The sequence below is a fragment of the Propithecus coquereli genome, unplaced genomic scaffold (genome assembly GCF_000956105.1).
Source record: "Propithecus coquereli isolate 6110/MARCELLA unplaced genomic scaffold, Pcoq_1.0 Scaffold135, whole genome shotgun sequence".
In the NCBI taxonomy this organism is placed as follows: domain Eukaryota; kingdom Metazoa; phylum Chordata; class Mammalia; order Primates; family Indriidae; genus Propithecus; species Propithecus coquereli.
The window spans coordinates 565274-637362 of record NW_012137747.1 but is presented as its reverse complement, the minus strand read 5'-3'; the positions used below and the strand labels follow the sequence as shown (position 1 = coordinate 637362).

Below are 72089 nucleotides of genomic sequence, written 5' to 3'. Positions count from 1 at the left end.
GGGATTTACCCCATGCTGTCTCCTCCACAGGTCACTGGGTTTAGTTCTTACCCACTACATTGACTTTAAATATTCTACTCATTTCCTCTACCGAGGGATTTCTCTTTCTTAATTTCCATCTCAGCTATGTATTTTTTAATTTATAATTAACACATAATTATATATATTTTAAGCTATGTATTTTAACACTTAATTGGGTTTATTGTATCCAATGATTTTAATTATTTTGTATGGACTGGGGAAGCTTCAAAAGTCAGCCCAGCAGTCTATCATATTGCTTAGACATATATATAGTATATTAAGTACATGATCCCGCCTCGCAAGTCATACAGTTTCCTGAATTGTAGATAGTTAACTTTTAATGAATGTATGATTTAGAATATACTTTTTTCCCAAAAGAATTTTAGGTGTTAGTATATGAATTTATTGCCTTCTTATCTGATTATAAGGTAATTAATGCCATGGAGCATGTTATTTTAATTTGTACACTCCAGGACTCCAATGGAACACCAGCCTAATACAGTAATGAGTAAGTATCTGTTGAAAAGAACACAAAAAGCCTTCTAAAATTGTATTAAGAACTTGTATTTATTAAGTTCGATTTCTTTAAAATGAAATTTAAGACAAAATCTCACCCTTATTATTTGACTCAAGATAATTGTTAAATATTTAAGGGTGCAAATGATCTTTCAACTAGCAGCTATTTTTTATTTTCTCTACTGATCTGATAAGAAAATACATAATAACATTAGGAAAAAAATAAGAATTTTGTCCCTCCTCAAAGAAGCAATGCTTCCATTAGCTGGAGTGAAAGGTGATAAAATAGAACCGATCCTTTTCAATTTTATTTGCTTTAACTAAGTAATTCAGATACAGAAAGAGGAATAGAGAATGATATAACAAATATCTAGCAACCAGAGTGAGAAACAAAACTCTACAAAGGGAGGTGGGGGAGGGATGAGTGGCGGTGCTCTCAAGGTGGCTGTCATTGGCCCACTCAGGCAAAGCATCGGGGTCCGGAGCCACAACAGAGTAAGATGCAGGGGTGGGGGCACCCTTCTGAGAGGAGCAGGCGGGAGCTAGTAGGCGCCCTGACACTCTTCACACCGGCTTGTGGCTCCAGAAGGGGTGGGTGTCTCCCTGAGGGCTTGTGTAGTGCTGGACTGAAAGAGTCTCTGGTTGACCTCCTAGCTGGAAACTTCCAGGAGCAGTTGGAAGCGTTCCACACCTCCTTGCTTTGAGAAAATCCCTGGAGACCCCTAGCTGGAAATTTAGGCAATTGGATTACCCCAGACTTCCCTGAAGAAGACGGGACTTCTTGTGGCCTTCTGCAAAGGAATGAATCATTTGGAAAACTTGGGACTTTAAAATTTTTTTTGGAGGGGGCACATAAAAAGTAGGGGAGAACATGACACTAATTTGAGAAACTTGAGGACTACAGCAGGGAGATAATTCCCCTGTTGGGCTCTTAGGGAACCTCTCTCCAGAAGGATTCAGGATCCCTGGAGGGCCAAGTAGTAAGGGGCGAGGGCAGGTCTTAGGGGTGGCGTGGCCCTAGCACGGAGCAGGCCAGCCCTGTTGCCTAAGTTGAGGACAGAGTGCAATGTTCCATCCGTGGGCAACTCCTCTTTCTGAGAGAGGGTCAGGAAGAGCACCTTAAAGAACAACAACTCAAGCTGTACATGGAAAACAACCTAAAGGAGTCCAAGGATCTGTGATTTCCATGAAATTTTAAAATCTAGATTAAAGTTTACTAAGAAAAAGAAAGAGGAAGACCAGCAGTGATAATGGCGATTCTCCAGGAGTAGATAAAGACGACCCTGAAGTTGAGTGTCTATCTTTTTGACACTTGAAAAACCAAAGATTTGCTACGTTGGCAAACAACATGTTTAACCTAAAGGAAAGGTGGGAGCCTTTCTTGGAAGAGCTTGTACCAAGCTCACTTCCGCGATCTATACGGCAGACTTTTTGGCAAGGATCACTCATAGAATTGATGCATTTTCGTACCAGGGACTTTGAAACAAAGGGCAGCAATTCATTTCCAGCTCTTGATGAAATTATAGAATCAGCTTGCTAATGTGAGGAGAAAGCTTTGAGATTCTCTACGTTAAATCATTAAATTCTCAGAAGAGAGAGTTAAGGTCCTGAGAGGCAGGTGCCTCACCCAGGAGCACACAAGCCAGGGATAGCTGGGACTGGAATCTGATTTCCTGACACCCAACCTCATGTCCTTTCTAGCTACAACTCAAAAGCTCTTCTGGGCTGGAGAATATGCTAAGTGTTGGCCTATCTGTGAAATACGATTAAGACAATATTGACCTCAGGTTAGGAAATCACCTGTCCAGACATAATGAAACCTTTCCAGGGGCAGGAAAAGATGTACACCAGCCTAGACTTATTTATTGCCTATGATGGGAAGGGAAGAAAGTCTAGGTTTCCAAAATCAATTTTAGGCCTTGTATTTATCCTTAAATAAAAATCCATGATTAGTTTTGAGTATGCCTGGTTAGGTTATTAGGGCCACAGTAATTCTAGTCCCCTTCTATTGTCTGTAGTGGCTGAGAAGGAAGAAAGCAAGTAGGAGATTAGCTCTTTGGGTTTTGCTTCCCATTGTTTTTAAAGGAATTGATGGACTGAGGCGGGGAGTGTCGGGAGACAGAAGTTAAGAGAAATTGAGGTTGCGATGCAGTTGGTGTTTACAGAGAGTATATGTTCAGAATCCGCTCTTCTACAGACACACAGTAGGTGCTTAATGTACCACTGCACTTAGACGTGGAGGCTACCTGTTAGATGTTATGTTCAGGTGTTAGGAAACAGAGAAGCAAAAAAAGACGTGACTCAGTTTTTATCTCTGTCTTCCATTCCTGTTGTCTCACAGGTTTATATAAGTTAGAATCCCTTTGATGGGAATAGAGTGAAATGGTAAGGAGAGGTGGAGGAGTGGAAACAAAACCTTCCTTTAGGTGTTACTCTTCCTTACAGCAGCCTCCAGCCCCAATGTACACGCTTCTTACACATAGTGCCTTACATATACTGTCGGCAAACACAAACGTTTAGGTTGCTTCTCTTTTTTTTTTTCTTCTTTTTTTTTTTTTGCTAATATAAACATATGTTTGTTGAACTGAACTGTGTAGCGTTTTCTCCTTGTTACTGTTCTAATTTACGGCAGAAGCCTTCACTTAGCAATGATTCATCCAGTAGTGTTTTAAGAAGATGGCCACAGCAAGAGAGAATGAGAAGATAGAAAAACATATATTTGAATAGATTGTATGTGTGTCAAGGCTTTCAAATTTCTGGAGACTTTTTATTTTGATGGTCAACTAAACTCAGCCTGATGTATATACTTTGATGAAGTATTTCTCTATCCTATTTCCCCATAAGCTTCGAACTTTCAAGGATCTCATTATTATCTTTTTGATGTAATTTGGCAACAATTTGTGTTCCTACTGGACTTAAGTATTTATACAAATATTAGCTCACTTCATTATAATTGCAAATGGGGGCAAATCTTACAAAGAGCACTGAACTTGGAATCAAGAATTCTAGGATAAATTTCCAGCTCTGCCATTTACCTGCTTATTGAGCTTGAATGAGTTATAAGGTCTCTTTAAACCACATTTTCTTCATCATAAGACAGAGGCAATAAACATCTTCCCTATAGCCCTCCTGGGGTTGTGGAAAGGCTTAAATGAGACAATGTGTATAAATGCAGAAAGTAGTATAGATTCGTCAAGTGTTTATTGACATTGTTACAGATAAGAATGAAGGCTCAAAGAGGTTCAGTTAGCAGATGAAGGAGAGTCATCACAAAAGTGTATAAATTTTATACATAGGACTCTTTATATTTAAGAAGGTCTGAAGGCTATAAATATTAATAAATGTGAATAAGAAGCTTCAGCTCTAAAGTTCAGGCAAAACTGATAAGATGCCAATATATCTAATTGAATCCATAAATAAGGGCCACCAGTTCCTTTAATACATAATTTTTAGTTAGAGTTTTGGCCAATAGGAAAAGACATTGTGATACTTCAAAAAATTGATGCTACTGGCTGTGCATGGTGGCTCACACCTGTAATCCCAACACTTTGGGAGGCTGAAGCAGGAGTATTGCTTGAAGCCAGGAGTTCAAGACCAGCCTGGGCAACATAGCAAGATCCCCATCTCTACAGAAAAAAAATTTAAAAATATGATGCTACTAATTTGCATTTAAGAAGAAAAAATTTAAATAAAAGTTATCATCAGCAGAAAGTATTCTTTCTTTCCTGAATAACAATGAGATATATTGTGGTGACCCTGACAACAGGTACCCAATAACAACTGTGGTAACTCCTATTTATTCAGCACCTCAGATGTTTCATACAGTTTATAATATATGTCTACTACCAGATGGAGACATAACCAAAAGTGATCAAAGTCCACTTTGCTGTTTAAAAGAAGTAAAAACCCACCTCACCCTCCAATAATTGTGTATGGAAAGGAGTACCTTCATTAGCAATATGATATAATAACTTTCTTTGATATTTTAATATATTTGTTTGAGTTTGTAATATTTCAGAAATATGAAATTTTGTCCTCTATAAAGGTTTCAAGTATTTCCTAGATACCATATTTATATATCTCAAACTCTGGAACTGGGCAGCAGAAGATAGTTATAAAAGCGAAATAAACTAAAACAGCATATATACAGTTTTTAGAATAGAGTCCGGAATATAGTTTCTCTATATTAAGAAATATTAAAATTTCCAATAAATATAACAGAAAACTTTCATATAGCATTACCCTCTGTCTCAGATTCCCCCCCCCGAAAATAAGCCTAGGTGGTTGTATCTGCTCTATCCGCTCTGCCTGAAATTCTGGGACCATATCCACTCTACAGATTCAAGGCTATCTTCAAACTAGGGACAATTTCCTTTATTATTTCTATATTTATTGCCTACAATGAAAATGTTTTATGTTTATTATTATATGCTTATAGATGTACATATGTATATGTAAATTTACATATATATCCTTTTATAGAATAGATATCATAAAAGTCAAATTTCTAGGTTAAACATTACATATATTTATTTAGGTGTTATCAGATACTGCCAGATTACTTTCCAGTTATTTTCCCATTGTAGAAATTCACACTTCTACCACTGATGTTATGTTTTGCCAAAATCTTTTCCACACTGAATGTTTAAAATTTTGCCAATTCGATAAATAAAAACTAATTTATAATTTTTTATTTGCATGTCTCTGAATACCTGTGAGGTTGAACTTCTTTCCATATATTTATTATCTATATGCAATTTTCCCTCTGTACATGCCTATCACATGTTTTACCCAATTTTTTATTTGATTGTCTTTTCCTTTCAATTTGTAGATATCATTTTACATTGGATATTAACCTGTTGTCTATCGTTCACAAATATTTTCTCTTTGGCTCACATTTACAGTGACTTTTGCCACATAACTTTTAATGTAATCAAGTCTTTTCCTTTATATTTTCTGGGTTTCTGTTATTGTTCAAGTTTACTCAATTGTTTTTCTCAATTTTTATCATATATATGTATATATATGATCATATCAAAATATGATATTGCATATAAATGGTAGAGAATAAAATCATATATGTGTATTTAAGTTTTAAACATTTAGTCCACCTGGATTTTCTTTATAGAATGGTGTGTGCAACAATCTTTCTTCCAGAATGATATACACTTATGATGGCCTCATTTTAAAAATGTGCCATTTTTTTCCTACTGAATTGAGATGTCAAGTTCATCCTAAATTAAATTTCCATATAGTGTTGGATCTGTTTTTATACTGTATGTATTTCTCTCTATTGGTTTATCTTTTATAAAGTATATATTACTATCCTTTATGATTAATTTAATTTTACAGTTTGACAAAGTTTGTTTTAAATAATTAATAAAGATATAAACCAATGGCTAGTGTTAAAATTAATGACAGAACGCTCAAATTCAGTGTAACTCCTGCACTTCTGATGGTGAGGATAATTATACTTGTCCCTCTTTCTGAGGCAGCTGAAGTCATAGATCAAGATGATTCCTGTTTTTCCTGAAACCTAAACACAACACAGTGCTTTTTGTTTTAGTAATTTTTCCACAATGAATACTTCTATTGTTTTGATTTGAATTTTTTCCTACAGTAAATAATTCTGTTTTCTTGGTAGCAGTGTGGTGTATTGCCCCATTACAAATTACCTAAATTTAGCTGAAAGGCGTTTTTCTCTGAGTGGGGCTTCCAGAAGGGGAAAGACTGCGTTGGCTGCTTAATTATGTGCTAGCCCGGATAAAGTGTATCTCTCCCACCCCTCCTACAAAGACTCTTAGAACTACTGCTATGTAAGCGTCATCCTATGATTTATAACGTATCTCCTAAAAGAACGGGCTTCCGATTCACTGTTTTAATAATTTTAGCGCTGGAGATCACACTTAAATTCCTATATCTGTTTTACCAAAGATATAAATTCTCGTAAGTCTTATTTTTGAGGAAGAGCTTTGAATTTTTCGTCTTTCTCGTTTTCAAAACATAAAACCCATAGCTTTATCGGATTCCTTATTCAAACAGAGAACTGAGTCTTTGTCTCTTTTAAATTAACAATTGCCTGGGATTGCATGGTTGCACTGAGATGGGGTGTACACTGACAAACAGGGCAAGTTAACCTCCACCTGTGGCTCGGAGGGAAGACTGCCGGCTGTTATCAGTCCCCCGCCTGCTCAGAGCAATATCGACGGGAGCCCTCTGGGTTTGAGAGCATCTGTAGAGCCATCAAAATAAAGAGAAGCTAGCGTCTATGGGGCTGTTGCTAGATGGTACTGTGGTTGGATCTCTAGGTTCCAGAATTTTCTTTTTTAATGACAGAAGGAAATCTCCGCAGCTTCGAACTTAAGGGAGAATGATTAAATCCCCCAAATCTGCGTTTCTGGTTTGAGAGCTCTTCCTGTGTGCAAACTCTGGGCCCAGCAGAGGGAGACGTTGTCTGCAGTGCGAGTGACCAGCAGGGGCGCTCTCCAGAGCTGCAGGCAAACCTCTGACCGCCTCAGAGTCTTTCCTCAGTAACGGGGCATTGCCACCCCCTGGTGGATAAATACAAAGTGACAGCCTGTGTCCTCGAGGTTCACTCAGGACAGTCATAGGAAGCTCTGGGTCGAACCGTCCACAAGGCCAGCCACTACCTGTCCCAGACGTGGCACCTATCTTTTTCCTTTCTTTTCCTTGGACGAAAAAGATGGCCATAAACTCCATTTTGCCCAAGTATTTGATGAAATTCTCTCACTAAAGATGATCAGTTCTTCCCCCTTAAATGAAAGCCCGTGAATTAAAAGACGGGGAATAGGGAGTCCAAGAGAAGGCACCTCTGGCACCTCTGGACTATGGCACGTGAGGATGGAGAGGGTGGTAACAGATGTGCTTCACCCCAGCGGTCTCCAACTTTTTTGGCACCAGGGACCAGTTTCATGGAGGACCACTTTTCCACGGACTGGGGGGCGGAGTAGGAGGAGGGGAGGCGGAGTCCAGGCGGTGATGTGAGCGATGGGGAGCAGCCGTGAATACAGGTGAAGCTTCTCTGGCTTGCCCGCCGCTCACCTCCTGCTGTGTACCCTCCCCCCTCCCCCAAGGTTTCATGGAAGACAATCTTTCCACACACGGGAAGGTGTGGGGGGTGGTGGCGGAGATCTGCAGCCCGATCCCTAACAGGCTGCGGACCGCCGGTCCACGGACAGAGGGTTGGGGACCGCAGATTTACCCCGCGTGGCACCTGGGGCGGCTAATTCCTCCCCTACCCCGTCTCGCCCCCCATCCCCCACTGCTGGCTCCAGCCCATGTGTCGGGCAGTTCTCCCCCAAGAGCTTTCTAGACTGTTGCTCCATAATACCCATATGCCCTTCCTCCCAATGCCCTGCCTGTGCTCTGTGTAGAAATGAGGTGCTGTCCTGGACCCACTGTCAGCCACGCTGGCGGAGAAATGGACATTCCTTGTGAGAATGGGTCTGCCCTTTCATTCCTCCCATGGCCTGTCCCTCTGCTGGTGACAACGTGTGGAAGGCAGGGATGCAGTCCACACTGAAAGAAATCCCATTTTAGGAATGCAGTTATTACAGCCTAAAGAGTACAAGACTAAGACATACTATAAATTCCAAATAATAAAGTTAATAAGACAAGAAAAATGAAATATTATTTTAGATTTTTTCCTTCATGATAGTATTTGTGTTAATATTTGTGGTTATTATCAATGAAGCACAGTGACAACCTTTGAGAGTCATCGGAAGGAGCCGGTGTTCGTGGGTGGTACGACAGATGGTCAACGTCATGAGTAATGATATAATTAACAATAAATAAATGGCATTAGGGAACCACAAGGGCAAGAAAATCTGTATCATTTCAACCTGTACAAACAGATTCTAAAGAGCAATAGCACTGTGAGTAACAGCAGTCTTCTCCTCTTTTTCTGGTGGTGGGAGATACAAAATTACCCAGAAACAGCACAGTGGGCACATTGGCAATAAAACATATGGAGGATCCAGAACCCAAAAAAGGAAGAGATGGTGCCTGGACACTATGAAGAATCTTCATGTGCAATGACAAGGCAATGAACAAATATTAATACGTAAGTATTTGTTCATACTATCCCATTTAAAGTTTCGTTGATAAATGACTATACCTCACTTGAGATCAGGAATTTTATAATGCATTTTTAAATTAAATTGCTTTTATAGACAGGGTACTCCCCACTACACACCCACACAATTCAGCTGGGGCCTTGCATACCTTAAGGATGGCCCTGTTTATGGGAAAGTAAATGCTACATCTGCTGATGGCTCTAATGTTTGGTGAGGTAGGGCAGGGGAACCACAGCATTAAGTTCTGTCAACAGTTCTTTCATTGATTGGCCTGATTTCTGCTCCATTTCCCAGTCCCCATCTCCACACCTGCCATCTCTAGTGTGGGAATCCCTCTCGAGGTCTCTGGAAAAATGGCTCCCTGCCCTGCGCTGCCTCTGTTTTCATTTAGAGCTACAGCTCCCCTACCCTGCATCGTTCCTGCTGGGCTCCCATGGGCATTTATCGTCCCAAAACTCGAATAAAAACTGGCAGCTGCTGGCACCTCATTCAGGTTACACAGTAGGCTGTGGTGTTCGTGGCAATCACCACGCCATGGACAGAAACTATGGTACGTTCCAGACAAGGGTGTTCCTCATAGTCAGGGAGTTGAGCCTGTTCCTCTTCTTCTGTGTCCCTGAGTGATTGACTCCGAGCAGCAACCCGGAACAATGCTTCTGTGGGGTGACTGAACTTAATGTAACCTCACTGAACGAAGTGACTAATCATATGTGCCAGTTACACTGTCAGGGGTAACCGTAGGAGATTTGGATAAAGGATTACGAAGAGCAGAATGTCAGAGCAACCCTGATAAAGAATTACAAAAGAATAGAGTGTCAGAGTAAGCTCCACGTAACTGCTAACGCAGAATAAATATCTTCATGTAGTTTACTAAAACTAGGATGACGTGTAACAACCGTAGCTTTAATTTTATATAAATAGAGCAGAAGATCCTCTGTAGCTTTGTAGCCATTTGCTGGGTACCTACCTGCACTTCTACCCGAATCATATTTTCTTTACTCAGTATAAAATCAGCTAACTCTATATGTACGAATTGGCATGTTCCTTTGGGTCTTGATTTCTTTTCCCCCACAATACTTTAACTGTTTTCAATCTGGGCACAAATAGAAAATAGTGATATATATTTATGTCATCCTATGGTAAACTGGAGGTATTTGGGAGGCCCCGTGTACATTAAAAATATCATATGGCTATGATAAGAAAAATAATTGCTCCCGCTTTGGGCGAATTTTTAAAGAGCTAAAACCATCTGCTGGTCATTACTTTAATAGTTTCAGAGGTCTCTGCAAATAAAATAATGACAACACCCTTGAGTTAGTCTTTGCTCTGAAAGTATAATTTAGAATGGCTTTCTCATTCCAAGCATTTCTCAGCTTAATCTGCTACTGTTCAGAGATGAGAACCAGTTTTATTTTTCTATGCTGACAAGTTTTAGACATTCTTGGCTCTATATATTCTTTTTTCAATGCTGTATGCACGCACACTGGCCAGCTATAATCTAGCTTCTCTCTTGTCTGATCAAATATAGAAATAAAATCATTTCTACTATTAACATTCTGCCACCAAACCGCTTTGCTCAGGGCCTCAAGTTCAATAGGTACATTTCTGCCTTCCAAGTTATCTCAGATGATAGTGGTACCTAATGTGTTTCAGGACTGCACAATCTGGCTTACTATTTTTCTAGCCTCCTATAATAGACACATTTCAGGATTTTTCATAGCAGAAACCCACTTCTAAGTGTAAATCTCTCTTTGTCAATTTGTTTTTTTGTTACAATGATAACAGCTCAAAACCTCAGTGGCTTTCAAAATCAAATGATTTCCTCATTTTAGGTAGCAGTTCAACAGGGGTTTGGGTGGAGTTTGGCTGTGATTGGCTCCAGGCTTCGAGTCTTATTCAGGATTTTTTCCCATGTCTTCTTCATTCTTGATCTAGCAGATACCTGCTGCATTCTCCTCTCACAGTAGATTACAGAAAGATGCCAAGTCAACTTAATTAAGACAAAACCTCTGCTTGCACTATGTTTGTTTACGGAGAACAATACAGGAATTGTGGGAAAGCAGAGACCACAGGATTCCTCAGTCCTTATTGATATTCCACAGATAAACATGCTTGGGTCAACAGAACTGGAGAATTTCACTCCAGCACCATTTTATACGTTTACAGACTGGTCTAATAGAGAGTATGAAACACCATTCTGTGACAAAGGGTTCCACAATCAATGAAGTGGGGAAGTATATTCCACCTACTATAATGGGAGGTACTGAAAAGTCACCTGCCAAAAGATGTCCAGGTATAATTCTATAAAATGGAAGGGGTGAAGAATTAGAAACATTAATAAAATCTACAAAAGAGTAGAACAAAAACAAAAATATACTTTTAAAAATTGCAAATTACAACTACAAAATGTGTAGAAATGTTATGTTATGAGAGATAGCCAACAAAATTAACATTGTACAGAAATTGACTCTAAGTGAAATTTCTTTTAATAGAAAAGTAGGATTAAATACATCAAAATAAGAATGTTTGTGAAATAAATAGTTGACTAACATTCACTAATAATTAACAAGGACCTATAAAACGAAAACAGGTAGGCATGAAGCCCGAACTGTCAGATATAAAGTACTTACAGTAGATGGAATATGCTTCCCCACCTCATTGAGTGTGGAACACTCATTGATAATTGAGGTAGGTTATGTGACTTGCCCTAGTCAATGGAATGTTAGCAAACATAACGCAAGCAGAGGCTTTAATTGTCTTACTTAAAATGATTTGGCCTCTTCTGATCCTATAACTTGAAATCTTGGAAATAAATAATGTAGCAATTTCAAATTACTGCTTGGAAATGAATAATGTAGCAATTTCAAATTATAATCTCAACATCATTGCTTCTGTAGTGGACACAGTTTAAGAGAAAATCAGTGGGTTGGAGGTCAGTACTTCCTAGCAAAGGGGAAAGAAACTGATTAAAGTAAAAATAATTAAGAGTTCTGGAATATTAGATTAGCCACATGTCAATGTTGAAAACAGAAGTCCCTCTAAGCTTCTTTGCAAGAAAGAGCTGGGAATGCAAGAAGTTAGAGAACTACCTTTGGTTATCGACTTCAGGATCACACCATCGAAGTCATGGTCTGGAGTTCAGGAAGCTGCTGCTGCTGCTGCTACAGCTACTATCTCCTCCACAACAGATTTTTATTCCCATGAAGTTGATGACTAGATAAAGGAAAGTGGGGAAAGGCCACCACAAACATTCATCTTTGTCTGATCTCAGCTTGCCAGAAGTAGAGGCGGCAGCAAGAAGTTGGCCTATGCCTTCATTCTGACCTCCAAGTATTATATGAATGTTTCTACGTGGTAGAACCAATCCCCTACAGATTCCTGAGAAATTCTTGGCTCTATATTACATGCTCGAGAAAGGGAATATAGTATAATTTAAAAATAACTGAAAATGATTCCCACTAGGATAACCAAAGGACAGCATTCTAAACTACTTATGGGAGGCAGGAAGGGAATATCTTATTTAGAAACCAAATATTCGCATTTAAGGAAATAAACTTCAAATACTACGTGAGACCAAAAACTGTGATAAATTATTTATTTCTACTCAGGAAAATAAGTTTGTCTTTACATATATGTTTTCTTATTTTATATGTAAAATCAATATGTTTACTGATGGAAATAAATATAAATAAATTAATCTTAATGTTACAAAAGAATACAATTTACAATTTGGCTGTGAACATCTCACTTCAGAAATATAGAAGCTTTTCTTATGTTAATATTGTAACATCCCTGATACTTTTAAAGAGATTAAGTCAAAGAAGATACCTTACACAAGACTCATTTTCAAAATAAAAAAAGAAGAAGAAGAAAAGATTGTAGCATATTCATCTTACAAATAATGGGCTGTGTTCATACAACAGAGGAAGAATTAGTCTTTCATTCTATGTTCCTCCCTTGCCACCAACACTCCTTGTTCATTAGCTTTTTCCTTCAAAATATTTTGCCAACCCATTCAGGCTCATTTTAATAGAATAAGGAAGAAAAAGCCTTACAGCCAAGGATTATTTTATAGTGTGGTTCATCGCTCTTTGGCAACTTTGCTTAGAAGAGACTGGATTCAGCTTTTTGTTTATTTTTGATATCCTTAAATTTTTTAAATTTCTTTCTTAAATAAAAATATTACACATCTAGGGAAAAAAAAATTACTTATTGTCTTTTCTTCATGCTCCCATTCTAAGTATGAACAGATCTCTACACCTTGCTACACTTTTAGGAAAATAATCATTCTCAATTCCGTGAGTTATTCTATTTTCAAGAGGCTTAGGTATGTTAAATGTGTGATTCCAGGGTAGACTCCTTTCTCCTTGCTTTGTTGACATTCCTAACGCACCTTAAAGACAATGATAACATTCAAAACGAAGAGCACTACTGCATTTATTGTATCCATTCCTGAAGGTAGGTCTAAGTAATTAGAAATGATCTGTGTACTTGTGTGCACTTTCTTCTTTACTCTTCTTTCACTAGGTCAGCTAGCCAGTGGTTACTAGCATCATAAGCAAAATTGTCAAAGTTAAATAGGTGTGCCCTGAAAAATAAAAAAAAAAAAAAAAGAAAAAGTTAAAATCAAAATGATTTTATTTACTAGTGAGAAACATTGATTTTTAGTTACTGTGTGATACATTATCAAAAAAAATCAGTTAATGTGGGGTGCAAAACAAATGAAAAATTAGTAAGTTATAGAGAATAACAACTTTCTATAGCTTTAGCTTAGTAGCTGTGGCAACAACTAAAATGTGACAATTGAGTTTTTAGTTTCTTTCTTTAATAGTGGCCAAGCTAGAATCAATTAAGATACATTCAGACTAAAAGTCAATAAATTCCTACCTGGGGGATATGTTAAAAAACATTTAAATAAATAAAAATTAAAAAGTCAATGAAAACCCCCTGAATATTACATGTGGAATAGAGGAAAGAGTCATTAAGAGATTTAGAAAGTTTTAAAGATACATTTACATCAAGTTATTTTTGTGTAATAATTTTGTATAAAGACATAAAAGAGATCTTTTAAGATCTATAAACATGACCTACAAAAAAGATATCTTAACACATATTCTCATATTTTTTAAACGCTGAAAACTCTAAAAGCCAACAAGCAAAAGGACAAACATATACAAGATAGGCCAAGCATCTCATGACACAAATTATCATAATGAAGCCATTCTTTGTAAGTTCTAATGTATCATCCCTTCCCCCCCAAAATATTTGTGCCATTATAACATGACAATAAACTGAGTGCAAAGCACAGGATGAAATAAGCACACTGCTAACAAGTCCAGAACTGATGACGTGTCACAGTAATGAGAGATTCAATGTGTTAGTCATGCATTCAATAAAGAAGAGATAGTTCTGGCAATAGTAGAAATTTAAGCCTCTATTAGCCTTTAAAAGTCATGGAGCAAGCCCAAGACAACTGCATTTGTGGATATTTTACAACAACAGAAATATGATTTTGTTAAACCACATATACCTTTTATAATTTACCAGAAGATCTTATTTCTGAGGCACCAACAGTCACACTTAAATATAAAACATAACATTGAGTGTTTTGTTGTTCTTATGTATTTTATAAGAGCTGAATAGTAGAGAAGGAAAAAAATAACTGAATTACATAATTTTAATTTCAATCAAACAGCAGAATCAAGCAGTCGCTTACACTGCCATCCCTAAACTAAATTTTATCATACAAATGCAATGCTTCTAAAAGAAATAAATAAATCCTCTGCTAGACAAACACAAAAAATCACTAGATGAAGTTAGTCTCACTTTCATATTCATTAACTATATCCTCTGTTGAAATGAAATATTTAATTAAATGAGTATTAGATAAAAAAGCTAACCAGGCTTACATAAAGTTAACTCTTACCCTCCACACTTTATACTTCTAAAATAAGGCAAGTGGAGTGTTTTTTATATGTACACGTAAAAAGCAAATTCTTTCTTAGATGTTTCCAAGAATTTCCCTCTGATTGAGAAATTGAACAAGTAGGTTTACCGCAAAATCCCCAAATACAATGAAACAGAAATACAGTAGTTCCCTCATCCATGCTTTCAGTTACCGGCGGCGACAATGATCCTGAAAATAGGTGAGCACAGTACAATAAGATATTTTGAGAGAGACAGACCACATTCACATAACCTTTATTACAGTATATTGTTACAGTTCTATTTGATTATCACTTGCTATTAATTTCTAACTGTGCCTAATTTATAAATTAAACTCTATATCATTGGTATATATGCATAGGAAAAAAACACATTATATATAGGGTCAGGTTCTAGCTGTGGTTTCAAGCATCCACAGGGGCTCTTGGAACATATGCCCACAGATAAAGGGGGGGATACAGTATTCTCCTTCCTTCTACATTCTAGCACTTCTTGTCTTGTTAAAAGTATCACAGCTAATCACTTTACCAAAGTACGTGAAGAAACTGATGAAAGCCAGAGAAGACCTGGCAAATCTCATTCCGCCCCTTCCTGACCCACAAAACCCGAAAGCACTAGCTTTGCTAAACTGATAATACTCTATAAATTGGTAATTTATAGTTTGATAAATCGATAATACTGTTTCAAAAGGAGATATGGAGCAAAACCAAAAATGTACATGAGATTGGTGGTTTAATTTTTTTGGGGGTAGTTTTGCTGAGGCATCTGTACCAACTTCACTCACTTTATGTGACTTAGAACTCTGTTAGTTTTTACTAGGCTCTACACCACATTCCTTAAAAAGTTTCTAAAAAAAATAGGGAAAAAGTTATCTCTTACTAAATTTGCTATTGTAACATCTAGAATATTTTATTGGTATTAAACAAATACCTGTAAAAACTATTAACTGCCACTCCTCCCCCTGGACCTAATGGTCAAATATTTTACTAAAAGACTGACCCATTTACTGATTTAAAAAATATTTACATACTGTAGCTTATAATAGCCTTCAGTAATATTGTAAATTTAAAGAGAAAGGAAAGAGTGATAGGGGTTAAAAAGCAAATAGCTGACATCATCCAAAGAATTAAAACAGGAAATTTAGTAACAGCATTAAAATGTAGTTTTTCTTGTTAGTTAATGAAAACAATGAACAGTCATGGGCAGCCTGGAAATAACTCAAGTTTGTCTGAACTCCACAATTAGTGTTCTGAACAGTTAAATCTAAAAAACAGAAGAGCGTCAATTTAAATGTTTCCGTTTGTTTACAGGATACATCAGAGCCAACCATGACATTGACACTTAACATAGGTAGACTCAGTGCAGAGTAGATATTTCAAATAACACTGATTTTGTGTGTGTGTGTTGCTGTTTTAACATCTGAGTGCTTACTAAGTGCCAACTAATGTTCTAAGCACCTCACAGGTGGCAACTCATTTGATCCTTACTACGCTCTCATGAGGTAGGTACTGTATTTCCTCCATTTTACAAAAGAGAAAACTGAGGCACAAAGAGGTTAAATTGCTCACAGTCACATAGCTCCTTAAGGGTGGACCCTGAATTCAAACTGAGCAGTCAGACGCCAGAGCATGCCTTTCTACCCACTGGGCTGTTTGGGGCTCGACTGGCATCTATTTAGAAATATAACTCAGAAAAAGGTCCAATCACAGGCAATTTCACATGTTCGAGGCCGACATTCCTAGCTTTCTTTGCTTCTGTGTAACACACAGACACTACTGAAGCTTCTATTGAGTAGAAAAAAGGATCAGTTGGTTACTAGATGACAAACGGAGACTCTGGCTTTCAAGTCACTTTCCCTTCAAATGTGGTCAGTGTTCTTGAATATATTAAGGGGAAAAAAAGTGATCAAGTCTACTCGTCCAGGATAGTAATTATAGATACAAGCAATGAAAAGTCAGCATGTCAAAAAATGCAATAAAGCTAACAAAGTTATATACTGATGTTAGTATAAAATTTTACTGCAAAGAAGCTAAGAATAAATTTTTAAAAATCATCAGAATTTCTGCTCACCCTGAATTTCCACAGTCCCACACCTACACCTATGGAAGCGATTATTACAACACCAGCAACAATTCCTTGAGGGGGAAAAATATGGTAACATGGTTAATAGAAATATGAGCAATTACATATTTCATTACATTAGTGTAGTTTCATATGATATACTTATTGGTTATGAAGTTAAAGAAAAAATAGGAGACATGAATTGCTTTATATGTACGGCTTCCTTATGTCACAAGTTTGACAATAACACTGCATGTCATTTGTCCTGTTTTCTTTGAAAGAAAAAGAAATGAAGTATTTAAAGAGTGACAATGGTGAAATATAAATTTTTTGACAGGTTTGAGAGGATTCTAAAGTGTTTTGACCCAACCATGCTCAATTTTAAATATTCTGATCATTGATCATTCAAATCTGATGACGGAATTATATCATTTTAGAGCAGAAGGTATCGTCAAGTTCACTCTCATTTTGTAGATGAGTAAACTAAGTCTCAGAAAGATGGAAGCTACATGTGTGGTGAATGGGAGGCCATTTACTTAGCTCATAGCAGAGATAACAGATACGTAGGCATTTCCCCATCATAGAAAAGATGCCTGTACTATTATCATCTGAGATGTAGAAGGCAAAATATGTTTATTTTGCCTACAGAATATGCTTCTCAGTGTTGAGTCGATTGTATTAAGAGATGAAATTTCATTTAGGAAAGCGATATTTACTTTTAAGCTTAAAAGCCCTATTTTGAGCCAAACAACAGCAAATAATTGGTCAAATACATTGGTCAACATCAAATCATTTTCACAGTTTGCTTTATATTCTTTCGTCTTATAACCACCCATTTGTCCTCTTCTCTTACCATCCTCATTCTCCCTTTCCTTCCCCAACATCTCCCACCCCCACAAATGACTCTGGACTCTACCCCTTTGATCTGTACTACAAAGGAAATTATAGGTGACACTGGCAAAGCAACCAAAGCTAATGTTACTAATGAGTATATAATTGTCTAATTTGAGTTGGGCCATCTCTCAGCCTGTCACTAGGATGACAATCTTTCAATGTTTTAAAGTACCTGCTACTAGAGAAACTAGTCATCTGTCTCTATTTACTGCTTACTAGCTCTCTGACCTTGGGCAAGTTACTAGTATTGTAAAACCCCCGTGTTTTTAGCTGAAAGTGGGGTATAATTGCTACATTATGGGATTGTTGTGAGCAGTAAATAAAATAATACGTACAAAAATCTCAGTGTTACAGTATTTGACGCAGAACAAATATGAAAATGTTACCCAAATAAAAGAGCATTCTTATTCTTTGGTGTGGCCAGAGGAAATGATAAAATTGTCAGAAATCCACCTTAGGAAAATAATAGTGACTATATGCCATAACTCCTTTAAGCTAGTATTTATTCAATTTTTACCACTGTGCTAGGAGTTTTCATATTCACTATCACATGAAGCTTCAAAAACTTTAAATACGAATTACAATGTCTATCTCATAAATGAGAAAACTGGGACTCAGAGATTAAATTAATCAGTTGGCTTGAGTAATTACTAAATGAAAAGAAAACAGAATTCAAACCAAGGTTTAACTGGTTTAACTCTAAAGGACAAACTGTCTTCTATATGGTATAGTCTCAAAAACAACAGCAGCAACAGCAACAAAAACCATAAAGCACTTATTCTCAGTGGGTGTTATACGCGAAGGTGAAAAAAATTTTACTTTTTAAAATGTATCAAGTACAGAGACATATGTGGTACATAAACAAATTACAGTACATGTGTGTCGGGGGAAGGGAGGATTAAGAAAAAGTATCTAAAAAGGTCCTTGGGGAAGAAAGGGCAAGAATGAAAAAAGAAACTGAGCAACACTCAAACAGAGCCAGTGGAAGAACACCTTTAAAATTCACAGCACAAGGCTCAGTTATAAGGCAAACTAGGAAGTTCTCTCAAGATTAGTTTCTCTCTCTCAGCAGAATTAAATGGGGGAAAAAATCAAATACTTCCGAAGTTCGAAGATCATGTGTATCAGTGACTTATATTGCAGTGTAATGACTAAAACAATTTTCTTGCAGTAGTTAACTTACCTTTAAAGTGAGAAATGTAACCTGATTCACACAATAAATTAACCAAATAAAGATAATTTTCAGATTTGCATCTTACAAGTATAAGATCACAAAACAATGTTGCCATATGTCTGATATAAGAAGGAAAGAGCTCCTTTTATTTTTAGCACAAGCTGGAATTATAAGGAACACCAACCAGAGTTTTCCTGAAAGTCACAAAGACTTCAAGAATTTCAAAGAAAAAAAAATAAGTACTTCAAAGCTTCACTGAATGCCACTGAGCAGATGAGACAATGCTCATGTATTAAACTCATCACTTTTGTGAGCATTAAATCATTAAAACATAAAGTTTTCATTTAGAATATGGATATTTCTACTTAAAATATAGAATGAGCAAAGTGAATTCCAACTGTTGGAATCCTTCAAGATAAATCTTTTAACTTACAAAAGGTTCACTCGAAGTGTAAAATAACCATAATAAATAATAATGGTAATAACAGTAATACTGTTATTATTGTTTTCAGTTATATCATCTCTTGGCTAATTCATGTATGCATAAGATGGAGGACCTCAGCTTATAAGAATGTATTTTAAAAATATGCATTTTTATAAAAGTGTATTTTCTACTGGACACTACTTATCACTATGCCAGTTTAGCTATATTGCTCCTTAAAAAACATTTCTCTTGCCATCTTCTTTAAGAGTTCATTAATCTTCTTAATCCATAACATTAAATATTATATTTATGGACAAAAAACTGAACCAAATCCTAGAAGAAATTACAAAACAGATATGTTTTTGGCCTCATGTCTACAGCAACAGAATTTTTTTAAAGATAACTTCGCTTCGAATAGCTAACGAAGACTGGAAAAGGAGGAAGATGTAATCAAAGGTAGCACTCTGTCTTGGGATAGGACAGAAATCTGGAAATGGTCAAGGAGTAGTTTATGATTAATTATAAAATACTTGATAAAAACTGTATTGATAACTGTTTCTTTCTTGCGGTCCTTTAGCCCCTAGAATGATGCACAGAGACAACGGGCACGCAGTAATGACTAAGTGGTCAAATGATGTGAAGTTGTCCTAAAATTACCTTGGAACAGGAACATAATTGGGGATACCTAGGAACTTATCAAGAGCCTAATGGTGTCCACAAAACACGCTGATGAAAAATATTTACCTGTTTTCCCCTAGGTACCATAAATACTGCATTTTGATAGTTTTCCCAAGATAGTTAAGAGATGGGCCCAGCCTAGCCCCATCCTCCTTGTACCCAAGCATACTATCCAGGGGACTGGGGATCACCCAGCCCAGTCTACGACTACTGGCACCTAGGTTGGGCCCACTAAATCTGCCACTATCATCCCACCTGGCACCCATCCATGTGTACTACCTTTGTACTTGGGGACCGGCCTGCTCAGCCCATCACAGCCAACGTGGAACACATGAGTCCTAGAGGGTTTTCCCACCTCTGCTATTGCCATTGCCCAGGCCATGGCTGCTGCCCAGTGGCCCAAGAAGCTGTCGAACCACTCAACCACTGCTGCCATTACTGGTACCCAAGCAAGCCACTTGGAGGCACAAGAATAGGCCTGCTAACACCAGTGCCGGCGTACACTGCTCTGGGATGCAATGACAGGCACGTGCAGCTCACTACTGCCACCACTGAGGCTTGAAGACTGGCCCACCTGGCATCGCAGATTCTAGCAAAACTTCACCACAGCCTCCACTAATAACCACACCCTAAGCCACCAAGAAAATCACAGACACCACTGATGCTATTTATAGCCGAAGATCATACAGTGACTACACTACTGCATGCGCCCAGAATCAAAGCCAAAATGCCATATCCAGTCAACACCACACATGTATCTTCAGGAAAAAGTCCTCCCTTAAGAAGACAAATGGAAAAAACTGGAAAAAGTGACTGTTACGCCAACTGTGCCCATATCAACTTAAGGACACAGGAAACAGGAAAAGCAAGGAAATGACACACCAAGGGAACATAATAATTCTCCAGTGATCCCTATCAAAATGAAATTTAAAAATCCCTGGAAAAAGAATTCAAAATATTTATATTAAAGAAGCTCAGCGAGATACAACACAATACTGAAAAATACAAGGAAATCAGAAGAACAATTCAGGGTATGAACGATGAATTTACCAAAGACATCATCAAAAACAATCAATCAGAAATTCTGGAACTAAAGAATTTATTGAATGAAATACAAAATACATTCAAAAACTTCGACAATAGATTAGATGAAGCAAAAGAAATAATTTTAGAACTTGAAGATGGGTTTTTGAAATAACCCAGTAAAATAAGAATAAAGAGAAAAGAATAAAAAAGAATGAGCAAAACCTAAGTGACATATCGGACACCATAAAACAACCCAATATATAAATTTTCAGAGTCTCAGAAGGTAAAGAGAAAATTAAAGGGTTAGAAAACCTATTTAACAAAATAATATATAAAAACTTCCCAAGTCTAGTAAAAGACTTAGAAACCTAGATATAGGAGGCTCCGGGATCCCAAATAGATACAATTTACAAAGGTCTTCTCCATGGTACATGAGTCAAAATGTCAAACATCAAAGACAAAGAGGGAATTCTACAAACGGCAAGGGAAAAGCATCCAGTCATTTTAAAGGAACCCCCAACAGACAAACAGTGAATTTCTCACCAGAAACTTTACAAGCCAGCAGAGAATGGAATGATACATTCAAAGTGCTGAAAGAAATAGACTGCCATTCAAGGATACTATACTCAGAAAAGTTACCCTTCATAAATATAGGAGAAATAAAGTCTTTACCAGACAAGCAAAAGCTGAGCCAACTCATTATCACTACTCCAGGCCTACAAGAAATGCTTAAGGGAGTCCTACACCTGAAAAAGAAAGATACCTGCAATCATGAAAACATGGAAGTATTAAAACCACTGGTAAAGCAAACAAAGAAACAAGGAAAAGACTCAAATGTTACCATAACAGAAAACAACCAAAACAGAAGTATAAACAATCAGAGAGAAAGAAAGAAACAACCAGAAATCAATTAATAAAATGACAGGAATAAGCCTTCACATATCAATAATAACCTTGAATATAAACAGATTAAACTTTCCACTTAAAAGAAATAAACTGGCTGAATGGATAAAAGATAAAAATGACCCAACTATATGCTGCCTGTAAGAAACTCCACTTAAGGACATATACAGATTGAAAGTTAAGAGACAGAAAACATTCCTCAAGCAAAAGGAAACCAAAAGCGAGTAGGAATAGCTATCCTTATATCAGATATAACAGACTTTAAGTCAAAAACAGCAAAAAGAAATAAACAATGTTATTATATAATGATAAAGGGATCAATTCAGCAAGAGGATGTAACAATTTCAAACATATATGCACCCAACACCAGAGCACCCAAATATATAAAGCAAATATTATCAGATTAATGGAAGAGATAAACTCTACTACAATAACAGACCTCAACACCCCACTGTCAGCATTAGGCAGATCATTTACACAGAAAATTAACACAGAAACCTTGGATTTACACTGAACATTAAACCAAATAGACCCAACAGACATTTACAGAACATTTCATCTAACAGTTACAGAATACACATTCTTCTTATCACCACATGGAACATTCTTCAGGATAAAACATATGTTGGAACACAAAACAAATCTTAACAAATTTTAAAAAATTTAAATCATGTCAAATATCTTCTTAGACCATAATGGAATAAAGCTAGAAGTCAATAATAAAAAGAGGAACTTTGGAAACTGTACAATACATGGGAATTAAATAATATACTCCCGAATGACTGTTAGGTCAAGGAAGAAATTAAGGAGGAAATGAAAAAATTTCTTAAAACAAATGAAGATGAAAACACAATATATCAAAACCTAAGCAATACAGCAAAAGGAGTTCTAAGAGGAAAACTTATAGCAATAAATTCCTGTATCAAAAAACTAGAAAGATTCCAAATGCACACTCTAACAATGCACCTCAAGGAACTCGAAAAGGAGAAACAAACCAAGCTAAAATTAAGGAAAAAGATAATAAAGATCAGAGCAGAATTAAAAGAAATAGAGACTAAAAAAACAAACAAAAAAAAGATAGGAACGAGAAAACAAAATGTTGATTTTATTAAAAGATAAACAAAATCAATAAACCACTTGCTAGACAAACCAAGAAAAAAGTAAAAGCCCAAATAAACAAAATCAGAAATAAAAGACATTACAACTAATACCACAGAAATACAAAAGATCATCACAGACTACTATGAACAATTATATACTTAGAACCTGGAAAACCTAGAGAAAAGGGATAAATTCCTGTATGCACAGAATCTCCAAAGACTGAAATCAGAAGAAACAGAAAACCTAATCATTTATGCATAATGATATTGAATCAGCAATGAAATGTCCCCCAATAAAGACCAGACTAGATGGCTTTACTGCTGAATTCTACAAAACTTTCAACAAAGAATTAACACCAATTTCCCTCAAACTATTTCAAAAATTTAAGAGGAGGGAATTCTCCCAAGCACATTCTACGAGGCCAGCAGTACCGGAAATGATATGTCTGATACTGTCTTCACAATAACCCAGTGGGGGCTGGAGGAAGTGGTATCCATGAGTTGATGATTGTTGAATTAGGGTGGGTACACAGGGATTCACTGTACTGTGTTTCTTACCTGTATGATGTTTAAAGTTTTCCATAATAGTAAGTTTAAAAATACATAAATAAATGGCAGGAGAAATTAAAAAAAAGAAGACATTATTCTCTTCCAGAAATACGGATTGTTGATCCCACAATGATAACAATCACTGCCTGAGAGCCGAACTTACCAGCTATAAGTAAGGAAGAATCTACAGAAAAAGAAGGGGGAAAACAAAGAATTACAAAAATAAAAATTTTAAAAAGTCATTGATTTGCTTAGCAATTTAATATAACATCAATAAGCTACACTTGAAATCTCCAAAGCAACTCAAATTTCCGTAAATCAAAGAATTGTAAATAAATTTATGAAAATAACTACACATTATCTTAATCAAATAAAAACACCAGCGTCTGTATCTGTTCAACAGAATCAACATTATAAACATAAATTATAATAAAGAGTTACGGAATGCCAAAACAAACACCATCTAAATTTGGTTGTATGACTTGATTGCAAGAAAGAAGTTTCAAAAGCTTAAATAGTCAATAACTGCAGATTCAATCCTACTACCAAGAAACTGTAAGAAACCCAAGTCCCTTTCAGCAGACTATCAAAACTCAAAATTACCATATCATCTTATTATTTATATCTTTCAATGATTATGGATGAGGCACTATAAAATAAACTTCACTTTCAAATAAGCACATTCATAATAAATAAGCTGCTCTCAAGTGAGGTGAATAAATTTTCTTAGAACAGGCAATATTACACAGCAGAAAAAGCACAGGATGTGGAGTCGACCAATATGTGTTTAAATTTCCCAATTAACTATGCACTGGATGTGAACTGTGCAAGTTACTCTCTAAGCCTCTAATTATTCATCTATAAAATGAAACTAAATATACTTATTTTGCAAGGTTGTTGTAGGGACTAGTGTCAACAAATAGACGGTACAGGGTATATGCCACTATAGTACATACCCAATAAGTGGTAACTACTATAATGTCTCAAAAAATGCTAAATATGCTATATTATATTGTGCCCTGACAGAATAAATTAATTTTATATAAGAGCAAAATTTGATATACTTATTATAGTTACTATATATTTGTATTATTTTATTATATAATTATATTTATTATATTTTTATCATACTAATTGACTCATTAGGTTTAAATCTGTTAAATTATCTTGTACTTTTCACAGAAAGACCTATTTCAATAATTAGGTCTACAACAAATTTATATAAAGTGAAATTTATTTCTCCTTGCCTTGCCTTATTAAAATTTGGATATATACAATCCAAAAATTTTAGACCCAGAGATGTCATAAAATTTTAAGAGGTCAAAACTCCATATAAGGGTTAAAGTTAGTGAACTAAATCTAAATGAATCAATATGAACCACAAAACCAATGTTGAGTGCTAAAAATTAGATGATGAAACACATGATAGACTGTTTATGTAAATTATAAAGAATATAAAACAATATTATAAACTACTTATGGATACATACATGTAGTATGAGAATGAAAACATAGATAGGTAAGTAAGCTCACCAGCCTCAGGGCAGTAATTGTCTTAGTGGGAAAAATTGGGGGTAGGGAAAGGTACAAGGGAACTTTAACAATAATATCTGTAATGCTTAAATTCTTAAAAATATGTAGGTAATGGCAAAATAGGCTTCAAGATAACACCTATAGGAAATCCTTAAAAAATATGGTTATAAAGTATAAAAATATAGTTAAAAAACTATTTGACACCACTGGAAAGTGCCCCAAAGCAAGCAGGAATTGAAGTTCCCCTTTTAAAGAGGGAACTAAACGGGGTGTGTAGGCAGGGTTTCGACATGCACACATGCAGTGAAGGGCCCTCCCTAGGCCACGTGGTGCGGGTAGCAGAGAGCCCCAGTCTCCAGCTGGCAAGGTCACAGGATGGAGCTCAGGCCTGACAGAGCATCTGGAGAATAAGGGGGCAAATCTGAGGGGTTGGTAATGCTATATTTCTTGACATTTGTGGTAGTTAACACAAATAGTTGCTTTAGAAAAGTCACTGAACCGTACATTTATTTTTTAGGCAGTTTTCTACTTATGTGTTGACTTCAATTTAAAAGTTAAAACAATTTAAAAAAAATTATCTCCTGGCTCAGTCCTGTTGATTATTTTCTAAGAAAGATAAAATAACAAATAGTCTCCATTAGAGCAAGAATGTCTATAAAAATGGTTCTATATTAGGCAAGTCATGAGGCAAGAAGTCATACTGCTGGCCTGAAGCAGCATCGATTAGTAAGACACGTTTCTCTCATTCATTTAGCAGGTATTCTGAAGCCTAACGCATACTTTACTTTCACAAAATTGTCATTTGTAGAGCCTTGTAATAACACAAATTATTTGAAAGAATTGCTGTATTTTCAATTGCTTAGAACATACTGCTGAGATGCTTTACCGAATTAGCAACTTCAGGGAATCTGCAGAGATCCCTTAACATGCTCTGAGGGATGGGTCTCTGTCAACGAACCAGACACCCAGGACTCAGCCTCAAGGATGGTACATATTTGGATCTTCAAAGAGGTCTTGACAAATTCAATGACTCCCTAACACTAGTATAGAAAACAATTTCTCCATCAACCTTAATTTGATACTGTTTTTCAGTGGGGCCACAATCTTTTTCTCTGTTATTGTAAATGATTTCTTTTTAAGGATTTTCCCTAGCACAATCTAAGTCTGCCTCGGAAGAAAGTCAAAAGCATTAGTATGAAAAACCCTGGCTACAAGAAACAGAGACTATTTAATTTTACGAACTTGGTCAAGTTCATATTTCCACCACAGCAAATGAGATCCACACTCAGGAAACCTGAACAGTGTCAACTGACCTGAAGGGATCATTCCTTCTTTTGGTATACTTGTTGCATGAGAACGCGTGGTTGTCCTGGAAAGAAGTTCACCCTGGGTTGCTGTAATATGAACAGAAGTGAATCTTTGTATAATCTGGAGACCCTTAGTCACTGGGACATGTACAATGGTAGACTTTTGTGCTGCTGGAAGACTCTGTGTAAGTGAACCCTTTGCTGTGGTGAATCTGTGGGCTGTTGGTGTGGCCAGTGTAGCAGAAGCATCAGTCATGATGGGATTCTGAGCTGCTGGTAGAGCCTTTGTAGATAGGGTATTTGATGTGAGAGATGTCTGGGTTGTTGCTGGGGCCTTTGTGGCGGAATTATTTGCTGTGGTAGGTCTCTGAGGAGTTTGTGAGGCTCCGGTAGCTGGAACATTTACTGTGGTGGGTCTCTGAGGAGTTGGTGTAACTCCTGTAGCTGAAACATTTACTGTGGTACTTTTCTGAGGAGTTGGTGTGACTCCTGTAGCTGGAACGTTTACTGTGGTGGGTTTCTGAGGAGTTGGTGTGACTCCTGTAGCTGGAACATTTACTGTGGTAGGTTTCTGAGGAGGCGGTGAGACTCCTGTAGCTGGAACGTTTACTATGGTGGGTTTCTGAGGAGTTGGTCTAACTCCTGTAGCTGGAACGTGTTCTGTGGTACGTTTCTGAGGAGTTGGTGAAACTCCTATAGCTGGAACGTGTACTGTGGTATGTTTCTGAGGAGTTGGTATAACTCCTGTAGCTGGAACATGTACTGTGGTACGTTTCTGAGGAGTTGGTGAGACTCCTGTAACTGGAACGTTTACCGTGGTGCGTTTTTGAAGAATTAATGGGGCTTCTGTACCTCGAGCTTTTGAGGGTTTCCAAGAAGTTGCTGTGAGTTTTGTACTTTGAACTGTGGTGGGTTTGTGAGAAGTTGGTGTACCTGGAACATTTGCAGTGGTAGGTTTAGAAACTGGTGGGGACGTGGCAGGTGGAGATCTTCCTGTGGAGAAAAAATGTTGAAAAAAAATTAGCTAAATATTGCTGTCCAACTTAAGATTTTTTAGCCATTGCTTGCTCTATGGCTATTGTCTTTCCCTCTGCATAAATACCTAGATATGACTTTTAAGAAGCCAAGTCTTACTGCATATTTCCCAAGGAGCTGAAATGCTACATTGCTTTTCATTTGATATAAATTATACCTATAGGTGACTAAAGCAGAGTTATGTCGAAGTAGTACTGAGGTTCTTAAGCTGTTTTCTTGAGAAAAAAGGAAACCAAAGTTGGAGTCAGAGGATCTTATTCTGTGCCACATCTCTCCTTCTTTTCTCTTCCAAATTGCCTGCGTTCGCTCGTGCCGAGACCAACGAAAAACAGGATGCAATCATTGGACCAACAGAGATAATCACAGCATAGTTACTTTTCCCACTGCTTTCAGGACATGTTAGTGAGCTTGAGAGCTTGTTGTGTTGTACTCCTTTTTAAAAGTAATACGTCAGTCGGAATAAAAATCACTCCCTTTTCTCCTGTGCTAGTTCTCAACTTTACATATGTTAGGTTAGATCCTCTTTAGATTTCAGGTTAGATAACCATTAATGTCAAACTTCCATTAAGAACATATTCTGAGAATAACAAATCTACTGACACAGCACTGTTCCAGTCTTCAGAGCCAGTTCGTCTTTGGGTCGCTGATACAAGGTCTGTTAAGGCAGTTATTAAGCAGTGCTGAACCCTAGTTTCACCACCTCCTAGTGACCTTGCGCAAGTTCTCTAATCCCTCTAAACTTTACTTTTCTCATCTGTAAAATGAGGATGAAAACAGGGCAGATAGCATAGCATTATTGTAAGGTTTAAGGAAATAATTTAGTAAGTTTTTCACAGTGTCTGTCCCTGAAGCCACAGGTTGTACCATCCAGTACTCCTGCTGCCAGTCCCATCACACACATCGCGCCCTCGTTTATGTACACACGCCGATGGCACATGTCATTTGTTTCTGCTTCCTCACCTGTCTCACAGGATGCTGTAAGGAATAACTCCAGTAAAACACCTACCAGGTAACGTGGCACTTAGCAGGCACTCAAAACAAGATAGATATTCTTACTAGGGAAAGTGAAGTTTTTGTATGGACTTTTCATTCTAAGGCCCTCATATATTCTTTGTTCTACCAAGTTAGTTCTCATTTTTGATCCAGAGAATTTATATACTACCATAGAGTTTAAATTTAGACCTCAGTGAATGGTCAAATTTGGTAAGTGTCCCATGTGTACTTGAACCTTGCCTTCTGTCATTCTGAGGTTCAGTGCTCTTATATGTAATTCATTTAATTGTTGCACAGACCTTCTATGTTCTTAGTAAAGTTTAGTTGCTTGTTCTATTAGCTATTGAGATACATGTGGAATTCTCCAACTATGAATGAGAATTTGTCTATTTTTCTTTCTGTTCATTTTTGATACATATAGATTGAAGCTATTTTATCAAGTGTATACAGATTTTAGCTTGTGATATCTTCCTGTTTGGGTTGGCCACGTTATCATTGTAAACTGTTTAAGGTCAAAATATACATTGACATTAATATAACTGCACAAGTTTATTTTGGGGGGTAATGTATGCATGAGGTATTTCTCCATTCTTTACTTTCGACTATTCTGTATTCTTATAATCAAACTGTGTCTCTTGTAAATAGTAAATATGCTTTCTTTTTAAATCTAGTATGACAGTCTTAGTCGAATTACACTTGATACAATTACTGATACAGTGGGGTTTTATAGCAACCAGCTATTTAATGAGTTTTCTGCTCCACCCATCTATTTCATGTTCCTTTGTGTTTCTCTTCCTCTCTTGTTCTTTTTTGGATTAAACATTCATTATGATTTCTTTATTAGCTTGTGATTTATGCATTCTTTTACCATTCTTTTGTGGCAACCCTAGAGATTACAATATGTACTAGACTGTAAGTCAGTTATGAAAATTTCACTTTTACCACTTTTTTAACACTGCTAGAATCTTATAACTTCTACACTGAGTTTACCTCTTTCTGCCTTTTGCTTTATTACTATGGTGCATTTGTATTCGAAATATAGTTCAAACCCAAAAGACATCACATTCCTTGTTCTGTAAACCCAGTGTTCATATACCCTTGACACTGTTCTTCATTTCCTCTTGCATTTTTGTGTTTTTGTTCTACCTGGCATTATTTTCACTCTACTTGAAGAATTTCCTGTAGTTTTTCACTCTGTAAAGGTCTGGCCTGCTTGTGACAAAGCTCCCTCAGTTTTGTCCGAATACATCTTTATTTTGCATTCAGTTTTGAAGAATATATTCATTGGATATAGAATCCTGGATGAGCAGTAATTTTCTAACAGTATTTTAAAGGCTTCTTTTTCTCTTTTGGTTTGGACCATTTTTTTGTTGAGAAAGTGATCAGTTTTACTGTTGCTCCTATGATGGTTTTTTTGCCTGTTTGTTTATTTTTAATCTCTGAGTAACCCTATCATTGTTTGAGTTATCAAAGGTTTCCTATGGGGCACCTTGAAGTGGTTTGTTTCTTTTCTGCTTAGAGTCACAGAGCTCTTGAATTTGTTGGCCGATATATTTCACCAGGTTTGGAAAACTGTCAGTCATTATCTTTTTGAATATTTCTTCTGCTCCTATTTCTCTTTTCTCCTCCTCTTCCTCCCCCTCTTTCTTGTCATTTCTCACCTTCTTTCTCCTCCCTTTCTAACATGTGTTACAACAGTTTAACATGTCTTAAATGTCTCAAACTCTTTCCTGTATTTTACATTTTTTTTCACTTTCTGCTTCACCTTGGACATTTTTAATTAACCTGTCTTCCAGTTCGTAATACTGCTTCCACTGTGTCCAAGTCACTGTGAAACCTATCTATTGTGTTCTTAATTTCAGATATTTTCTGGTGATGTGTTAGTCATTTTACTCCATTTTTATAGATTCCTATTCTCTGCTGAGGTTCTCTAAATTTTCTTTTATTATCTTAAACATATTAATCACTTATTTTAAAGTCCTTGTCAGCTAACTCAATTATCTGGATCTTCTTTATTTGATTCGGTTTTCTCTTGATTTGGTCATATTTTCTTGCTTCTTTCCATATCTAATAGTTTTTGATTGTATGCCATTGTATATAAACATCCAGATGGTACCATAAGATATGCTTTCCTGATAGGCAAACTGTATTGAGATGACCATCTCTTCAACCTGTCAGGGATTGAGCTGGGTTACAGTTTTAGTAAGATTCAAGCTACCTCTGCTCTTGCCTATGTTCCTTGGGAGTGGCCCTTCTGGGCTTTGGATTGAGAGCCTGATGGACCTCTGTTGCCTCAGCCCTGAAAGACTGTAGGAGACCCAGGTCTGTGCTTCAGAGTTCCCCTAGCCCGGCCATCCTGCACCTTCCCCACACAGCGTCAGAATGAGCACAGGTGTCCTAAGGAGGAGTGTGGATGTGTGCTCCGTACAGGCCTGTTCCTCTGATGGGCACTTGCTGTCCAAATACCACCAGGTTCTGAGAGATCTTACTGGACATGTTAGAATCATTGGATCCAGCTTCCTAGGCTCACATGCAGCTCTAGAAATCAGCTAATGGCCAGTGGAAAAAATTGGCTTTGCATGTGAGGACCTCAATTTCCAGTGTACTACTCTAGCCCTGCACAACCATTAAAAGCTTTGCTGGTTTCTCTCTTTCCTGGAAGTGGTCTTTTTGTCTGGGTCAAGATGTATCCTTAATCCAGGTTCAGAATCTGAAATGTCCCCAGGGAAAAATACAACTGACTCAGCTCAGAGTGGCTTGCCTTCATTCCCTAGCCCCAGCAATTTTACTTCATTCAGACCTAGTTGTTTCCACAGCTGTATCTTATGCCTTTAAAAATATGATTTTTTAAAAGTATATTCAGATTTTATAGCTATTTTAATGGAAGTATTACCTGCCGTGACCTACTTGGGCACTACCGTATAGTTTTAAGATCTAAATAACTGACAATTTAATGACTAGAGAAAATAAATACAAAGTGGATCAAATAAATTGCCTAATTAAAAACACATAAAACACCAAACTTTATCATAATGAAGTGAGTTTAAACAATAAAATTTTCACCACTTACATTGCCAAATCTCCATATCATAATAATCATTATCATCAAAGGTACAGACAAATAGCGCAATGATTTAATATTAGTCGGAGAGTAAACTGGTAAAGTCTCTTTGAAAACAATGTTGCTAGTAACTATGAAAAATGTAAATGGGCTGGGTGGTTGCTCATGGCTATAATTCTAACACTTTGGGAGGCCGAGGCGAGAAGATCGCTTGAGGCCAGGAATTCCAGACCATGCTGAGCAACACAGCAAGACCCTGTTTCTACAAAAAGTATAAAGATTAGCTGGGCGTGGTAGTGCGTGCCTGAAGTCCCAGCTGCTCAGGAGGCTGAGGCAGGAGGATCGCTTGAGCCCAGGAGTTTGAGGTTGCAGTGAGCTATGATGACGCCACTGCACTCTTGGCCGGGAAACAGAGTGAGACCCTGTCTCAAAAAAAAAAAAAAATGCATTTACCTTTGCTATGGTAATTACACTACAAGGAATTAATTGTACAAATGTACTTTCACAGGTGTGCAAAGACAGATGTACAATATTTATTGTAGCATCATTTGTAACAATCTATAAAAATCGAACTAGAAAAACCTAAATTCCCAAAGAAGACAAGTTAAATAACTATTATATCCATTCAATTGCTATCATAAAAGAATTATGTGTGTTTATTTATAATCTAGAATAAAACACAAGTATTCATAAAAAATAGTCATTTTTGAGAGTAGGACTAGTGATAGAGATTTTCACTTCTCGTTTTATACACATTTACATGGTTTTAATATTATATCACCATATGTATGAACATTTATAGTAAACTTAATAAGAAATTTTTAAAAATTCATGCTAATAGAATTTTAATTATAATTATAAAAGTAGTATCATACTTTTGAGACATGTTGGCATTCATCACTACTTAAACATATGCCACCTAGTGGTACTATGCAATGTTTAATCTAGCTGCACTGATCTTTTAAGTATCTTTTTTGAAATATATCTAAAAAGCAGTTCTAAGGATTCTGAGAGTACAGACCGGGTATAAAGAGATGTTGAGGAAAAAGGTCTAGAAGGATAAAGCAGAGGCAATGATCAATAATACAGAGAAATTCTGGAGGCAGAAAATAATTGAATGCAATTCAATGACATCAACAGCTAGGCAAGAGTTTCTCAGTTGTCACAACATGTGTATCACTACCCTAGAGCCCTCAGTTGAATCTAAGATTCCTCCTCTAATTTAATAAGTCACTTCATACACTCTTCTTATAAACAAAGAGCTATCTATATTAACTTACTGAAAGTAACGTGGTATGAAACAGCAAATTTAAGCTAATTTCATAAAAATGAGATATTTTACATATGTATGTCACATATATCTGTGTGTATATATGCCACAGACCCCCTCTGAGAATCTGATGAAAAACTGACCCCACGGAAAAATGCAAATGTGCAGATGTCAAACATTTTTACATTCATTTCTCAGGGAGCTCACAGAATCTGTAGCCCCTATAAGGGTAAGAATAAAGCAAAAATATGACTGTACAAAACACGATTACCTCGGCATTGAGGTGCTGGGCCACTCCATTCTCCTTCATCGCCTCTTGCAGAACAGTGAATAGTGTCCTCTCCAATCAGGGTAAAGCCTCTATTACACGCATACATTACAGCTTGACTGTATACATATTGTTCACGTTCTCCTCGAACTATTCTTCCGTTCTCAATTTTTGGTGGTTCTTGACAATAAATTTCTTTAAAAAAAAATTCCAACATCTTTTAAACAAATAAAATTGGTAAGCAATGTTTTACAAACAAGACTAAAACATGTTAATGATTTTATCTTAAAAAAATCAAAATCGGCTGGGCGCGGTGGCTCACGCCTGTAATCCTAGCGCTCTGGGAGGCCGAGGCGGGTGGATTGTTTGAGCTCAGGAGTTCGAAACCAGCCTGAGCAAGAGCGAGACCCCGTCTCTACTAAAAAAAATAGAAAGAAATTATCTGAACAACTAAAAATATATAGAAAAAATTAGCTGGGCATGGTGGCACATGCCTGTAGTCCCAGCTACGCGGGAGGCTGAGGCAGTAGGATTGCTTGAGCCCAGGAGTTTGAGGTTGCTGTGAGCTAGGCTGACGCCACGGCACTCACTCTAGCCCGGGCAAAAGAGTGAGACTCTGTCTCAAAAAAAAAAAAAAAAAAAAATCAAAATCTACCATTTTTTTAAATTCAGCATTATCAACAAGGGATGCTTATAAATGCCTAGGAAGTAACTGGTAGTATATTTGAAGCTTTGAATGCAAATGTTATAGAACATGAATGCTAACCTTGAGACCAATTAATTCATAGCAAGAAGATTTAGAACATGTATAGAAAACAAAAATTACAACATGTTACATATCAAAATGGTGCTAGAAAATAAAATACTGCGGGAGTTTAGAGGCAAAAGTAGACCTGTTAGAGAGACTTTAGGGAGGAAGTGGTTTTAAACTTGAGTTTAAATCTAAGATGCACCATTCTTTTGACAGAGAACAGACAAGAGGACATTGTTCTTCATTCCCAGGGGGAATGATGCAAATGAAAGGAGTTGGGAATTGGAGTGGCATGCTGGAGAAATCTATACAGAATGTTTTGGATATAGCAAAGATCTTAAATGTCAAAATTACATTTTGACTTCTAGAGTAACATTTTTCAGCACATATTGACTCAAAGAGACTTTTATACAAACAAAATCTTACCAAACAGCTGAATTTCTAAAATAAACACAAACAAATTATGCTCTAGTTATATTGTAAAAATAGACCCCTCCCTGGTAGTTGCCCTGAGAAAAAATTCAATGGTTCCAAATTCTGCAGACTCATGAAGTTGTTTTTTCTTAAGAAGGAATGCAATGTAATCACATATGTACGCCAAATTATATTACACCAAATGTACGTTAAGTACCAAGAGAATACTAGCAAATTTATAAATTACTCTTAGGCCTTTGATAAAAATAAGGAGCTATTATGATTTATACCAAGTCAGAGTGTGCAGGACTGTACACATACCATCAGTCCAGAGCAAACACTGTCTGAGCACCTAATACACACCAGGCATTGTTTTATAAATGTAAGTACAAAATTGAACAAGATATAGCTCCTATCTTAAAATTCAGTGGGGAAAGAGATTCAAGGAGACAATTTCAATACAAATGTGAGGGTTATCACAGAAGTAACCAGCCTGGAAACCTTCCTAAAAGACTAGAACTCACTCTTAATGAGGAAAACAGCCAAGTGAAAAGGGGGCTGAAAAGCATTCCAGGCAGACGCAGCAACAGAAGGAATGATGCAGGGGCATGCAGAAGCATGAGGCACATGGAAAACAATAAGCCGTTTGCACAGATAAAGCATAAACCGTGATTGCGGAATAGTAGGTAGACCATGCTGCCTTGTAGAATATACTGAAGAGTTTTGACTTAGTAAGTGATGGGAGATACTAATAAGCTTTAAGAAGGAAAGAGACAAGTTATATCGTATTTCAGATAGATCACTCTGGGTAAAATATGAATAAAACCTTAACAGAGTGAAAGAATGAGGCCATTGGCTCAGTATCACCCTCGAACACAGGCAGCTAAGACTCCTTCCGCAGGCCCCACAGTTTAAAAGGCTGTGCTCTGGCTCTGCCTTGGGTGTGTCTTCCCCAGTAGATGGGGTATCTGTAGGGCTGAGAGGATATGTTCAATGAGAGCCCATCTTACCACCCCTCCCTCCATTCTAGAATATGCTCCAGGATCTAGCACCCAGAATTCCCTGTGCCAATACCCCTTCCAGTACCTGAGAGGTCCATTCCCCAGGTCCATGTTATTGAGGGTGGTCTATACTGCTTATATACTCACCTCCAACCCAAAGGACAATGGAGTTGGGTAGGGGTCATGGAGGACGTGGTGCACATGACTTGGCTATGTAGGCAGAGTTGTCCACTTACATGTAGCAGAGACCCCTCACAGTGTGGGAAGAGGGAAGGCTATTTGAGGGAGGATGGGTCATTTATACTCTTGTGTGGGCCCTAAAATGTTAGGAGTGGCCCTGATTGCAATAGTCCAGATGGGGAATGATAAACTATGTTAGAAGTATACAGATGGAGGGTAAAACATAGGTTTCAAAAATGTATTGAGGAGGTAAAGCAAAATGAATTAGTGATTACGCGTGGGGAATCAAGATAAAGAGAGGGGTCTGGGATGATGGTCCTTATATACCAGGAAGTGATTCCAGCCTAGCAGGTACCAGCAGTCCACTGAAAGTAATTTTGAGAAAGAACATTGGTAGACAAATGAGAAAATGGGTCCTTCTGATAGTGAGGCTTCATTCAGAGGTGAACAGGCACCACCTCTGTTTGATGTATAACTAGGGACAATTCTCGAATGTGCTCATTGTTCTTTCCTTCTTCATAGCCACATCTTCATATCCATACTCACACATGAACATCAGTGCAACTTCAAGTGCTTATAGGCCAGGGCTGCATACTTGAGGTAAAGTGGCTCGTTACAAATTTACTTTCTACTCAATCTTTTTGGTATGACCAAAACAAAAACTAAGTTTCGTGGAAAATCAAAAGTAGACCCTAAAAGAAGTAGGGCTTTCTAGGGACAGTTGAAGACACTGGGGTTGCTTCAGAAAAGGGGCTCTTTCCTGCAGAATGCAGGAAATGTCCGTGGTTGCTGAGTTGGAGAGATGGATAGAAGAGTTTAGGAGGAAAATATGAACATCAGGACATTCACCATGGAGTTCAAGACACCAAACAGGGAGTAAAGCTGTGGCCTAGACGTAGACAAGCACAAAAACACAGTGGGTTTGCAGTGCAAAAGCTCTTTTGTGCTAAAATATACACTGGTGTCCACATTCCTATGAATTCATGACACCAGCTGCTGGTGAAAATACTGGCCTCACGTGGGAGACTGCTTATGTGGACCTTGTGACATGTTTCCTGGGCCAAAAATATGGTCCGGCTCCTCCTTGCTTTCCATCTTTAATTTACTATCATTGATAATGTCTTTTACTGGATGGTGGAAATGGAAACGGCAGTAGTGGGTAGGAATGGTGACAATTTAAAAACAACCATAACGAGAAAAAAGGAGAAGCAGTAGTAGATCTAGAAGGGTGGGGCACATGGTGGGTGTGACAGCAGCAGCCTCCTTGATGGCAAGGTTCATTTTATTTGCCTTCATATCAGTTAACCACAAATGATGCCTATTGCACATGTCAATCAATAAATGCTTGACAAATTACCCTAACACTACTCAAGTTTCCTACTCCTAGTAACACAAAAAACTTGAACTTACGAATAATTTTGACAACAGGGTTTTCAGAAGTCATTTGCAGAAAGGTAAGTTGAGTGAAAAGAAAAAAGGATGGAAGACATAAACCTACATTTAGAAGTCTTGCATGTTTTTTCTCTTCTCCATTTTCAGGAGACATGTGTCTCTAATGGAAATAAATTTGACTGGATATATCCATTTATGATATTATTTCTGTGTCCTATCTTTCTTTGAGAAGTTAAGATTCTTGAGTGCAGAAACCGTATTTCTTTTTTATTGTATAGCCTTACTACTCTAACGAAAAAAATACATCATACTTAAAACACTTCTAGATAATTATCTCAGTTAGTAATTATCATCCTAAGAAGAGACATGTAGATAACACTGGGTCTTAGAAAAATGACGGGTTTGAAGTAAGAATCCTAGCTTAAACATATTCTATTGCCATATTATTTTAGCATGTGGGGTCAATGTCTCAATGATAGTGTTTTCTTCCAAAAAATTGTGGTGGGAATCCCCTATGTAACTTACTTGACTTTAGAAAGAATGGTTAGATAATCAATGACCAAGCACAATACAAACCTAACTTTGTTTCAGTTTTCATCCTATAGTTAAGGATATGGGGGCTAAGAAAAGATTAATCATTTATCTCCATAGCTAATACCTTAAGGAACACCACTATAAAAGGTCTTTAAATTAGCAAAGACACTCACACATTGAAAAGTGAGGGTGTTACAAATATATACTGTGGATAATTCTTAATTAGCAGAAAGTAATTTATTATTTATCATTCAGCCCCACAACCTGAGTGCTTAGATTTTTAAAAACTCTTACCTCTGCAAACTGGAAGTTGTTCAGTCCACCCAACATTGTCACCCATAATAACACAGAGACTAGATTTTTCACCGATTAGTTTGTACCTAAAGCAATAGGGACAGAAAAAGAGTGTGTTACATTCACACGTTTGACTTTCCTCCAATTCTTCAGAATATTATCTTAAAATATTACTGAAGGAGTAGATGGATACAAAAGAATAGCTGATACAAGCCCATATATCAATTTAAAGGAAAAGAAAAAATTAAGTTTAAGAAGGTGACAACCAAAGGGTAAAACAGTAGAACAATTTTTTATGTGCATGGGGCATATGTTGGAAAATATAAAAGTGTTTGAAAACATTGTTAAATGATATAGATGATTGACTATTTTATATTTCTGAGTTCTAAAGGATTAATGCAGGCTTCATACAATAATAGAATATACTTATATCTAAAGGGTTCAGAGTACTTCCCAGATTGTGTGTGTGTGCGTGCATGCGTGCGTGTGTGTGTGTGTGTGTGTGTGTGTGTGTGTAGACGGTCTCACTATGTTGCTGAGGTTGGTCTTGAACTCCTGGCCTCAAGCAATCCTCCCAATTTGCCTCCCAAAGTCCTAGGATTATACCATGCCTAGCCTGATATTTTATGCTAATGACCCAATGACATCTGTGTTTACTCTTGGAGACTACTGATACTGCTATTTTTATTTTATAAAGACTAGGGACACACACAGAGTAAAACAGCATAATTCAATTTGTGTATATGAAATGAGAAAATAAATGTAAATGTTTGAACAGTGTCTGAGACATTGATGGTACTAAATGAGTTCCTTTTCCCTGCATAGAGAACTTATAAAAGAACTTAGGTTAGAATACTTTCTCACTAGGAATAAATGTCTTTGGTCTAAGACATTTCAGAACTTTGTTTGCATGTGGAATAACCTGGATGCAAATTCATTATTTAGGCCACTTCAAGATCGGTTTCATATTTAACACTTGAAGGATTATTTTGGCAAGTATCATCAACATATCAAATTTCTGTCTTTACCTGTAAAATTTTTTTTTCTATTTTTTTATTAAAGAAAAAAAAACCAGAGCAATACCTGTAAAATTTTATATTGAATCACATATGTACTGAAATCTAACAATTTAGAAAATTTGGTGGTCTCAGAAATCTTCCCTTCTTGTCCCATTTTACTAAATTTAACTGTGATGAGTTCATGACAAATGATCTGTGAGGAGAGGGGTTGTTTTTGCTGCTACCCGCTTGTGAATACCAGTCATGAAACTAACAATCTCCATCTTAAGTCCTAATTTGTTTTCTCTTTGTTAAATAAAGAGTTTTAGTATGCTAAAACTTACCCTGTATTACATGAGAAGTAGATGGTTGCACCAAATAAAAAGTCAGTTGTTCCATTGATGTGACCATTTATTAATTCTCCAGGGTTAGGACATGATTTTTCTAGACAAGAATACACATATTTTTTCATTAAATTATCAGGCACACAGACAAAAAGGTAACTATGTCAGGTAGTGGATATGTTAATTAGCTCGATTATGGTAATCATTTCACAATGTAAACATATATCAAAAATCATGCTGTATACCTTAAGTAATACAATTTTCATTTGTCAATTATACTTCAATAAAGCTGGAAAAAAGGTTTGAAAAGTTAGCAGGCACCTACATGCAAATTCATCATCTGAACCATTGAGATTTCCTATGCTTAGACTTCTTTATTTCTACCTTTGTAAGATTCAAAAAAAGCGACATATGAAGAATATATACTTATTTCATTTAGGGTAACCTCAAACTAATTACATGTGAAATTTGTGAGTGCATAAATATTTCTACCATATAAATAGTTTCTCGAATTTAAAATAAATTATCACAGTTCTTATAAGAATCATTTTAAATAATAACATATACACACAGAGTTCTAGCATGAACAAAGGAAGAGGTACTATTTACCCCAAACACCAAAGGATTGTGAATACTTTATTTGGGAGGCAGGGGACCAAGTTTCCATCACAGGGAATACTTTTAAAAATTATACTCACTCGTACAAAAGTCAGCTGGTTTGGACCATGTGAAATTCTGAAGGCAAGTTAGTGTTCCTGATAGACCAATGACCCTTCTGTACCCCAAACGGCACTCATATTCCACAGTGGACCCGACTGGAAAATAATTCTGGTTGCTATAAGGCCTTTTGAGCATTGCAAACCGTAGGTGGGGTGGAACATCACAGCTACCTAGAAGTATTAACAAAAGCAACAACAAAACAAGTAGTATCGCTCTTTATTTTATAATCTATGTTTAATTATCTGGAATAATCTTAACTTTAAATCATCCCCCTTTTTTTTTTTTTACTTCTTTGCACATATTTGGTATTTAACTATATATCACTATGGCATTTGCATGTATCAAATGTATTCACATGTATACTTTATTTCCTAGTTGCTAGAGGTCTGAGAAAAATATTTGGTAAACAGATGTGATTATCCCCACCTTTCAAAAAACATAACCCATTTAAGTTGCCTGGCACAGTTCTGGCATTCTACAAATGTTGGTTCCCTTATGTGCCCTAAGAAATTACGGAGCACTATAAGGTACGTGGATAGATGAGAATGGATATTTCCAAACCCCTGGACTAACGTCAAGAGCAACAGCAATAAGAGTAATAACAATAGCTAATTTTGTTGAATACATCTAAATGTTTTACACATAAACTTATTTAATCACCACGACAAGCCATGGGGACAAGGATCAGATGAGCCAATTGTGTACATAAAGTGTTTACAAACTGTAAACAGCCAAGCAAATGTGAATCTAGAAAGGTATGGTAGAGTGGAAGGGGCATTCAATTTGTAGTCAAAAGGCCCAAGTTTGAGCCTTGGTTCTTTGGCAGAAGAGCTCCTGATCTCGAGGAAGTTATTTACCTTCCAGGGACCTGTTTCCTCAACTGTAAAATCGGGATAAGAGTCCCTACTTTCCTTATGAGGTGGTTTGGAGGATTAGATAAAGTAAAATGTGGAAGAGTTATAAACTCTAAAACACATGATACATGTGTAAAGGCTTATGTACTTCGTCATACTGTCTCTATCATGCATAGATAAAAAGTTAAAGCCCATTTCACACATGGTTTCAAAAAGTATTTGTGGCAGTTTCTATACTTACTGTAGCTTCCGAGCTATTCAAAGGCAGGTATCAAGTCTTATCTTTTTTCTTAAGTCTTACCTTTATCTTTACTTGTATATCACAAAATTAATGGAGGACTATATGTATAATAGATTTTTTCCTCCAAGATAATGCTAACGTGTATTTTACTGAAGAAAAGGGGCCATGAGATGTGGATGACACAATGTGTATTTACCCAAACCAAGAAATCTTCATTGCTTTTATTTCCATTGACTATCTTAGTATTGAACACCATTACTGTGTTGACTCTAAAACAACTCTTCCCTGGGCCTCTCGCTCATTTTCTAAAATTTATATATATATTTCACAGCAATTGGAAGATGTGGGATGTTCTCAACACAAAGAAATGATAAATGTTTTAGGTGATGGATATCCTGATCACCCTGATTTGATCATTACACATTGTATATATGTGTCAAAATATCACATGCACCTCATAAATATGTACAATTATTCTAATAGATTTTGAAGTAAATATTAAGACCTTTTAAAAATGCCACTATAAAGTTGGATTTGGTAAGTCCTACTTTACAAAATGAAATTTAAGAAAACAGATCACCTATGTTACATGTCTCAAGGTAATTGCCAAATATGTTCATAATTTACTCTCTAAACAGTACCTTTTGTTTATTTTCTCTGTTAGCCTGTTCAGGAGATACACTATTAGGAAGAAAAACTCTTAATGAAGAAGCATGGGGTTCTCATGGAAGTAATGCCTTCGATTAACTGGAGTGTGATGGGCCAACATGGTATCCCCCCGAGCTTAATAAAGCTAGAAAACTATCAATTACCAATCGCTCCAAAGAGAGATAAAAATAAACTTAACAAGATACATTCCAATCCCACAATTTTTCTTTAAAAAAACAAGAACTTACGATTACAGAATTCTGAAATCTCTGACCATTGATCATTCTCAAGACAGATCACTGTGTCTGTCTGGCCAGGAATTTTTACAAAGTCTTCATTACATCTGTATGTTACTGTGCTATTCACAGGGAAACTTGAAAGACCTTTCAAGTCTGGGTGGGCATTAGGTACTTCTGAGGGAGGGCTGCAGTCACCTAGGCAGGAAAAAGCAGAACTGAAGGAAATACCTTTTTTAAATGCATAGCAACATCATTTCCCCAAGACTTAGAATACAGGAAGCAGCAATGGCTTTTGATAAACATATAGTATTTCCACCCAGCGCTGAACTGTCAAACATGGACAACATGCTAGGCTTCGTGTCTTGTCAAATAACTGAAGACTAAAAGAAGCCCAGAGTAAATAAACCTCTCCCTCTTCGTTATTAAAAGAAAAGTGGTTTAGAATTTATCCAGCGTCCACGTAGATATCTTTCCCAGGCACCCGCTAAGACAGACGACCCCTTGTTATGCTGCGCCTTAAGGAAATGACAGGAAAGCTGGTAGACCCACGTGTGGCACCTGACTGGACTCTGCTGACAGGCGGCAGTGGTCAGCTATTTGTCCTCCCACCCTTTAGACGAGCTTGTTGGGGGTTTGGGAATTCACTCTCTCTGAGCCCTCCCTTTTGCCTGTCCCAGGTTTGGCTGCCAGGCAAACTCAGCGCAGGCTTCCTTAACCCTCCACGCCCATCCCTAAAGCCGTGCCAGCTGGCTCCAGCACAGCAAGATCTCCCAAAAGCTGGCTGGCAGCGGAGCTTCTCTTCCGGTCCCAAAGAGTAGGAGCCCTGAGCCTTAAAGGTAGAGGATTTCGGCAACAATTACCGATGTCCACTTTCCTTACCTCCCAGGTCCCCAGCCCCTCTGCGTAGTCTCGGAGACCGACCTAAACCCTCCTAGTCCCCACAAACGGAGCCCAAGGGCTGAAAGAGCCGGCTGGGTCCCCGGGCCCCCACTCACCCCGTGCAGCTGGTGGCCACAGCAGCAGCAGGTACAGACCGCCAATGAGACACAGCACTGTTGGGGCGCTCGGCCGCGCGAGACTCATGGCGGGAACAGGGACCCGGCCCCGGGACTCCGCCTAGTTTGCTGCCAGAGGAAGCCAGCGGGAGCGAGCAGCTACGAGTAGCAGGACCGCGGAGTAGCGCTCTCCCAGGGCAGTTGTATTAACGCCCTGGGCGGGGCCGGGGCTCTGTGTTACCAACAGGGTGTGGCAAAGAGGAGGAGCGGAGGAGGGGTTTGTTGAAGTCAAAGATGGTGGGCGGGGCTCTCGCGTTACCCGCCCCCGGGGAACCCAGACTCGCGAAGACTGGTTCCGGGACCTTGGAAGAGTGCTGAGGTACCAGAAAACACAGTGACTTTCTATTTCTACTGCTTGGTGGGGCCTCCAGTGAGCTGCTGGCCGGATAGGTATTATAAATATCTGCTTGCTAAGAAAAAAAAAAACAAAAAAACCCGGAGCGGACATGGGGGAGGGTAGTGGTTCAAATAACGCAGGCATCGCTTACCTGGACTCTGAATTGGTTTTAGGGGACCTCAGCGCGCCACAGTGCAGCGAAGCTGAGCAGTGAAATTCAGGAGCTGAGAGAGAGTGACCACCCAGGGCCATGTGCCTTCAAGTGGGAGGTCTGTCAAATGCCAAGGTCAGGGTTGGGGAAAAAACAACTGAGTGCATGTCTGCTAAGACACTCCATCATCTAAAAACAGCCAAGTGTGAAACGACCTAAGAAAACAGGTCCAGCCAGAGGGCAGGGAGGGATCATGTTCATACCATATTTGGGCAGGAATCACATTCTTTACCTGGGTTCTCCTATTTAGCAGGGACACCTCTTGAATTCCACTTTAGGATTGTTCTACTCTGACTGCAGAGAGAAATTCACCATCCCAGGAGGCTTTGTGTACAACAGGTGGGAGAAGATGACAACAAAAATAAACTAGCCCCAGAAAGCTAAAGGGCGTGGTGGTGGATTTTAAGAGGAAGGTTTGTTACAAGACCCTAAGAACAGCCTGCGGTTTGCAAGGCTGGCCACACATTAGCATCACATGGGGAGCTTTTTAAAAATCCAGATATACAAGCTGCACCCCAGACAGATTAAGTAAGAATCTCTGGGAATGGGACTGGTATCAGGATTATTTACAGTGCTCCACTGTGCAGCGAGGTTTGAGAACCACAGATCTACATAGTACTGGTCAGAGTAAAGGTCTGTTCAGCCCAGCGCTGCCCTTTTCCAAAATACTAAAGGATACTGATGGCAAGATGGGTTGCTCATCTTCCTGGAGAATAGCTCGAGAACATGTTTCTCTTTACCTAGGTCTGGTTAACAGACTCCTAGTCTAGATTCCTTTCCCCTTAAATGCTTTACCTGGTTAAGTGAAATCCCTCACTTGGAATTGTGCCTTGGGCCACGGACCAGCTGTGGGAGTGCTTGTTATATCCTATCATGTTATTCTTTCCTGAATGCTGTCTGGTAGCTCTATGGTTAGTATGAGCTTCATAAAGAGGAAAACCACAGTATCCAAAAATAGGGTTTTTTCTGACTCATGCTTACCATACTGAACCAAACCCTGTGTTGTCTAGTGCTGGAACCAATCCTGCAGGGATTGCAGGAAAGGGGTATCCTATAGGCTTTCATTGAAATCTAACAGTATTCAAATATTTTCGAGTTTGAAAAAAGAACTGAAGATCAAGACCAGTTATGGAGCTGTTGGAATACTTAACACTGAGGCCATTTGAAGCTAAGAGTTTATTAAGTGAATGTCATAACTTTTTAGCTAGAGAAAATAATGAGATCTGCAGAGTGTCAAAAAAATTTATATCTGTTACCTAGCTTAGCTACACAAAATGTTCTAAGCATTCGCCTTCCAAAATACTTTGTTCTGGGTAATATATATATATATATATATATACATATATATATATAGACATATATATATACTTTTTTTTTTTTTTTTAGAGAGAGAGTCTTGCTGTCTCCCTGGCTGGAGTGCAGTGGTGTCATCATATCTCATTGCGACCTCAACCACCTGGGCTCAAGCGATCCTCCTGCCTCAGCCTCCTGGGTAGCTGGGATTACAGGTGTGCACCACTACGTCCAGCTAATTTTTTCTATTTTTAGTCTCAGGCTGGTCTCCAACTCCTGACCTCAAGCAGCCCTCCCACCTCAGCCTCCCAGAATGCTAGGATTATAGGCATAAGCCACCTTGCCTCATTGGTAATAGTTTTTTTTTTTTTAAAGGAACTTTTGTGACAAATAACTGGGTGGACTTTTAAGTAATACTTATAACTACCCAAATAATTTCAACATCCTGAGGGGAAAGAAAAAAAGAAATCCATTATGGAATTATTGAGTTTAGAAAAGGGACTTTTGATAAAAATCTAACCATTAAGATAACTTAATCAAATATGCAAATCTGTGACTTACTGAAGATCGTTTTAAAGAATGGCCTCACCTCAGTTTGTTGTGTTCCAATCACTTCATACACAAACCTTTTCACCATTTCACCAACACAGTTTGATGAAGTGAAGATAACTATCCACATTTTACAAATGAGGAAACAGGTTGAGAGGTTGTTTCCCAAAGTCTGTGCAGCTAACAAGTGACCAGGACAGAATCTAAACCTAGTTTGCTTCTAAAACCTATACTTCTTCTACCCTACCACACTACATTCTTTTTACTGGAATCAGTCAGCAAAAATGTCTTCTCTGTGGAAGACACTGAATAGGTATTTTAGCAGGTGATTTGGAAACCCAGGGGCTTTGGGTGTGAGCAGTAGTCCCAAGTCTTCATGCTTCATCTATTAACAACTGGCTATGTGTTTTCAGCTGACCCATCACTCTCCCTCCCCTTCAGGGGCTCATTTCCACATTGATTTAAAAGATTTGACACTAAAATAGTCTCTATAGATTTTTCCAATCCAAAACAACAAATTTATGTAATTAGGTCAAAAAACTTAAAGAAAATGGGCTTATGATTTTGTCAGAGCTAGGGAACACAGCTCTCACCCGTGTCCCAGGAACCACACGATGACTAAATCAAAGACTGTTTAGTAAACCAGGGAGTGCTTAGCACTGAGAAGAACACTAACAAAGTGTCAATACCTGCATTCAAGAATCCATAACGTAGTAGGGAGGTTTTCTGTGACAAATGCTGTGCAGATGCCATAGCCTAAATGGTGTGGGGCTTCAGAAAAAAGAGAATGGAAGGCCGGGCGCGGTGGCTCACGCCTGTAATCCTAGCACTCTGGGAGGCCGAGGCGGGCGGATTCTTTGAGCTCAGGAGTTTGAGACCAGCCTGAGCAAGAGCGAGACCCCGTCTCTACTAAAAATACAAAGAAATTAATCAGACAGCTAAAAATATATAGAAAAATTTAGCCGGGCATGGTGGCGCATGCCTGTAGTCCCAGCTACTTGGGAGGCTGAGGCAGGAGGATCGCTTGAGCCCAGGAGTTGGAGGTTGCTGTGAGCTAGGATGACGCCACGGCACTCTAGCCCTGGGCAAAAGAGTGAGACTCTGTCTCAAAAAAAAAAAAGAAAAAAGAGAATGGAGCCTGGCCATTGGGGACGGTGAGGCTGACGGCCTAGTGATTCAGCTAAATGTGAGGAGTGAATATCAGCACCATAGGGCAAAGTATAGGAAAAGAGATGATGAGCAAAGGTTTGGGGTCAGGAAAAGGTCTCTTGATTCCAAGAATAGTAAGGAGTTTAGTTTAGGGAGAATATAGGAAACTGAATTAGAGCAAGAGCAGAAGAGGCCGAGAGGCTGGAAAAAGACTTGAGACCACCTTAAATGCGAGACCTTTGCCTTTCATATATAGGAGCATTTAAAAAACTGTTGAAGGTTGTAAGCAGGGAAGCACATGGTTACTTTGGAACTTGTATACGAGATGATGGAATGGGAGTAACTCTGTAAGCAAAGACCTAATTTAGCTAACTGTACTATAGTCCAGGCATTTAAGATTAGAGAATCGAAATGCCTTTAATTTTAGAATTTTAAAATTACTAAATCTATATTAAGAAGTAAGTCATATTACTCCATAAAGACCCGTGACACAATAATTATAGGCCTTTGAATTTCCATTCCTGCTGTGCCAAAGAAGTTTCAAAGGAAGAACCCACAGAATTTAGTGACTGATTAGATGAAGAACAAGAAAAAAAGTGTTAAAGGTGAATCGATAGTTCGGAATCTGTGCAAATGGGGTCCGACTGAAAACAAGTATCTATTCCAAAGTCAGGAGGTGGGGGGGGAGTAACAAATGTGGCTTTACGCCTGTTGGATTTATAATGCCTTCGCAGGGTGTCTACGTGGAGATGTACAGCTGTGATTGAAACAGAGGCAAGATTGAGCTGAGTGGACAGAGACCTGGCTGCAGGTGAGGAAGCCAAGGGAGAGAGTGGAAATCGAAACACAGAGGGCCAAGGGGTGAGCCTTGAGGAACCCCCACTTTAGCGCAAACAATAAAGGGAAAGGAGAAAGCAGTGGAAAGGGAAGAGGATAATGCAATTTTGTCAATGCCAAAGACTACAAAACTGTGAGCCAAATAGTAATCACCCTTGTTGTAGGTCAGGCAGCTGTTGTTTAAAGAAGTTAGGTAACTAGCCCCAAACCACTGGCTTGCCAGCCATGGAGCTGGATTTAGGACCTTAACACCTGTTAGACTTCAGGCATCACTCTTCCAGGAAATGCCCCAGCCCTGACATCATGCCCCAGTTCCTTCTTCCAAGTACCCCACGTGCCTGTCAGTTCCTCACATCTAAGCAACCAGTCTGTTTCATGTGTGCATTCATAACTCAGCCTAGAATTAGTCCCAAACTTATCTTAAAATGGCCAAGGAAACACAAAAACTTTATGTTGAGGCATTTTTGTCATACAGCTGCAAATACAGGCAGCTCTGCTTAGCATAGTAAGTGAAGCATATTTTTGAAAAATAAATGAAAACAAATGAGCAGACACCTCTTTCTTATAAAGGAGTTGTATTCTCCAGGAATTCGCTAATCAAGGTATTATTGTGCTGCTGCAGACGTAGTATTTTTTTTCCCACTAGGTGTAGTTTCAACAGTATCTAGTAGAAGTGGCTGAATAACCTGTGACATTCTCACATGACAGGATAGCATCCCGCCCTGCCGCTAGCTTCTCTGAGTGTGTGAGAACAGGCTCAGCAGCCACGTGGAAATGGAGTGCTTGACTTTCGTGAGCAAATGTTTCTTTGCCGAGCCCTGATTTTCTGAGGTAGCAGTGACTTTTTGCTGCCAAAGTGGAAGTAGAGGCAGTAACAAGAAAACTTGTCTGTGTGTGTGTGTGTGTGTGTGTGTGTGTGTGTGTGAGTGTTTGATGGCAGACAACATAGCACAGGGACCGAGTGGGCTGCTTTGGGATTCAGACAGACTTAGGCTCAAATATTCATACCGTTGCTCCTTTGCCTTCTGTGTGGCCCAGTATTCAAGTGCTCATTTATAAAACAGACGTGATCATATCACCTACTCACAGAGTTTTCTTGAAGAATGAAAGAAATAATGTATGTAATGCATTTGATATGTTGCTTGGCCCACAGCAAATACTCAATAAATATTAGCAATAATTAATGGCAGTGACTGACATGAATGGACATTTCACATAACAAGACTTGCCCACTTTTCATGTAATCTATAAAAAGGACACATCATGACATACAATCTGAAAGATCTATAAAAGCAATTTAAAATTTTCAGAGGAGATGCTAACAGTGTTAAGATCATCCGGTTTTTCTCCTTATTCTTTCTCCCCCAAATAGAATTTGTCCTTTGGCAAAGATTAGGTCACTTATAAAGATTCAGAACTACTTAAACATTGTGCTCTTTCCCTACCTCCACTGTAGTCCCAGCTGCAGTTTGTTTGCCTTGATTTATGAGCTTGAAAATGAAAAAGTAGACTTAGAAGCTGAGCTTATTAGAATTGCACAAGGATGGGGAGAGAAGAAAGAAAAAATTTACATTGAAGGATCACCTTCTATGTGCTACTCTCAGTTTGAGACCTAACCTCACTTAACCACCACAGTGATGCCAGGAGTAAACTGCTATTGCATCCATTTGCTCATGTCGAAACAGACGTTCAGAGGGGAAAATGATTGGACCAAATGACACAGATGGAAAAGCCAAGATTTGAACCCAGGTCTCGGTAGCTCTAAAACTATGCTTCTTCCACTGTGCGTGTTACCTTGTATTTGTTGGTGCATAATTAAAGCTAAAGGTTTCCTTGATCTTTCTCAGAAGTATTCATTAGTAGGTATTTTCCTAGCACTTTTCTCCCAGTTGTCAAATAAAACCATTTATCAAAATGAAGAACATTTCCTTAGGATAAATTGCACTTTCTCATAAAGCCAACTGGTCAGCTATGAAGAAGGTAATTTACCTCAAAGAAACAATAATTGCAGTTACTGTTGAAAACACTGCTCTTTCCTTAAGGCCCACATCTAGTACCACCTCCTCTAAGGTTTCTCTGATATCCGCTCTTTCTTCCTCCTTGTGTTGCCAAAGCAGGCTGCCTCTCCTTGTTATCACTTAGTGCATTCTGCCCAAAGGCCTGTAGTGATTGTGTCAGGGTTTGATGGAAAACAACCACTTTGGAAAACACTTTGGTAACTACTTCTAAAGTTAAACAGATACTTCCCATATGACCCAATAATTCCATTTCTAAGTCTGGCTCCAGGGAAAATAAAAATATCTACAAAAGACTTGTACATAAATGTTCATAGCAGCTTTATTCATAATAACTAGAAGCTAGAAACAGCACATCAGTAACTGACTAGATAAACAAATGTGGTGCTTCCATACAAGGAATACTACTTGGCATTAAAAAGGGACAAATTAATGATACACACAACAACAGTGACGAATCTCAAAACTTGCTGAGCGAAGGAAGCGAGACACATAAGAGTACATACCATAGGATTCCATTTGTGTTAAGTTCTAGAACAAGCAAAATCAATTTATGATGATAGAAATCAAATGAATTGCCGTCTGAAGGGAGGAGTGCAAGAGGTTAGGAGAATTGACAGCCAGATAGGGAAAGGGAACTTTTTGGGGCAACAGAAATGTTCTATATATTTATTGGGGTAGTGGTTCCATGGTCTAGTTCTATATATTTATTGAGGTAGTGGTTCCATGGTCTAGTTCTATATATTTATTGGGGTTGTGGTTCCATGGTCACTAAACTGGATACTTGAAGTGTTTTCATTTGTTTTATGTAAATTTTACCTCGATGAAGTTGATTAAAAGTCACAAAATGGGATCAAAGGTTTCAGTTGTAGAGTGATGGGCTTCAGCAATAGAGAACCAGCGGGGTCATCATGTCAAGAATAGCATGGCCAAATATACCTTTGCTCTTTTGCCTTCTAATTTAGTAGATGAGTTTTGAGTAGTGTTAACCATGCATGTGAAATAATCTCAGCCTATAACATTAGTGGACTTTGCTGACTTCCAGAAAACTGAGTTGTTATACATATGAGAAAACTGACAACATCATAAATACAATTATAAGCATGTTGCATTAACCATTTGATTTGGATAGTATAATCTTGGTTGTTTACTATATTCTGAGAGGCACAGTGTCAAATCAGAGCGTTCATCAATTACTGGAACACCCCCAGGAACTTCTGATGTGACTTCCCACCATTATCCTATTGTTGTAATCCCAGCCTGTTCTTACTGCTCCATTTGAAGAGCTAGTTATATGTTTCTGGAGCTAACGAGATGAGTTGACGGCTGTCCTCCAAACGACCTCTCCCCTGCTCAGTGAATCCCTGCTACATCTTGCACAAGGATGATGTGGCAGAGAGAAGTGATGACCGCAGCGATTTAGAGTGTTTTTCACTAATATCACATTTAATTGTCAGAGGCACTCTGTTAGATAGGTATTATTATCATCCCCTAAGTGAATTTCAAGGATCATCTAATGAGTTCAAAGTCATACATCTAGTAATGGTCAGGGCAAAACTCAAACCCACATCATCTGTCTGCAGGTTTTGTGCTGAGCCCATCACACCACACACGTTTCACAATAAACTACGCAATATAAATCAGACTCCTGTAGGCACCATATTTTAAAGAGTGCTCTGTATTTGGTCTGGTCTGTTAAGCACCAGAATTTTCACTATAAGTGCCCATGAGTACAATAACTGGTTCAGATACCTCTCTGTAATAATGTCTATAGATTCCATTAATTCACTGTTTTAAAACAACAATAAGATGAATTGAGAGAATAATTATACCCACACTTCAGAATGTACTGTGTCCATTTTACCAGTTAATTTAAGTGTAAATGAATTTAAATGCAATATAAAACACACTCAAATATAGATGTAATTATGGTGGTTCTGATGTAATTATCAGACCTGAGTTGTGTCTCCTTAGATGTTTTCTACACTATGATTACTTCCCATGTGTCATTACCAACTGTCTTTCAGGGGCTGTGTGGTTGAAACGATCGTTTTCTTTTGCCTCACTAAGGTTTTGCAGTTTAACTGTTTCATGCCCTCTTAAATAGAAGTTATGTTTAAGTGGTTACTTCTTTGGTTCTCCATTGTTTTTCCTAATGATTTTTGTCTGGAAAACTATCCTAAGGAGGTAATCTGTAATACAGAAAATAGGGTTTAAGCAAATAGATACTATACTCAGGTAAAAAATACATTTGGAATGCGCTTTAATATCCAACCATAGAGAAATGGTTAAAAACCATTTTGTATATATACTCACACTACTGAATATTATGCAGTTATTAAGAGTTATGTATACAAATAAATTTTTAATGGAATAGTTTTTTAAAAAATTATTTGAACAAGGTGAAAATGATATATTCTGTATATAATATGAGAATCGATCTTAACTATGCAATAATGTGGAAACAATGTTATGTGTAGAAAAGATTGGAAAAAAAGACAGAATGTTAAGTAAGGATGTAGAGATAAGCTTACTGATTTTTTCTTTATATTTTTATTTCCCATATTGAGCATATATTACTATTATATCTAGAAAACTTTACTTTCATTTTGAAAGAAATCCTATCAGCTGATTCATAATTATAATAGTTAAGTATTTGGTTATGCTGGGTTGTAACTTGTTTGAATCTAGAGTCTTATCATTACAAAGCAGATACTCAACTTGAACTTCTTGCAACTTGATTCTCTTTTAATTCTATCCTTTCTAGTTTGAAAATATTTCTCCTTGGTAGAGATGATACAATGCAAATTGTTTTTGTAAGTCCTAGTGAGTCTTCCCATCCAGGATCCAGGCCATTCTTTCCACTCCCTCACCCCAGTCTAGTTCGAGATTTTGATAAGCTTCATCCAGACTATCACACTAAACCATTACTTGTTCTTCTCCTATCAGTTGATCATGTCCAGATTATGCTCTCACATGCTCAGCAGTTACTTCCTGTTTCCACAGGATACAGTCCAAGTTTCTTAGCCTGCTTTCAGGGCCCTTTATAGTTTGATATTAGACCTTTCCTCTCACTGGTCTCATTGGTGGATGAACAAAACTTGCCAAGCCCTGGTCAATTTACCTTCCTTGCTGATCTCTGGCATGCCGTGGTCGACCACCTCTGCGTCTTCACTTGCTCACGAGGAATGCCCTCCCCACCCAGCTTGATCCAAGTAAATGCTTCCTTGGCCATCAGCCTATAGGGTTCTCACTCTCTTCTGAGCTCCTGGTGTAATACACTGATTTTCCCTAAAGTAGGCTTGCATTCATTTGTGACATTCCTTCTAGCAGTCTGTTGAACTGTTTCTTAAATCATATAAGGTTGTTTAGTTAGCTCAGTCTGTTCTTCTGCTCAACCAAATTGCAGAGCAATTTGACACAGTAGATGACAGCACAGACTCTTAAGCCTTCTGCTTGGGTTGGAATTCTGCCTCCCTCTTTTATGAGCTCTGTGACCTGGACAAGTTACTTCATTTTAGTGTGCCTCAGTTTCCTCATTTATAAAATAGAGATAATAATTTCTATCTCACTGAATGAAGTATATAGGTAATATAATAGGTAAATAACTTGGAAAAGTGCCATAGTGCCCATTAGTGATGCCAGAAGTGCTTCCAAGAAGCAGGAAAAAGTCATCACATTACAAGAAAAAGCTGAATTGATTGGTATATGTCATAGATAGAGGTCTGCAGCTGCAGTTGCCCTCCATTTCAAGATAAATGAATCCAGTGTGAAGACCACTGGGAAAAAAGAAAAAGAAAAGGAAATTCATGAAACTGTTGCTGTGGCTACACTAAGAGGTGTGAAAACCTTGAACTTTTTGTGAAATACCTTTTTATCTCATGTTTAAAATACAGCTTTTATGAGGGTGCAAGATTGCTATAAGAAAAGTATACCTACAGACTCTCATATGATTGGAGAAAAAGCAAAGTCATTAGATGACAACTTAAAACAAAAGGAAGGATCTATAGCCGGAGAATTTAATGCCAGGAAAGGATGGTTTGATACATTTAAAAAGAGGTTTGGCTTAAAAAAACACAAAAAAACAGCAACAAAAAAAAAAAACAGGAGAAACAGCTTCTGTTGACCAAGAGGCAGCAGACAATTTTCCAGATACCATTAAGAGTCATTGAGGAGAAACGATATTGCCTGAACAGTTTTTTAATGTAGATGAAAGTGCCCTATTCTGAGGGGGAAAAAAGCCACAAAGAACATTTATTAGTAAGGAAGAGAAGCAAGCACCAGGATTTAAGGCAGAAAGGATAGGCTAACTCTACTGTTTTGTGCAAATGCAGTTAGGTTTAGGACTGCCCTTATCTATAAAGCTACTGATTTCCGAGCCCTGAAGAGAAAAGATAAAACCAGCTTTCAGTGTTTTGGTTGTATGACAAGAAGGCCTGGACAGCAAGAACCCTTTTTCTGGATTGGTTCCATCAATGCTTTGTCCCTGAAGTCAGGAAGTACCTTGCCAGTAAGGGATTGCCTTTTAAAGTTTTTCTGATATTGGACAATGCCCATGGCCACCCAGAACCCCGTGAGTTCAACACTGAAGGTGTTGAAATGGTCTACTTGCCCCCAAACACAACGTCTCTAATTCAGCCTCTAGATCAGGGGCCATAAAGACCTTTAAGGCTCATTACACACAGGACTCCACGGAAAGGATTGCCAACACTGTGGAAGAGAATCTTGACAGAACATCATAAAAATCCGTCTCTATTAAAAATAGAAAGAAATGATCTGGACAACTAAAAATATATACATAGAAAAAATTAGCCGGGCATGGTAGCACATGCCTGTAGTCCCAGCTACTCGGGAGGCTGAGGCAGGAGGATCGCTTGAACCCAGGAGTTTAAGGTTGCTGTGAGCTAGGCTGATGCCATGGTACTCTAGCCAGGGCAACAGAGCCAGACTCTGTCTCAAAAAAAAAAAAAAAAAAATCATCTCCAGATTTTAGAATAGTGCCTAGCACATAGTAGATGTTCAATAAATATTTTTTGAATACATGAATTCATGCACAGGGCTTTTAAAACCTGAAAATTTCTCCTAACACCATGGTTATAGTTTTTCTCGGAATATCAGAAGATTTGGCAACACTGGTGCTCTGCCGTGCCAGCCTAAGGATCACTTGGAGTGGCGTAGGGGCTGTTTCCTTTGGAAGGTGCGCGCTCTCCATCACTCCTGTTGTCTTTCACCCATGAAGACTGTGCCTTATCTGACTCTCTTCAGCATCCATTTCTATCCTACAATACTTTCTCTTTTTGTTTTAATTTTTCACAAAGATAATTTTGTAGGAAGGAAATAAAAGAAAAATAGTTTCATTTGTGTCTGCTTCATGGATGCTGTAAAGTTCATCTTGGGCTTTTAGGCTGAACATCTGTGCTCTGTGCCTTCTTTCTAGGTAATTATTGACTTTCATATCTTTGGTAGACACTTAGATAATGGCTTCTACGTTATACTTTCCACCTGTACTCTCTGCTGAGTTTCAGATCCACATAACCAACTACTTAACAGAGACCACCACTGGGAGTTCTCAGAGCCGTCTCAGATCCACCCCATAAAAATGTCATTTTCATCTCCCTCCCTGACTAGCCACTGTAGCCTCTTTATCCCCCAACCAAAATTTCATTTCCTTTGCCATTTCTTATCATAATTAATGGACCACAAGACATGGAGTAAATTTGGGCCACACTCTTGGAATCCTTCTAGAATTGCTCTACTTCTTTCTCCTCCCCAATGTGTAGTTCATTCACTGAGTCTTAGGAATTCTACCTCCTAAACGTCTCCTATTTTTCTCTATCTCTTTTTTTCTTTCCACACCATTTTTTCCCCCACCCCTGCCTTGGTCTTTTGTAATACTCTCTTAAGTAATCTTCTGGCCTAACTTCCCCCTACCCTCGCCTCAACTCCCTTCCGCATCCATATTCCTAGCGTTACCATCTAAAAAGATTTGCTTTAAATCCTGCGTAGCCTTGACTTTTTTTTTTTTTTCTGAGAAAGAGTCTCGCTCTGTTGCCCGGGCTAGAGTGCAGTGGCATCAGCCTAGCTCATAGCAACCTCAAACTCCTGGGCTCAAGCGATCCTTCTGCCTCAGCCTCCCGAGTAGCTGGGACTACAGGCATGTGCCACCATGCCCAGCTAATTTTTATATATATATTTTTAGTTGTCCAGATAATTTCTTTCTATTTATTAGTAGAGAGAGGGTCTCGCTCTTGCTCAGGCTGGTCTCGAACTCCTGACCTTGGGCGATCCACCTGCCTCGGCTTCCCAGAGTGTTAGGATTACAGGCGTGAGCCACCGTGCCCGGCCTAGCCTTGACTTTTTATAGATTAGAATCCAAACCCCTTACCATGGCATTCAAAGCCCCTCTGGCTCTGCTCCCTGTCTACCTTCCCAGTTATGTCACTTGTTGCTTCCCTCCACACACACTGTGCTGAAGCCTCACCGAAGAACTTGTACGTTTCTGTATTCTGTGCTCTTTTCACCTCAACTGCTTTGCGTTTTGCCTACGATGCCATTCGCGTACATGTCTGCCTAACTCCTTTGACTTTAGAATGCAGATTCACTATTGCCAGCTTCAGGAAGTGTTCGTGACCTTGTACAATATTCTATTACAGCATTTAACAAAGATATGTAATTATTTGTTTATGCCACTAGACCATGGGCTCTCAAGGACAAAGATTAGAAATTAATCATCTTTATATCTCTAGTAACTAATGCAGTGTGTGACATATGAGATACATTCAATAAACATATGAATGAATGGATAAATGAGTGAAGCTGCCAAGGACAGAGATTTGGTTCAGTTCTCTTTCCTTTTGTTGGCAATCTCTGTCTCAGGGGTTGTGTACATGATAGCCATCATCTCATAGCTTCATAACAATAAAATAATACAGTAATAGATTGCTTAGCTGTAAATGAGTGATTAAATGTCTCTCAATCTTTCCTAGGAATTGTGAGTCATAGGATCTGGACATGGTGTATTATATGCTTCATCATAATATTAATTATATCTATGAATAGCTGTGTACAAATAAGTAACCCATTCTACCAGGCAAAGAGCAGAACAGTAGAGAGCCTAACACTAACATAAACTCAAGGGGCAGAAAACATGACTCAAAGAAAATATGCAAGCAAGAGAATTTACATGCCATTTACAAGATGGTAATTCATTTTCCATTTAAGATTTTCTAAAAGAAAAGGTTAAAAATACCAACCCAGCCTCACCAATTCTGTGGTTTCTATTAGGAAATAGAAACTCTATGTTTGTTCCAGACTTTCAGTTTCAGGTCATTTCTCTTCTACCACTGATGAAAATGTGTCCCTGCTCCTGTGGAGACAGGGACAATACTATTCTGAGCATTACTACTCTACTATTCTGAGCTTCTGCTTGCTGGCGGTTAAGGACCTGTCTTCACCACTGCTCTTCATTCATCAAAGACTGGTACACTTATAGTCTTCCTGTCCATCCAACATCCACCCATTTTTTAGGATGACATCATATCCTTGTTTGTCACCCTGGGCACTTACATCCCTGACTTACTCATTTCCAGTGACCGCCTCTACTTCAACCACTCATTCCCATAGACACACCCGGGAACTTGTTGTCACTTGGAATTGCTCCCACTCTGAAAACATGGTTTTCAGACATCAAATTCTCTGAGCACAACCTTTAATCAGTTACTCTCAATCTACCATTCTTTGTCCTCATTGAGACCTCCAATTCATGGATTTCCTACTTTCTATCTTCCTCTCAGTTCCTCTCTGTCCTCATTCTTTCCTCTCCTGATTGACATTCTATGGCCCTTCCCTTCTCCCTCTTTTTCTCCAATGCCCTTAAGTTTCCTACCTTGCTGTTCTTCCATCGTTCCTGCCTGGCAAAATACTGAAACTGGATGAACCCACTGTTGCCCATTTCTGAATCTTCAGAGACTCTACTGGAGAAAATAAGGCAACCAAATGGACACTGGTCCATCTTCACTGAACTTTCAGTGCTGCCCATGTTTCTTTATCAACTCTCTCTCCCATTCCCCACCTCACCTATTTTCATATTTTTTGTACTTGTCTCAAGTTTCCGCCATTTCCCCCAACACACTTTGCTCTGACCCTTGGTAGAAGATTTCCCCTTCTAATTAGCAGATGTAAGGCAAGCACCCGCCTTCCCCACAAACACACTCTTCAAGATCCACTTCCCTCGTGTTGTAGAAGGAAGGCTTGTCTCGGGCCCCTGGGAGCTGTTTTTGTGCATTGCCCCTTCTCCTCACCTTTCCCAACTCCACCGAGGACAAGTCCCTCTTTACTGTTGGCCACCTCCTGGAACACATGGACCCAGCCCCCTCAAAGTCATGCATGTGGTTCATCAGAGGAGTTTGCATTCATGAGGCAGGCCCCACCTCTCCTTTTTTTCTTTCTTTAACTGCATCCATTTATCCTTGCAACATTATCATGTAAAGCCATCCTGATATATCAGATTTTTCTGAAGAGTTGGTAGTAAAGATTTTATTGTACGAGAGAAAGTTTTTTAAAAAAACAAATGAAAACAAAACAATAACAAAAAACTCTTCCTAAACATAATTGTACCATAGTCCAAGAGAAGATGAGAAAAAGTTCAAATTATTTCCTGTGCCCTCATGTACAGACCTCATTTAATAGCATTGGTCCCTTGTCCTACATGGCTGCAGATCAGTCCTACCTTCAGAGAGCTCCTACTTCCTCAAACCTGTGTGGTGTAATTATCCATTCCAATGTAAAGGAGGCTCAACCCCCACCCACCAGTTTGGGGTTGGTTTGGCCATGGGGTCCAGTCCTCAGTCCCCAGGCAATGCATGTGTGGACATAACTAGAAGCAATGACAGGTCCAGGAGAGAAGACATCATGTCTGGCTTGCTCACTCTTTTAATCTAAGACCTAGCACAAAGCATAGAAGGTAGTAAGATTTCAGTAAGTATTTGAGGCAGCAGACAAAGAAGATGTAAACTGAGACAGCCTCCATGTTGACTTTGCCTAAGTTGTATATTGGGATATGTTTTGTGTTTTCTTCTGACAAATGCAAACAATCCTTGACTTCATCTCCTTTTCCTGAGCTTCCCATCTAGTCCCTTTGGAATTCAAATGAGCCTCCTACAGATGTCAATTCATTAATATTGTTCATCCTGGAAGTTCTTGGTCTACCTATGACTAGCAGAGTAAGTGTGGACTCTGTCATTTATCTGTCATTCCTGCAGAGAGCTGTAGTGCTGACATTTACCACAAGCGCTATACTTTATAGCAAATTAATGTTAACATTCCTCCATAATTTGTGTGGTCTGTCCTGTCCCTGCTGGCATACAAACACATCCTCATTAAAGAAGCTTAACATTTGGAGAGGCAGCAATTCTTTTCCATTTCTAACTGAGAGATGAGGGAAGGGAAGGGAGAAAAAGAGTCATTAACAGCATTACACACGCTAATAGAGCCCATAGCCTTTGACTCCCAACTGCCTGCTCCAACTGCAAGACCAGAAACTCCCACTGTGGCTTGCTAGGACCTGTGCAAAATAAACAAACAACTTTGTAGCTCAGAGGAGCTGAGCCCAGCTCTGTATGAGACAGAGACAGACAGGGATTTCCCTTCCCCACTCTGGGCTTTTCAGTATCTCTATTTTCTGATTACTTTACTCTCTCTGACCACTGTTTGTGTGAAATTTCAGTTTGTTCTCCGTCTTAAGACCATTTTTGGCCTCATTGTGGCCCTGTGTGGTTGCTATGTATTATAAAAATTGATGTGACACCATTTCCACACTGTGGATATGGGGGAATTTTAAAATTTCATATATGAATATGACAAGTTAACATATAATTTGAGCATGCTCTCATGAAAATGTATTATTGGATTTACTGGGAAACACACTGACTCTCATAAGTTGACTCAAGGATGTTCTTGGGCCAGCACAGTCTTATTATACTCGGTTTTATAGTCATTCCCTCAATTGCTGTCATTCTGAACCAGTGGTTTCTAGCCCTGTGTTACAACCCTTTTTGAGTATCGAAACCTGGATCTTAATATTAAATATAGATAGTAGTTTTACTTTTTAGTATCACTTGATTAAAAAATACATAAGGATAAAAAAATTACCATGAATTCAAATATCAATTTGTCCTGCAGAAAAGGGTTTCACTGAGTGAAGATCCATAGAACCCTCAAAACCCCCGCAGTCCCTCATTGGGACTCACTTTCCCTTCCTGCCAAGCTTGCCCTCTTCTTTCCTTCTTGTTTCAGTCTTCATTTACCCCTGAGATATTGCCAGCCTCCTTCATCCCAACTACAAGACTACATTCCTCCTTATTTGTGATAATTATTCTTCAGTACTTTCTTCATCCAAGAAACTTCTCATGCCCATTCTTCAGTATATTCCTTTAAATTCAGTAAGTTGAGACTTAACCAACTTTATTTAGCACCTGTTATGGGCCCAGTACTGTGCTAGGCACCTCCATGCAGAATTACATTTAACCTTTACAATGAGTCCTCACAATAACACTTTGAGAATATTATTGTTACCACCACTTTACATAGGAAGAAATAGATCACTTGGTCAGGTTGCAAAGTTTATAATTCAAAGAACCTGGGTTCTGAATATGTCTTGGAGGCCTCTAATTTCCATTGCATAGTATCTGCTGTCGTCTGTCATAGTCCTCTCAGCATCTGTGTGGCTCACACATCATGTAGCACCCCTGCTGTAACAATTTCTATGCCAGGTGCCGAATGAAGGCAATGAGAACAAGCTCCACACCTCAAGGTGCTTATAATCTAATAAATACTATAAAAGAGTAGATTTTTAAAAGGATGAATTAGCACCTACAAAGGTAACTCTTTTACCTTTACTGCAAATGGAATGTATCCAACGTTTTAAAAAATTAGTCAAGTATATTTCCCTCTTATCCAAATAATAGGAATTTACTATATATTAATACATCCAGATTCATTGAATAAAGCAAGAAGAATCAAATTATAGTGACGCTATAGTTATTTCTATTTCAGTGCCTGCTAAAACCTTGCCAGGAATATATTGGCCTCTGTGGAAGTCCTTGTAACCAGGCAAACATGACATTGCTATGGCATTGTCTCTTGGAACAAAATAAGGCCCCAGTGTCTAGAGGGAGCTGAGGCCACTTTGGACTTCAGATCGAATTGGAGTTTAAAGAAGTCAACCATAAAGTATGCGAGAGGCATGTAAACACTGATGCACCCACACATATAAATACTTGGCTTCCAACATTAATATCGTACAGGTATAATTTGCTCTTCCGCTAGGTTGTGTATTTTGTCTTTTGACAGAAGATTGGAACTCCAAGTGTAAATATTTCTTTTGGAAAGCAAGATTGGCTTATTTTAACAGAGCAAACAACTAAAAAGAAATGAAGGAAGTCCAAGAGGTGGAAAGCTGTGTTTCTTCTGGCATGAGGAAAAGCTTAAGTATGGCGGATTCTGAAAGAGAACTGAGCAAACAACAGGAAGCGTGCAGGAATTGGGTGCAATTACAATTGTGAAAGCACTTTCATGTCTGAGGGTAGAAATCCTTACTCATGCATGAGCACTCTCGAACAAACATTGCCAAGGCCACCGTATTGAGATTTTAGGCCTGTGTGAAAATGCTGCCAGTAGAAAAGGACAAGGACATTTTTGCACAAATGGAACTTTCATTTATCTTACAGCAAGGTTCTACTTCCTCAGCATTTCTAGCCTAGCACCAGGCCTGGGCTGAGAATCAAGAGATGTGAGTTCTGGTATCAAACCTAACATTAACTAGTAGGCTTACTTTAGGAAGGCCAAAGAATAATAGAATTACAGCCTTGAAAGAAACTTTAGAGTTTTCTTGATTCCATCATTTCATTTTATAGCAGTTGAAAGAGAGGTGAAACCCACCTGTTCTTTGGTTTTTCCAGTCTGTTGAATGTGTTCACCACTTCCGCTGCCTCTGTGACAGAGTGCGGTGAGGATGGAGTGAAGTAGGAGGTTTGAGAGTGTCTCCCTTCTATGATCTCTTTTTTCCTTGAATTCCTGTGCTATTTAATATTTGTCCTGTCATTTCATCTTTTTGTTTTATTTTGTTTTTAATTGCCTAGGCTTGTTTGCTGCACTGTATTTGCCTACTTTTTGTTCTTACCTTGATTTGTAAGGCAAGGACTTAACATTAAATAGCAAATAAAGAGCCCAAAACATACTATCTGTTGAGGACATAGTAAAAACTGAAACTCACCATGTGGTTACTGTGCAGCAGCTACTGCGTACGACAGTCCTTAGAAGTGGGTGGCATTGATTCATCTGAGGAAGCTGAGGGCCAGAGAGGTCAAGCAGCTGCCCAAGAACAATTAGGACATAGTGGAGGAGGGAGCAAACTCAAGTTTCTTTGGCACCAGAGCTCTTATTTTTCCATGCAAACATGCTTGGTTATGTTAAAAATGATTTTGAAATTTTAGACATGACAACCATTGAATTTTCTAAGGGACCTAGGAGATGGGTGCAGGAAAAATCAGGAGGAAGCAAAGAAAGAGAGTCTTTTGATATTATTGAAACCAACTGTGAGAGAACTGGGACACTATCACACATCTTATACTCCAAGGATACTGCACAGGAAATTTCATGCAACCTTATCTTCGACCCCTTTCTTTAGCCTAGTTATTAGCCTAAAATATGTTCTCTTAATATTCAAGTGAGGCATGAATTAAGAAAATGTTAGATCCCTTATATTTAATCACTGGTCACACATCTTCCATTTTATACTCTTCAGGTGCTCTTACCTCTTCTCTCCATCTCTGGCAGGGGAGTGCACTGGGCTCAAATAGGGGTCTGGCACTCAAGACTTGTCTCCATAATGAGTGGAAAGCTGCAAGCCATGCCCTCAGGGAGTACTTGAACCGTGCTCTCTGCAGCTTCTATGCTTTCACCAGGCGCTGGCCACCAAGGACACCTGGCGTTAAAAACAGTTGCAGTTTTAAATAGCAAATCCTCCAGGAAAACACTGTGTTTATACCTTTCTCAGGTTTTTCTATAACTTTTAACTCCTTTTTAGTTGTTACTCTTTAAATTACCCCTTGTTAGAAAAGGCAGAGTCCACCTGAAAAACTCTACAGAACAAATATTCTGTGTAGGTGAAATATGAACCGCATGTGCTTTCAATTCATTCGATACTTACCAATTGCCTGCTATGGGCAAAGCTTTGTGCAGTAAACTTTGCGCCATTCCAGTTCAGATTCCCAAACAGATTGTCAGAGAGCTGCAACATCACCTACATAACTACATCTAGACATTCCCACCTTCTCTTTCTTCTACTTGCTATTTTGTTTTTCTTCTCCTCTGTGTCCTGCACAAATACTGACCAATTCTTTAATCTGCCAACCAGAAAAGCAATCAAAGTTTTGTCACACGGAGGTATGAAGATACATGACTTATGCTGGAGTATGTTTCACATAATAATACAAATATAGCCATGACCCATATCAACGATAATTTTCCTGAGAGAACTAATATTTATTCTTTTACAAAACCCATTTTTAAAATAAAATCAATAGGTATAAAAATTGAGATACATTTTTGCATGAATATTTTTGGCACTTTTCAGTTTAGAACTCAACCTTGACCAGTCCTCACTTATCCAGCCTAAAAACTCTTGGATTTCAGCCTCTTGATCAAAATCAAGATGTTGGGTTGGCATGTGGTAGCCCATCTACCTCCCATACCCCCCAAAAAAAAGAAAAGCAAAACATGTAATCTAGGAGTGCTTAGCTGTCTAGAAGTTTGGTTTTTTTTTTTTTTTTTTTTTTTGAGACAGAGTCTCACTGTGTTGCCCAGGCTAGAGTGCCATGGCGTCAGCCTAGCTCACAGCAACCTCAAACTCCTGGGCTCAAGCGATCCTCCTGCCTCAGCCTCCCGAGTAGCTGGGACTACAGACATGCGCCACCATGCCCGGCTAATTTTTTCTGTATATTTTTAGTTGTCCAATTAATTTCTTTGTATTTTTAGTAGAGACGGGGTCTCGCTCTTGCTCAGGCTGGTTTCGAACTCCTGAGCTCAAATAATCCGCCCGCCTCGGCCTCCCAGAGAGCTAGGATTACAGGCGTGAGCCACCGCGCCCGGCCAGAAGTTTGATTTTTATTCTAAGAGTCTGCTAGTTAGAATTATTTCTAAAAAGGGGAAACAATTAATGTCAAAATCACATATTACATACTAATATGGGTTTCATATTATTGATATTAAGCAAATTTTAAAAGTTTAAAAAAATATAAGAAGTAAAAGGAGAGGGAGAAAAATCACTTCTAATTGTACCATCAAAAGTGATCACTCAGGGCTGCGTACATTGGCTCACGCCTATAATCCTAGCACTCTGGAAGGCTGAGGTGTGAGAATTGCTTGAGCTCAGGAGTTCAATACTAGCCTGAGAAAGAGTGAGACCCTGTCTCTACTAAAAATAGAAAAATTAGCTGGGTGTCATGGCGTGTACCTGTTGTCCCAGGTATTCGGGAAGCTAAGGCAGGAGAATCGCTTGAGCCCAGGTATTTGAGGTTGCAGTGAGCTAGGCTGATGCCACGGCACTCCCCAGGGTGACAGAGTGAGATTCTGTCTCAAAAAGAAAAAAAAAAGGCCAGGCGCGATGGCTCACGCCTGTAATCCTAGCACTCTGGGAGGCTGAGGCAGGCGGATCCTTTGAGCTCAGGAGTTCAAAACCAGCCTGAGCAAGAGTGAGACCCCGTCTCTACTAAAAATAGAAAGAAATTAATCGGACAACTAAAAATATATAGAAAAAATTAGCCGGGCATGGTGGTGCATGCCTGTAGTCCCAGCTACTCGGGAGGCTGAGGCAGGAGAATTGCTTGAGCCCAGGAGTTTGAGGTTGCTGTGAGCTAGGCTGATGCCACGGCACTCTAGCCAGGGCAACAGAGCCAGACTCTGTCTCAAAGAAAAAAAAAAAAAAAAGATTATATTGGAAACCTTCTTACATGAATAAAAATTCTTCTGAAATAGTCATATAAAAGTTTATTTCTAATTGGTCCATGATTTAATAATTATTCTTCTGTTGTATACTTAGGTTATTTCTAGTTTTTCACTACTATAAATGAGTGAACATCCTATATATACATCCTATATATACATTTCCTAATATTTAAATATTTCCTTGGTGGACTCTTATGTTACACCATACACAAAAATCAATTCAAAGTGAATTAAAGACTTAAACATAAGACCTGGAACTGTAAAACTACTAGAAGGAAACATTGAGAAAACTCCATGACATTGGCCTTAGTAATAATTTCTTAGACATAATACTAAAAGCACACAGGCAACAAAAGCAACAAAAGACAAGTGAGACCACATTAAACTAAAGATCTTCTGCACAGCAAAAGAAACAATCAACAAAAAGGAAAGGCAGCTTACAGATTAGGAGAAAATATTTGCAAACCATATATCTGATAAAGGGCTAATATCCAAAATACCTAAGCAACACCAACAACTCAATAGTAAAAAACCAAATAACCCAATTAAAAAATGGGCAAAGAAACTGAATAGATATTTCTCCAAAGATGATACACAAATAGCTAATGGGTATATGAAAAGGTGCTCAATGTCACTGATCATCAGAGAACTGGAAATCAAAACTATAATGAGATATTACTTCACTCCTATTAGGATGGCTATGTTCAAAAAACAAAAACAAAAGTTAATAAGAGTTGGTGAGTGTGTGGAGAAAAAGAATCCCTTGTACACTGTTGGTGGTAATGTAAATTGATATAGCCACTAAGGAAAACAGTATAGAGGTTTCTCAAAAAATTCAAAATAGAACTACCACATAATCCAACAATCCCAACAATTCTAAGTTTATATCCAAGAGAATTGAAATCAGGATCTCAAAGAGCTACCTGCACTCCTGTGTTCATTGCAGCATTATTCACAGTAGCCAAGACATGGAAGCAACCTCAATGTCAACTGATGGATGATAGATAAATATTAATAAAACGTGGCATATACAAACAATGCAATATTATTCAGCCTTATAAAAAAAGGAAATCCTGCCATTTTCAATGATATGAATGAACATGGAGGACATAATGCTAATTGAAATAAACCAGACACAGGGAAAAATACTATATGGTACCACTTATATGAGGAAGCTAAAATAGTCAAACTCATTAAAGAGTAGAAAGGTGGTTGCCAAGGGCCCGGGGTAGGGGAAAATGGAGAGTTATTAGTCACAGTGTACAAAGTTTCAGGCACACTCATTGGTGGAAATGTATATACCAAATGAATATGCAAGATGAATAAGTCCTAGATATCTGCTGTACAGTATAGTGCCTATAGTTAACAATACTGTATTGTATACTTAAAAACTTGCCAAGATGGTAGATCTTTTTTTTTTTTTTTTTTTGAGACAGAGTCTCACTCTTTTGCCTGGGCTAGAGTGAGTGCCGTGGCGTCAGCCTAGCTCACAGCAACCTCAAACTCCTGGGCTCAAGCGATCCTTCTGCCTCAGCCTCCCGAGTAGCTGGGACTACAGGCATGCGCCACCATGCCCGGCTAATTTTTTCTATATATTTTTAGTTGTCCGATTAATTTCTTTCTATTTTTAGTAGAGACAGGGTCTCGCTCTTGCTCAGGCTGGTTTCGAACTCCTGAGCTCAAACAATCCGCCCGCCTCGGCCTCCCAGAGAGCTAGGATTACAGGCGTGAGCCACCGCGCCCGGCCCCAAGATGGTTATGTTAAATGATCTTCTCTCTCTCTCTTTCTCTCTCTCTCTCACCACACACACACACACAGTAATAATAATAATAGATAAAGAGGGTGGGAGGAAACCTTTGGAGATGATGGATATGTTCATGTCATTGATTGTAGTGATGATTTCACAAGTGTATACTTTTCTCCAAACTCATCAAGTTATATACATTGAATACGTACAGCTTTTCGGAGGTTGGTCATACCTCTATAAGATAGTTTTAAAAATGATCAAAAAAAGATTTTAAAATAGTTTTAAAAATCATTTAATTTGTATAAAGTTTCAAATACAAAAGTATTACATCAAAGGCTTTTAATACAAATTTCCATATTGCTTTCCAAAAGAATTGTACCAGCTTGCAATCCTGAGAGAAAAAAAAAAAATCTGTCTTACCACATCTTCAAATTTATATTTAATAATTCTACCTGCATTACTGACCTATGAGAAAATTACTAATTGGGAGGCACTCCTGAGTTCCCACAGCTCTCTGATAATAGGTTTGTTGTCTGAGGAAAGAATTTACCTTATCCCATTTCATGTTCCAGAAATTTAACTTTTATAGAATGTGAGGTATCTACACAAAACATTTCCAAATCAACTAACATTTCCTGAACACCTACTATGTGCAAAGAACTATTCCTGGTGTTGTGGAAAATACAGTCCTTCCCTTCAAAACACTTACTATTTAGAAGGAGAGGTGAGATTATATCTGCCTTCCACAGTGTGCGCTCCTTGCCCTTCTGTATTAGTTACATAGCTAATACAAAACAGAAAGTCATATGTGCCAGAGTAGAGTTACAAAGAGTTTAATGAGAGGGCAGAATAGAAGGAATCATTTGATGAGATGGGGAGATCTAATATCAATTGCTTTGAGCCTTGTCCTTTTTGCATTAAGTGGAATAAAACCCTGTAGATAGAGCTTTGGGGCCTTAAGATCCCTTTATAGAAGGTCTCAGCAGAAATAGGATTCTCTTTAGAAATTTTGGATTGCTTTAGAGTGTTGTATATGGTGGAATGAAGAAGTCTTGTGATTATGTTCATCATCATTCCCACTAGCATAAATACTTTTTATAGCATTTCAAGTAGAATGGATAATCATATCAGTGCTCTGCTTTGCAAATACTGTTGAATCATATATGTATATATATATATATATATATATATATATTAAGGTTTTTCCCATGTCCATATTTAGTAGAGATGAAACTGATTCTTGAGGTGGAGTCAAACAAAAGAAAAGTTGAGACCTTGGCCTACAGCTACTATGTGTATGTACATAGGAGAAAAAAAAAAAAGATGATGTTCTGGTTTTATCTTAGTGACATTCACTTGTCACTCTTTTTACTTCCAGTGATCTATGGATGCGTTATTCAGTATGTTAGCCACTAGCCACATGTACCTGCTTAAATTTACTTGTCAATTAATGGAAATTAAATTTAAAAATCTAGTTCCTCAGGTGTTCTAGTCGTGTTTCAACTCACCAATAATCTGTGTGGCTAGTGTCTGCTACGCAGGACAGAGCATATATAGAACATTCCATTATTGTAGGAAGTTCTGTCGGACAGTGCTGATCTAGTGTTAGGTAGTTATATAAGCTCAAGAAAATCATTGGGTAGTTACATAGGCTCAAGAAAATTGGTGGTGGAGTTGGCCAGAATTTAGAATTTATGTAATTATAGATGTAAGACCCAATTTTCTAGGTTTAAGAAAAGGTAAAGTGGCTCTCCTATTTTCTGGGGTATAGTTAGCAATACTCTTTGAACATAAACTATGTGCAGATCGTCTTCTGTAAAAAACGATCTAGAATAAAGGCAAAGAAAAGGGAAACCTTGAACATTAACATTTGTAAATCTGGGAAGGTCATTTAGTTATAGATACAATAATCATGTGTCCCAATTTACCAGGGCGATTCCAGTTTGCACCACCTGTTTTCTTGGCATAATTATTAAGAGTTCTCCCTTTCCTTCTCAAAGTGTCCTAGTTTGGATGGCAGACTATGTGGTCAACATTCTTACAGTCTTACATTCTCCTCTTTCTCATTGAAACTTGTAGACGAGCAAAACAAAAGCTTTCTAAATCCAGGTTGCCTAAAAGCAGCCTTGCCCACGTCACATTTGGGGGTATGTGATCACAGACTGTAAAATTGTTCCCCACGTATTGAGAGGCAACTTACTGTGGCAAAGTACTATGCATCATTCTTGGGCTTCAGTTTTTCTCTTAAGAATGAATACTCAGAGACAACACTGTTTAACCAGAGCATAGAAGTACATGAATGACTTAGGGAGACATAAACTACATAATTGCTTGCGGATACATATTTCTTGCATCAACAGGTTTCCATGAGTTATATGAGGAAAGAGAGGCTTGACCTTGCCAGAAATGCAGAAATACTTATAGAAATATTTAGTGAAAACAGAACCGATCTGGGAGGCAAAATACGTGATTCCCTTAGTAGTTTAGCCATATATATGAACTTGGGTTTTCCCTTTGTATGTCTTGTCCCTGTCGATTCCAGTTTTCTAGAGGGAAAAGTGTGATGTTAAGTTTAAAACATTCTTCACTTGAGTCAGTTTGAACTCTTGAACTTCATTCAATTCCTAAATATACCAGTCTCTCTCTCACTTCCTGGCCTTTGCCTGTACATTTTTTTTTTCATTCTTTAGTTCTCGGCATGAGTGTCAGACTTCACGGAAGTTTCTCTGATCCCTAAATCAGATCAAGCGATCTCACTGTCTGTATACTTCCTCATCAAAGCACTGAGGTTTAATTTCTACTTACTTGTCCAAATTCCCCTTAACACCTTAAGCTCTATGAGAATAAAAGGCATGTCTATTTTATTTGCTTTATATCTGTTTTCCTAGAACAGAATCCACGTAGTTGATCCTCAGCTGTGTTTGTGGAGTGAATGAATAAATGAACGAGCAAGACTGTGTAAAAGTCTTTGTGAAACAAGAGTTAAGTAAGACCTTGTTCCTATCCTGAAAGAGCACACAGTTAAGGTCAAACTGGAATGTCTGTGATACAGGCAAACTAAGCTTCACAAAAGAGAGACAAAAAATTCTGTAGGGATTCAGAGGGAAACGACAGCACACTAGAGATAAGAAAAGGCTTCTTGAAAGAGGGAGCATTTGAGACAGGCCTTAAAGGAAAACTAGAACTTCCACAGGCAGAGATCATTAATATGCAGTTAACATTCGATTTATCGTCAACCTAGCATGTACAGGAAGATATTAATAATCGTTTTAACCACTAAGCTAGTATTAGTAAGAAGACAGGTAAGACATGGTTCCTGCCTTAAAAGGGCCAGAGATCTGATTGGGAAACATACAGACATACTAAAAGCTATGGATAAGGCACAATGTATGTCATGCTAAAGTTAACGGTGTAACCAGAGTGAGTTGCAGCTCGGAGGAGAGAGGGCCCAGGGTAGAACCAGAGAGGAGCTATCAATTCTGATCGGGTGTCTTTTCCACTACGGTGGAGAACATGACAGTAAATCTCTGCAGCTGTGGATTTTAATGAACTTCTTGGAACTTGCCTTTGTTTCTCCTGTTGCTTGGCAACTCTCAACTGGCTCATGAGATAGTCACCACTGGGAACAATTTTTTTAAAGGCTAATCTTTAAATCTCCCATTTACACACAGACCACATTGTAAAACTTTCCTCCAGTCAGTTGCCTATTCGGGCCAATGACCTTGGTGTGTTAAGAGCATTTCACCCAGATTTTACCTGACCTATATGTTTGCTGTACCCCCGTGCGGTAATCACTGGACTCAACTCAGATAACTCCCAGGGACATTCTGAGCTGATTTCTTCCAGAGGGAGCTGTGGCTGGTTAGAATGTACTTTAAGTGCGATCTATTTATGTCCCCTTTCCCTCTTGTGCTCTCACTTTGGGAATTACAGGCTGTGCTGCTCTGCGGATTCCCCAAGGTGTATATACCAAATGGCTTGCCTCGCCCAGCTGGCCGCCTCAGCCCCTGGGATCCTCAGAGGTTGCTCAGCAGCAGCCTGAGTGGAAGATTTAAGAGAGAGTGAAGATTTTTTTTGTCTTCAATTAACCTGAAACTGATACATGGATTCAAACTCTTACCATGAGCTGAAATGCACCATGTGTACATGAGTGTCCCGGGGATTGGAGCATCAGTTTCAAGAGTAACTGTTGACATCATGAATTTGAGGTTCCTTGAATCATCAGCATCATCACCTTTAGTTAATGACCTTTAATGCAGAACACTGGAAGGTATCATGCCAGTATTAAATGGCAGCTTCTGAAAAATCTTTGGATACATCAAGGCCCATACACTGTTGTGCAGTTATAGGATGTCCTCCCCAAAATATTCCTGGAAAATGGGAAAGTTGATAGTGAACCTATTTTTTATTGGGAGAGTGGGTCTTTGAGGGAGAAGATGTGTTATTAAATTACCTATTGATCTAGGAGTATAGAATGGTATAATGTGATGATGATATCATGTGTAAATGCCCAAATTCATCTAGTCCTTATCAAGGGAATAATGCAGTTTACAAACACTAGGTAATTACCTTGCATCTGTGCTATCAGCACCAAATAACTTTGGAATCTCTCCCTGTTCTACAACAAATTTTCTGCTTTGCAGATGAATTTTGTTGCAAAGTCTAGAAGCATTATTAGTTTAGAGAAGGAAGAAGCTCTACACACTAATGGCATGAAAACATTCATTTTCTGGTTAATTTAAGCAAGCTGATGCAAAGTTAGAAAATAAAATATTTCACAGCAGAAATAGCACTCTTCTTTTTTTCCTCATGTCCCTGAATGTGACCAGCCCACCCCAAGACAACTATGCTGAGCGAGTCCTTTTTAATTTGTAAACTAGATGAAAATCTGCAGAAAAAAACATGTTTCCCTTAATAAAAAGATCTATGACTTTTATAAAAGGCTAATTCATGGAGACCATTTGGTTTTTATTTGTAATCCTTTAAAACAGACACACCAAAATCCAGAAGAGAACAAGTAAGGAGAAATAAACACTCTGTAGGAGGGAAGTGAAAGAGAGAGACACACCCAAATTATGTCTGTATAAATACTTCATGAAGCTATGTTTGGGATCTGCAGTCTTAACTGCCAGAAGTGGAAAGCTGAGAATGTGGATACTATTGACTCTGAGCCACAAAGAAATTATTGTCCAAGTGACACATCCTTCCATTTCACTGATGCATTTTCTCCTGCCTGCAAAATTTTTATTGTCTGCCTGAGAAATCCCTTACCACAAATACTTAAAGAGGGAAGCTTTGGGGAGGGCAGATTCTGTCCAAAACAACCATGCCCACTTAAACCAAGCATCTCACAGTGGCTCAATCAACGCTAAACCTGATGTGTTCCTGGAAGACTCCTATCTTTGGGGCTTGCCAAAAAAATTACAGGAAAAAAATATGAGCTGCTGGTGAAGGTGGGGAGAGAGGCACAGAGCTACCTGTTATTAAGGGAAAGTGGTTATAAAGTGTACTGTGCATAGTGCACACATCTGAATAACTCAACCCTCTATATGGCTTCCTTTTTTTTTTATTTTTTTTTATTTTTTTAATCCCTCCCAGGCCCACCCTCTGCAACCCTACATGGTTTCCTTATTAGAACTAGAGAGAAAGCCACACAGGAAGATAAAAGGCAGGTGCACAGCAAAGAACTAAGATACCAATGACATCATTACCTCCACGCGGCAATCGTTGTTCTAGGAGTAAGAGAGAATCCACAGGCGTTCCCTCTGCTGGGCAAGTCATTGTTGTGTTTTTTCCATATTTCTTTCACTCTCTACATCTGTAGAATTCCCATTGCCTGTGCCCACCATGGAGTTATGTTCCTTTTCTGCATATTTCTTTCTAGCATCTGGAGAGCATGCCTTTTGGCAGGCTCAAGTCTGCCCAGTTCCACATGGGAAGAGGTTCCTGTGAAAAATACAGAGAAGCATCTGATCTTAATTCCCAACTGTGGAAAGAGACACTGCTGGGCATCTTAAAATGCCTTTGGCTGAGCTCAAGGCCTAGCTGGGTGAAGCTGAGATGGAAAGGCTCCAACTATATATCATTACATTCGCAGAGTCAAACAAGACAGATTTTTGCTTTGTCCTGCATCCTCCTCAGAAGATGAAAACTATGTTTTCCTCCTGAGGTTTGAGCATCAACATGGCTCAATAAACATAAAATAATCATGTCAGTGACAAGTAATCTTCTTCCACCCATCCCACTGACCCACAGGAGTGCCGTGTTGCTTCTGTTCTGTCTTTAGTTGAACTAACAGGGGTCTCAAAAAATTATAATATTCAAAATTCTTAGGCACAATCAAGGGAAAGAGGCAATTAGCAAGTGTAAAGTTCAAGGCCAAAAAACCCCCTCCTTCACAAAGCCTTCCAACTAAAATGGTCTCTCT

General features: G+C 38.3%; 1 protein-coding gene across 2 annotated transcripts; it reads right to left on the bottom strand.

Annotated features, from left to right (window-relative positions):
• Positions 1-12797: 12797 nt before the first annotated feature.
• CD55 (CD55 molecule, decay accelerating factor for complement (Cromer blood group)) lies at positions 12798-42641 on the bottom strand. 2 transcript variants are annotated; one of them, XM_012638841.1, is made up of 11 exons: positions 42461-42641; positions 41475-41660; positions 39462-39653; positions 38764-38863; positions 37422-37507; positions 32859-33050; positions 27162-27221; positions 26235-26315; positions 23552-23572; positions 16650-16714; positions 14338-14769 (listed from the first exon to the last, which is right to left on the bottom strand). In XM_012638841.1, the coding sequence occupies exons 1-11, from the start codon at positions 42546-42548 to the stop codon at positions 14749-14751; spliced, it is 1092 nt and encodes a 363-aa protein (XP_012494295.1). In that variant the 5' UTR covers positions 42549-42641; the 3' UTR covers positions 14338-14748. The 2 variants fall into 2 exon arrangements, with proteins under 2 accessions (XP_012494296.1, XP_012494295.1); XM_012638842.1 differs by lacking the exons at positions 14338-14769; positions 16650-16714 and adding an exon at positions 12798-13221.
• Positions 42642-72089: the final 29448 nt, after the last annotated feature.

Bases quoted from the DNA above. Each gene is read 5' to 3' on its own strand.
- CD55 (XM_012638841.1), bottom strand. From the start codon at position 42,548: ATGAGTCTCGCGCGGCCGAGCGCCCCAACAGTGCTGTGTCTCATTGGC. The intron at 41,661-42,460 runs GTGAGTGGGGGC...TTTCCTGCCTAG, and splicing joins GTGGCCACCAGCTGCACGGG to GTGACTGCAGCCCTCCCTCA. The intron at 38,864-39,461 runs GTGAGTATAATT...ATTCTTGTCTAG, and splicing joins ACCAGCTGACTTTTGTACGA to AAAAATCATGTCCTAACCCT.